Below are 71,894 nucleotides of genomic sequence, written 5' to 3'. Positions count from 1 at the left end.
TTAAGATCTTCTCTGTGCACTTATTTACGAATAGTACGATGGTATCCAACTTGGGTATCAGCCTAAGCTGTAACAGTGAGTGGGATTGGTTCAATAAATGATGATCCAGCCCAGAGGTTGGTAAACTATGGCCCTTAGGCCAATCTTGCTCTCTCTCCATCAGGTTTTTTTTTTAATCTTTTCTTAAATTTTTTTAATGTTTATTTTTGAGTGAGAGAGAGAGAGAGAGAGAGGGAATGCACGAGCGGGGGAGGAGCAGAGAGAGAGAGAGGCACGGAATCCGAAACAGGCTCCAGGCTCTGAGCCATCAGCACAGAGCCCGATGCAGGGCTCGAACTCACAAACTGTGAGATTGTGATCCGAGCCGAAGCTGGACGCTCAACCGACTGAGCCACCCGGGCACCCCACTCTCCATCAGGTTTTGTAACTAAAGTTTTATTGGCACACAGTCATGACCATTCCATTATGTATTGTCTGGGGCTGCTTTGGCACCCCAATGGCAGAGTTGAGTAGTTGCCACAGGGACCACATAACCTGCAAAGCCTAAAATATTACTCTTTGGCCCTTTAATAAAACATCTTCTGACTCCTGGTTGAGCCATATGAGAAAATGCCAGGCAAGCATCAACAATGAATAAAGACTTTTTTATTGTCACGCGTATGTCATAATGTTAAGTAAAAAGAAAGTACGTGATTTTTTGATATTAACCATAGTAACTAACATTTGTTAAGTGCACATGAAGTTCTCAGTACTGTTAAAACGGTGTTTACAAGGACTTCTTAATAACAAGAGAAAACGCTTATGGTATAATACCAGGCCCCCCAAAAAAGCAGGATGTAAAATGTTGATATCAGTAATAATTATATTTATTAAGCACATGTTAAACTCCAGGCACTGGGCTCATCACTTTACATATCATTTCACGGAGCCTTCAAAAATGCCACTTGGAAGTTACTGTTATTTACAAATCAAGTACGGAGATACACAGAGCTTAAGTGGTTTACTTTAGGGACCTACCTGGTTGGTGAAGGAGCCCGAATTCAAAGACAGGGAGTGTGCCTCTACACAGAGAAAGGCCTAGAAGGAAATGGGGCAAATGTTAGCATGTGTATGTGTGCGGTGGGAGGAGAGCTGTAGAGCTGAGGTTGTCTTTGGCTGGACGTCGCCGAGAACTTGGAAAATATCAGCTCGGGCAAGTGCGGTGTTGCTTTCTCCCATAAGCAGGAAATCCGGGGGAGGCAGCCAGTGCTGCATCGGAGGCTCTCTGACCCCATGAGCCACCTGCATTCCACCAGCCTGAGCATGTGAGTTTTGTCCTCAGGCTTGTCACTGGTTTGTCCGGGTGACTGCTCCACTAGGTGGGTCATTTTCTGCATTCAAGGCAGAAAGAGGGCTCGGGGCAAAGGGCCAAAAGTGTAAGTTGACTGAGAGGTCCCTTTATTGAAGGGCTTTCCTCTAACTTCCCCAAAGCAGCTTTCGCTTCTGCCTCATTGACCGGAGTGCGGTCACATGATTATCCACAGTGGCAAAGAAGGCTGGGAAGTGACGTTTTCCAGCCAGGCACGTTGCGACCCTGAACAAAATTGGGATTTTGTGAGTAAGGAAAAAGGGGACCGTGGATAATTGGGAGTCAACTTCCAGGGTCAGCCACATGGATGGATGGTCGCCAATTTTCCTTTATTCTTTCTGGAATTTTCCTGGATAAATCTTGCTGAGTCTGAAGGCAGGGGGACGGAGGAGAGGTGGGGAGAGAAAGTGACGGGAGAGACATGGTGTCTTAGTCCATTTGGGCTGCTACAACCCCATACGATAGACCGGGTGGATTATAAACTAAAGAAATCTATTTCTCACGGTTCTGGAGGCTGGGAAGTTCACGATCAAGTGCTGGCAGATTTGATGTGTGGTGAGACCTTCCTGATTCACGGACAGCTGACTTCCCCCGGTGTCTGCTCATGGCAGAAGGCATGAAAGAGGTCTCTGGAGTCGCTTCCTATAAGGACAGTAATCCCATGATAAATAAGGACTGTGCCCTCGTGACCTCATCAACTTTCAAAGGCCCTATTTCCAAATACCGTCTCATTGGGGGTTAGGTTTCACCGCAAGAATTTGGGGGGGGGGGTGGGTGCATACACATTCAATCTATAGCAAGTAAGGAAATCAGGGGAAGCTTCTCAAGGAGACATATTTTATGGGGTGACTGGTGAAGTTGGGAACCTCCAGCTTCCTTTGTTATGCAGGAGAGCCTTGAGTTTTGGGGGATTATAAGAGAAGTCCCAAGATAGTCTGTTTGATCGGCTTCTCCCACTTTGGGTAGAAATGTGGACCCCTGGGGGGGATCAGCCCGGCCCTTCCCCCTACCCCTCCCACCCCCACCCTGCACAGGCCTGTGGGCGGGGCCACAGCACATGGACTCAGAAGCCATTGAGACCCACTGATAAGGCCAGGAGCCCAGGAGTCCGGTCTGGCCAAGGTGACTTTGGAAACTATAGTGGGTAGAATTTCACATGCATTAAACGATGTAGACTGCACAAGTTCAGTGAGGGGTCCTTCAGTGGAAGCTTCTGGATTTGAGCCAACCCTAGATCCTTGTTTCGCATGTGCACCATTCAAGACTATATCCCAGCCCCTTCCTTCCAGATGTCGGCCCCCTGTGCCCTACAGACCTTTCTGCCCTGAGGTGTAAGTGGCTGTTATCAGATACTTTCCTGAAAGCAGGTGCTGAGAGTTTAAAGGTGGGGACTGAGGAGGGAGATCCCAGAGGTTGCTGGCGCTGTGAGGGGGTGAGAAACCTGGCTCTGACACTTTCCAGCTCTGACTCAGTATTCCCACCTGTCAAATGGGAATATAGTTAAAGAAAGACCGGAGGTGGAGAGCCTGGCAGGCAGCCTGATAACAGTAGGGGCTAAATGTGTCTGCTCCTTTGTTCCCTTCCATCCTTTGCCTGAAGGGAGCGAGAGTGAGGGCCTGCATGTGGAGATGGGGGGGCACGGGTCCCAAACTCAACAGACTTCCCAAGGGCCAACCTCACGGCTGGGCCCGGAATTCCTTTCCTTTACAAAGCACCAGGTCATCAGGGCTCACCATTGACTGACTCGGGCCGTGCAACCTAGTCTCGGGACCCATCCTCAGGAGGGTAAGGGGCTGGCGCGGTTCCTGTTAAATTGCTAAGTAGCCGCTTGGAAGGCCCCACTGGTGGTTGCCGGGCGAGCCCCGCGGCCTCCGGGCTGCCGACGCCGGTGAGCGAGAGGTTTCGTGCGCTGTAAACAAAAACTCAAGGTTTCTTCACGTTGGCTGAGTCTCTCGTTCATGCAGAAAATGAGACATGATATCAAAAGCACATCGGGCTCAGTGGTATTAGGCAGCTTTTATGGGCCTGTCAAGTCCTGGCTCAGAAGAGGGGGCACTTCCTTTACCTGATATCTTTAGTAACTTTCGGATGATTAGGGTTCCTGGGGCCCAGGCCCCAGCAGCTTTCCAGGGACATAGTAACAACTCCCTTTCTAGACAGGGCCAGGAAGCTAGTCTCTTCTCTGGGGCGGCCGCATCCGGGGGTGGGGGCGGGCGTCTAATAATGTCTAACGGTGGTGCCCGCGTCCCCGACTAGGTCATCATCCGGGCGTGTAAGAGTCTCCCCGAGCTTGGATACACAGAGAGTGCCCACTGTGCCGCCGGGTGGGGTTACAGCGCTCTAGTCCTCCTGCTCCCCGCACGGACCTCAAACATGTCCCCTGTAGACAAACGCATTGATCGGGACGAGTTTGAGGCTCTATCTCATGCTGGTTCTCCAAGTGAAAGCCGGGGAGCCCGGCCCCCCAGGACCTGAGGTTGAGACAGAATAGCTATTCGGAACAGTTTCCATCAGAGTCCCACGAACCGTATCAAGGTAGCTGCTGAACTTGGCAATGTGAGTCGGTGAATGGCCATGTTCACTGGTGGGATTTGCCTGTGTGCTGGGGTGGGATCTGACCTGTTTTCTCCAGGTAGAGCTTGGTTCAAAAGGGAGGGCTTTAAAGACCCTTAAATGCCTAACAAGGAGACTTTTGTACGGACGACCCCCCGGGGGGCTCTGAAGGGTGGTGCACTGCGTTCGCCCAGAGAAGGGCTGCATTTTTTTAACACACACAAAGCTGTGGTCCTGGCTGGCACCCTGAGATGCTGGCACAAAGGGTGTTAATAGAGGAAACCCTAGTAGCTAAGTTGGAGTGTGCACTCCTCCTTGCAAAGCTTTTCTTTTTTCTTTCATTTAAAAAAAATTTTTTTTAATGTTTTTGAGAGAGCGAGAGCGCGCGAGAGAATGTGAGCAGGGGAGGGGCAGAGACACACACACACACACACACACACACACACACACAGAGTCCGAAGCAGGCTCCAGGCTCTGTGCTGCCAGCATGGAGTCCGACACGGGGCTCGAACCTATGCCCTGTAGAACTGTGAGATCATGACCTGAGCCGAAGTCGGATGCTTAACCGACGGAGCCACCCAGGCGCCCCGATCATTGTAAAGCTTCTCCGTTGGTGCAAGCAGAACTCCAAGTCACTCTTAACCTTCACCTCCGCTTGTAAGATACTGTCTGCGGACCTCCTACCAGTATTCTAGAAATATGTGCGCTCTTTGATACGACTTTTTAGTTCTCAGGTATTTTCGTTGCCATTTGACAGATCAAGAAATCGAGGCTCAGAGAAGCTGTGGAACTCATCTAAACACATGACGCGCCACAGGTGGGCGTGAGGATTGGAACCCACAAGAGACAGACGCCAAGGCCAACTTATTGGAAGCCTTGGGCTGGCAGCTTTCCAGGGTCCCTTGAACAAAAATGGCTCACAGATGCTGGGGCCACCTTTTTAAAACACTAAAGATATATATGTAGATGTAGATGTGTACATATATATATATATATATATAATTGCGAAACACAATTTACGTATAGGAAAGTCCATAATACATACATTTTACATGCTAACGAATTACTGTAAGTTAACACTCACGTAGCTTCCACTTACGTTCCCTTATGAATACCCCAGAGGCCCCCGCCCCCCCCCATGTCTCCTCCCAGCCACTCTCACAGCCCTCTGGTACAGCCATGAACCCGATTCTCTTACAGAAGTCACTTCTCTGCTCTTCTTTTTTGTTTTATCACCTAAGCAGATGTGCGTAAGCAGCACAGCTTTGTTTTGCCTGGTTTTTGAACTTCATAGCCCTGGAATCACACGGTGTAGACTCAGCTGTGTCTGGTTGCCATTATCCAGCAAGGTATTTGTGAGAGTCATCTAGATTACCAACGGTTTGTGTATTTTCATTGTGCTGCCGTATTTTACGATAGGACTTATTCCGCAGCGTGTTTGTCTCTTCCTCTAGCGACGGACCTTTGGGTTGTTTCCAGTTCGGGCATTCTGAGGCTGCTGTTGTGAACGCGCTTACGCGTGTTCCTACGTCTCCGTTGAGGGAAATCTCAACATCACGGGACACACATGTCCTAACGTTAGCGGATACTGACGAAACGTTTCCTGAAGTCAGGTGCCCATTTACACACCCAGCCGCCGTGGGTGAGACGTCCACTTGGCCGACGAACCCACCAACTGCTTTGTGCGTCGGTCTTTTGGACTCTAGCCATTTTGGTGGGCGTGTAGTGATAGCCCAGTGTGGTTTCGGATGTATTTTTTACGATTCTATTTGTTCTGGTGAAGCCCAGGTTCGTTTTCTTCAAGTAGACGCAGGAGGAGACGGCCGCTGAGGATTTCCGGGCTGAGCTCCGTGCACCTGGCAAAGAAAGTGGTCTTGAGAAGTTGCCCTGCGGAACATCCATGTGGGTGTTGGGGCTTCAGGATCAACGGGCACGTGGGCACCCGGGCGTGGAGGACAGGCTTCCTTCTTGGTGGCCCTCTGCTGGCTCTCTCCCCTCGCCCCAGCCATTCCTGTCATTTCCTTGTCCCGATGCCTCTGAGTCACCCGAGATTTCTGGGGGCCGCCAATAGTCATAGCGGCTGCTTCCTGGGCTGCCCTCTGGGCTTCAGTTTCCTCAGTGGAAAGAGGGGAGCTGGGGAGATCGAATGCGATGATGCATGCTAGCCTGGCACCGGGCCTGGCACAGAATAGGTGCTCGGTTACCAGGCTGAGACTATGCTGTGGCAAGTGAGGTATGTGGGGTGCAAAATGTAAGGCCCCCGCCTCGGATGCCGCCCCTACACTTGCCCCACCCCCAGAGTGAGTGCCTCCGCACGTTTCCACCTTGGGCATCTCACTTCCCTCCTCCTCGTCCGGGCCCTGCTCACCTGTGAGGCCCCACTGATCCTCGGACCTCGGCCGCCCGGAGAACTTTCTCTAGAGCGCGCTTTTCAGGCCACTCATTATGAATTTCCAGCGGATTCCAAAACCAATTTGAGGATGTTTTACACAGCACTCATAAAATTTGGTGTGGAATAGGACAGAAAATATTAAAGTTCATCCTCTGTTACAGGGGTAAGTGCTGATTCAGGGATCTAGGTCTCGGTAAGTATGTACAGGTGCACCAGGTCACGGTGTATGACCCATGGGTCACCGTGAGTCACAGTAAAAAGGGGTTTTGAAAAATGCCATGTTGTCACCTCTGCACCGTTGATGGTGCCCGGGACACCGCCCACTTCTCCTTCTGCCCCCCTCCTTCACCTGGCAGGTTATTGCTGCCCCTCAGACATCCCTGCCCGAGCCTCCTCTCCACTGAAGCCTGCCTTAACTTCCCCATCCTGGGTACCTCTGTGCGCCTCAGCGATGGTCACCGCTTGATGCTCTTGGGCAATGAGGTTGTCAAGCGGAGGGGGCCTGGAACCTCTGGGGTGTGAGGGCGAGGCAGAAGACACAAAGGCTTGTACGGCCCTGTTTCTCTGTCCCTGAAACGTTGTCACTTAATGCTGCACAGCTAGGCCAGACTTTACTGGAGAGATGGGAGTAAATAACAGAAATTGCAAAACTGGGAGGGGATGATGTGCAATTCATGGGATTCCCACAAAGGTTCTCCAGAAGAAAAGCACCAAGATGACCATGCATAGTGGGTGTGAGCTCCTAGCCAGGGTGGCTCTGTCTTGGGATCCTCCCTGGCCTGAGAGCCTGCCTCTACCTGTAAACCTTCTAGATGAATTTCTGCATGTCACAAGGGAAGCTCCGTGCTCTGCTGGCAGGATCGGCCCGGCCCTGGGATTCACCCCCTCCTTTCGGCAGCCGGTCCTTGAGCTTCCATAATCCCTGAAGCTCATTCCCAGGACCCGGGTGATTTGGTCAAGTTTGAAAAAGACAAGTGGGTACGCATGTGTGTGCATGTGTGTGTAGGTGTGTATGTGTTTGGTAGAAGACCAGAGGGACTTGAACGGGACAGTTTGGGACGGGGTTGGCCACACCAACTCAGGTCTTGCCCACTGGGGGAGGCGTGAAGGGATAGTTCTTCCCAGTCATCCTGTGGACACCTGGGACAATATCCCCCCAACCCCCAAACATAAATACATTCGCGAATGAACACACACACACACACACACACACACAGCAAACACTACCACAACAACACACGTATAATAGATGTGTGTATCACACGTACATCTATACATATGCACAAACCCACACACATGTAACCACACGTACACACAAATATGAGAACATAAGCAGACCACACACACAGACAGACACACACACACCTGTATCTCTTTCAATGACAAATATTAATTCTCAGAGGTCAAACAGTCTAGAATATTCTAAGGGGTGCAGACATTTCCCCCAAGGCAACCTCATCTGCACGGACTCCTGTTCTCCAAGGGAAAAGCCTTCTGGATGTTAATCAAGGTGGTCTCAGTTTCCTTTAATCCTTCTTTGGCCAGTCCCAGCCTGCCTGCTGGGATTCGTCTGTGTAAGGAACTGGCACCCGTCTCAGGGCCATGTGCACCTAGAGCTTCACAAGGACCAGGTAGAAGTTCAAAATAACTCTAATTTGCATCCCAAAGCAACTCGTCTCCTGAGCAGGGCATTCTCCCGAGAGTGGAAGGGAAGGAGGCAACACGAGGATTTCTGATCCTCCTGTACCAGCAAAACCCTGGGATTTCTGCTTCTATTACACAGATAGTCATGAAAGCTTAGACGAATAAATGAGCGAATGAATCACGTAACAGAAGTTTTGGAATCCAACAGACGTGGGCTTGACTCCTTGCTCTATATTTGTGTGGACTTGGGCAAAGCACTTAATCTTTATGAGCCTAAGATCCCCTACCTGTAAACAGACGTAATAATACTGCATTAGTTAAAGACGAAGCTATCGTCGTAAAACAAAGAGCTGTCAAAATAACAGCGGCCCCCAAAAAGTTATGTCTACTTCCCTCTCATGCATCGCTCCTGGGTGAATGGCCACGGTTGATAAGCAGTTTTGCTCATGTGGTCATTCCAGGACCTAAACGCCTTCCATCTTGTTGCTCTGCCTCCTCTGGGCCATTGTTCCCATCCACGTGGTCAAAACCAACATGCAGGGAGGAGAAAGAGAGAGAGAGATAAGTAAGGGGCTTGCCGTTGGAGTGAAAAAAACATGACACAAAAATCGCACAAATAACTTGCAGTAACATCCCACTCATCTAAATGTAGTCACGCGACCAGACTAGCTGCAAAGGAGCCTGGGGAATGTAGTTCTTCGGCTGGACACCCGTGCGTTCGGCTACAATTCTCTTTCTATGGAAGAAGGAGAGATTGCTCTTTGGTGGATATCTAGCTGTCTTACCACAAGGAGCCATGTCGGAGGGCTGGGGTGAGGACTGAATCAGGTAATGTGAATAACGTGCAAAGCACGGGGCCTGACGTACAGTCTGCCCTTGAGAAATGGGAGCTATTATGTAATAATCTCAAAGGAATTCTTTTAAAATGAATGTTATAATAATGTAATCGGGACGCCCGTTTACTTGGTCCTTTGGTGGGGCAGGGTGGTACGGAAAAAACAAAGGGTCCAGTCACAAACGTTTGGACGAGACTCAGGGAGTTTATGGAGTTTATGGCCTAGAAGGCAACGTCAGGTACATCTCAAGGTGGAGTCTTAGAAGAGGTATAGACAGCCTAGAGACGTCCCTCAGATAGGAGGGTCGAAGGATTTGGCAACGGCGGGAAGCCACGGCGACGAACGTCGGGCAATGGGAATTTGTTCTCATGCCCTTGCTAAGTGCTGCTCGTCCCAGCCAGGAAGTAAGTTTCGAGGACCGTGAGGGAGAAAGCCGGCGGGACATGCGTGGTCAAGGGGAAGGCTGCATGATGGAGGGGGATACCTCCGTTCTATGGTTTCATCCCTGCGCAAATCTCCTCGCCTCGCGAAGCTTCGTTTTTGCCCACGCACAAAATAAGGACCCCGACAATTCTTCCTCTCAGGGGTGGTTATGAGTCCAAAGCAGGATAATGGGTGTGCTGTAAATTCTGAAAGCCTCTACAGATGTGAGGAATTAGGGTAATTAAATAAAAGTGGGGGAAATCCATCACCCGCAGTCAGGTGTGTCCCCAGCCCCGCTCGGGCTCATGTGGTGGGTGGGTGGAGCCCGCTTACCTGTCCAAGAGAAATGCCTTCCCGTCCCCCCCGGGAGTGGCAGCAAAGCTGTCACTCTCAATCAGAACTTCCTTTCTGGGAGCGGCTTCCTCTGTGTCACAAACTTGGCACAGTTCAGACCTCTGCTTCAAGAGTTATTCTCCTTGGGTTTCGCAAATCCTCTTTTACCCGGAGGAGACAGAAAGCTCCACGTTTCTTTCCACCTGGAGATCACCACGGTTCTAAGCCTGTCCTTGTTTCCCTGCTAAAGACATATTTGTGTGTCTACACCCCGCAATTTTCCCATGTAACTTTCATTAAAGTTAATTGGCGTCACAAGATTAAGGCAGGCAGCGAGAGACAAAGGAGTCAGTGCCAAATTGCGCCTGGCCGGGGTGCCGGGAGAGTGACAGGCTTCTGGGGGGGTGGGGGGGACAACAGCAAGTGGGAGTCCCAGGCTTTGCTTTGGGGGGTTTCCGGAGAAGGGGCTGCCGACGTGCATTGTGGGAAGAGCCACTGGCCAGGGTTCCTATGTAAGGTTAGGACTGGAGACTCCTTCTGTAACGCAAAGTGGCTTGGAAGGTGTTTTGACCCCTTTCTCTTCTTTACGGTGCTTGGCAATGGGAAAACGTTTTCACAGTCGTGATAGCAACCGTTCACTGGGGTGTCTAATGTGCTCCTCTCTGAGTCGGGGGGCCCCTCTTGCACTTGGATTCTCATGGCCACTCTATGAAGGGTATGTTGATTTGCATGTTACAGATCAGAAAGTGGAGGCTCAGAGAGGTTTCGCGATCGGCCTGAGCTTTGACACACAGACTCAGGAGTGGAGATAACGTTCCAGTTGTTGTCATCTGACTTTATAGCAGGACAGCGGATGGAAAGCGTGGTGGGAAAGAAAGCCTTCCCTCCTTCGATCACTCCTATTTGCTGCCACGTCACGTGGAGAGACCCTTCCGGGCAATCTTTGGGCTGGCGGGGCGTCTGGGACCCGTTCTCTGCGGGGCTGACGTTTGCAGGGTCTGTAAAAGCCTGGAAGGGGGAGGCCTGGAACCTCCAGGTAGCCGGGGTTCAGCACCTCCCACCTTCTGCAGCAGGCAATGAGCTCTCTGGAGCCCAGGATGCACCAAATCTACTCGTTCTAAGCCCTTTGGCAGACAGGGGCCCATTTAACGTTAAAAGAAATGCAAGATATTTTTAGTATCTGCTCACTGAAAAACAAAATGATAAAAAATGATGATACTCTCATTTTAATACTATTTGGACATATGTCTGTGTTTTATTTATCACACCTCTGTAAATTAATAATGATACAGTTAAAATAGACAATTCACAGGGCAAATGCAAGTGACCAATACCTATGTGAAAAGATGATCAATCTCACTAGTCAGCAGGGAAATGCAAATTAAAACAACAACGAGGATCATTGTACTCACCAGATAGGCAAAGTTAAAAGTTTGATGCTATCTAGGATTGTCTAGGGTGTGGAGAAATGGTTACTTTTATGTATTTTGCGTTCATGGGAGTAGAAATTGACGCAGGGGAATCGACTTGGAGGGAAACGTTAAAATGTCACGTGTGTGTGTGTTTGTGTGTGTGCACACGCACACACATACACTCCCCCGCACACACTGGGGTCACTTCTTGGTGACTCCCTCTAGCGCACAAGAAGAGATGAACATCGAAGCACTGTATGAAATAGCAAAACATCGGAAATAAGCTAAATGTCTATCAGTGCAGCGATGATTACCCCAAAAATGGGATATTTATACCATGGAATACCACGCAGCTATTAACTTGAGTTAGCAGACAATATATACTGAGGGGGAAGGACTTCCAGACATACTGTTGAGTAGAATGAACAAGCAAGCGACAGAAAGCTAATGTTCCCTGTGATATTATATGGCGGCCATAAGAAGGATCCAGGTGGCATCGTCGATTGAGGATCCTAGTTGTTGCACTTTCAGATCCATCCCTGTGTTTGAGTCAAGGCCGTGCTCTCCGTGGGCTGTTTCCCTGCCGTGACTAGGTATAGGAAGAATACTAAAATAAACCTGCTCCCGGGAGACACGGGACTCCTTCAATGGCCAACTTTGCTCAAGGACTCCTCAGCAGAAGTCTAGGCTCCTTCCACTTACCCTTCTCTCCTTTCCTTCCCTGGGGCCAGTCTTGCAATGTTGTCTGATGGTTTCCCCAGAATTCCTCCTCATTCCACTCTCTTCCCTTCCTACATCATGCCTGCCCGATAGTCTCTCCTCCGGGGACCTCCCTTAATGAAAATTGTACCCGCTTAGCCCTGTTTTGGTATCTACTTCCTGGAATATGCATTGCGTGTTATTAGTGCAGTGGTTCTCAAACTCCAGCGTGCCCTCGAACCACCTGAAGAACTTGATGAAACACACGTTGCTGGCCCCAGCCCTGGAGTTACTGATTCAGTCGGTCTAGGGTCGGGTCTGGGAATTTGCACTTGAACGAGTTTCCAGGTGATGCCGGTCAGAAAGGACCACATTTTAGGAACCATTCTGTTAACATATAACACACACAATTTGGAAGATATTTTTATGGGTTTGCCTATGTTTGTAAACACGAGGAAAATATCTGGGAGGCACCCCAGCGAAGTGACACCAGTATCTTTCTCCGTGGAGGTCAACAGGATTGAAATCAGTATGTTGTGGTGGTTACTCTCTCAACCCAGAGCAAATCAGTATGTTGTGGTGGTTACATGCTCTCAACCCAGAGCATGGCCTGGGTTGAGATCCCAGTTTTCCAACATGGTAGCCGCACGGCCTCAGACAAGTTCTTAACTTCCCTGTGCCTCAGGTTTCTCATATGCAAAATGTTGATAATAATTGTAGCAATCCCTTGGGTTGTCGAAAGGAGAATATAAGTTAATACATGTAAAGTACTCAGAATAGTTATCCGGGACAAGCAGGTACACAGCGTGAGCTTTCTTATTCTCTTTAGATAAAACGAATGGTGAAGGGGTCTTTCATTCCGAACTGTTTGCAACAAGACTTAGGTGTATGACTTGTATAATTAAAAAGTTTTTCAATAAGAAGAAGAAACCTCGTTGCGCATATATGTGCGTTTGAGGCATATCCTGTATCGGGTCCGTATGTGATATTTGGTTAACGATGGAAGGCAGAGATTTCTTGTGAGATTTTTCTCCCCATCCTCCACCCTCTGAGGGCCCCAAACTCATAAGTGATGAACCTTTAAATAAGTCCGCCCCCACTGCCTTGTTGGCCAAGTTTCTAAACATTAGTGTAACCCAAATAGTAATCAGTCCCTATGTGACCCAGTCTATATAGGATCATATTTACAGAAGCACGATCCATCCGCCAGAACTAATTAAAAAGGAATTCCAAATTTGACTTACAGCATCACAAAAACATGAAGGGGGAGCCCCTGAATACCCTCAACAACAGGTCTTAAAATGCCCCTTTCTCCCTCTCCCCAGGGAAAGCCGGGGGTTGCTTGCGTGTTAACAGTTAAAGGTGTTGGCCCCTGTCACACCGGATTCATCAAGAAATCAGTTTAATTAAGTCTGAGTGTTAACAGCCCTCCTGTTTTTAAAGTGAGCGGCTGCCACTATAAAAGGTTCCCTTTCCCTGGGCACATAATCCTATTTGAACATTGAGCTATTGGCCATGAAACCTTCCTGCATTAGGCAGATTATGAAGTAAATCATGTCCCACTCAGCAGAAGAAGGATGGGTGTCAAGGGGTGAAAAGGTGGAACAACCTTCCTTCTTGTTTTTTGTTTTCTTTTGATTTGTTTTTCCAAGTTTCTTTATCCAGGCACTTATTTAACACCTATCTTAGACGTATTATATTCTGGACGTGAAGGTGGGGGATGTACGTCCGTTATCTGAGTTCATTCTCACTCCTCCACCTGTGACATAGGAAAGATGTCCATCTTTCTGATGAGTAACGTGAGGCTTAGGGAGTCAAATGAAAAGTCACTGAAAGTCCCTGAGCTCCCCAGTGGCTGAGCTTCTGGGAGGGTTTCACCGTAGCAGCTCTTTGGCTGAACTAGAACGCGGCAAAGGAAAGCTCCGTTGTGCTGGCCACAATCCGTACGATGTTGAGAAAATCCCTCGACGTCTCTAAGCCCCGGTTTTCTCATCTGAGGATGAGATCATCAGTACCTGGCGGAGGGGATTTCTGTGGGAATTTAATTAGATTCTAGATGTGTCTTCCTATACACGGTGGGTGTATTGTGAGCCTTACTGTGGCCGATTCGGGGGAGGCGTTCGCTTGGTATTCTTCACACCCCCCTTCCAGCTTCTCTTTTCGTATGAGAGACGCTGCGCAGCCAAAAGCAAAACCACACTCTCCGGATTCTCTTGCAGCTAGGAACCTGCGTCCGATCCGGGTTCTGCCAAGTAGACGTGCCACCCAAATCCTGGAAGTGAAGAGAGCCACAGATGTTGGTGGCCGCGCACGGGGGGATGACACGTGCCGTCGGGTGGAGTGCAGGCACCCGTATCTGGACCTGGCTGCGGTGGAGCTCGTGGAGTCCATCGTTCAGTAGCGTAGCCTCTGACGAGTGGGTTGGACAGCAGAGCCGTCGTGCGGTGTGGCCATGGCTTCTCCTAGCAGAGCGGGCCCTTGCCTACCATGTGTCTTGCAGCATCTAAATCTGCCTTTCTAGCTCTCCTAGACGTTCTGTGGACGGCTCAATCCTCCCGAATAAATTCCTTTCTGCTTAAACGAACCGGAGCCGGTTCTGTTCTCCAGAAATAATATTCGAAGGCTGACACGGCATTAACCGGGAATAGGCTGTTGGAAGTGTCAGCCTCGAGGGGTTCAAGTTGCTCGTGGTCATGTGGCCGGCGCTCTGAACTCACATAACTGTAAAGAAATAATATGTTTCCAGGTTGCCCTACCAAGGAAAGAGATAAGGTTAATGGGGAACAGAGATAGTTTCTGGGTCTTCTCTTGATTTTGCCTATAAATTCTGTAGTAATTTCAAACTCATAGTGCAGATGCGCTCAGAGATGCCGACTGTGAATATAACACAGGTATTTTAAAATTTAAAAGCAAAGGCATAAAAAAAAAAAAGAGAGTGGAAACTCAAGTTATAATTCTACAGAACAGTGAAGGAGACTTTCGTGTCCCCAAGCAGCAAACCATATGTATAGTTAATCTTGCATATTGTTCTAATTGCTGCTTTTCAGTGAAAAACCAAAACATGATCTTTGGGCGAGATTAACAGGGATTCTGCATGACAAAGAAATAGTGTGAAACATCTCACAACAAACCAGAGCAGAGACAGAGAACGGGTTCTGCTGTCAACCAGCCCCAGATCCCAATTCTTCCGCGTCCTTGGGTGACCTTGGACAAGGTCAGAATATCTACCTGGCTTACTTTATTGTCTGGTAAGAATTAAGCGAGACAACGTACGGGAATGGGCCCAGCACGTCATAAATACCCAACTCATGGTAGATCCCTCTTCTTGGCTTCCTGGTACCTATTTATTTTATTTTATTTTAATATAAATTATTATACAATATATTATTATTATTATATATTAATATAATATATTGTTATTATATTATATTATTATATATTAATATAATATATTATTATTATATTATATTATGTATTAATATATTCTATATTATACAATATAGAAATATATTCTAAAGATAATACATTTATAATTTATGTAATATTTAATTATATTAATTAATTATATTAATATGATTTATATATTATATTATAAATTATGTATATTATATATTATATGAATCCTATAAATTATAAAAATCTATAAATTTATATATTTATGAATTATATAAATTTATAAATGTATATATACCTTATAAATTATATATTTAGATATAATTCCATATTCTATATTTATATATTTATACCCTTATATAATATATAAATTGACAATTTGGCTAACATACAGTGTGTAAAGTGTGCTTTTGGTTTTGGGGTAGATTCCCGTGGTTCACTGCCTATACACAACACCCAGTGCTCACCCCAACAAGTGCCGTCCTCAATGCCCATCACCCATTTTCCCTCTCCCCCACCCCCCCACCTCTTACCTATCTGTAAATAGATATAACACAACCAGTTGCTGTACATCTGAAATATAATATGTGAATCGAGTCTTGGACTATCAAATCCTCTTGACATATCTATCTATCTATCTATCTATCTATATATATTTGTGTGTGTGTGTACACAAACACTCACAATTGTGGGGGTTTTTGGCTTCAAAGAATTTAGATAAATATATGATAAGCAGGGGACCTTCCATCTCTGCGTGTCTGGAAAAGGTCCTTATCCCCGTATTAGTCCCAAGCCTCAAGCCTTCACATTGACTCCTAATTGGTGCCTTTCTGGTCTACTAAGCCAGGAGGCCACAGAGCGGATGGATTGTACACGCTGCGTGGCCCCTTGAGCAGATCCCCCACTCCGGGTGTGGGGTGCATGGGGGAAGGACTGAGAGATCCCTGGCACGCCCACCACCGTGCTGTATTTCTTCCTTAGATAAACGGAGTTGAATCTCTGTCATTGTCTCTACAAGCCCTTTTTAACAGCAGTGCTACTAAGTGAACGCTGAGGGGAAATAAAGGGAAGAGAAAGAAAGCGAGAAGGTCAAGGGTGAGTGTCGTAGGTGACCGCATTTTGCCACTTAGGGGTTGCCCCGATTTTGCAAAACTCTACCTTCCTCCTTGAGTTGGCTGTTTCTACCCTGGAACAAACAGATCTTTCTAAAAAACAAAAGCTGAGTAAGAAGCTTGGCTGAATTCTTAGACCCAAGTTTTCCGCGGGTTAGGCTAGCTAGAAATTAACCAGTCTGCAAAATATATAAATAAATGAATTGCTTTGTTCCGAGCTACGGTAGGGCTCCGGCTGCTTGCTATGAAGCCGGGTGGACGTTCCATTGCCCAGTGCTTTTATAAATACTAATGAGTGACATATTGAGAAAAATTGTACCTACAAAAGCAAAGACTTCTTCCATGCAAATCAGGCCCCAATTCCCCACAGATAAGGATCTTTTTGATGGAACACATGCAAAATCTCCAGCTCTTAATTCTTTCATTAGTATTCCAGGCAGACGGCTGCCAAATAACAGAGAAAACTGTCTGAATTGCTGTGTCTGAAACCTAATATTGATTTGTTTAATAGTGTCAGGAAGTCAAAATTCACAAATCTCCTGTCGATTGTTTATGAGGCAGTTAGCAGAGAATTGGTTGCCCCTGCTTAATTAATAACTCATTACTGAAATTTGATTATATGCTTGAATGCTTTAAATGGGTTCTAACACAGCGTCTGCAAAGTGGCATAGCCACAAGGTAAGGCGGCTCTGAGAGCTTCCCTTTTGAGGCTTCTGCCGTTAGGATTTCCTGACAGTCATACGACACAGGCCTCTTTTGGCTCTCTTTCCGCGGTCAACCTCCCTGGTGTTCATATGTTCCTGCAGAAGGTGTTCCGGGGTCACGTGAACTGAGTAGAGGCTGGGTGGAGACATTTCTCGAAAAAAGAGCGGACAGGAGCCTAATATATTGGTCACTTGATCAGAAGAGACATATACACGATATTGTCTGCAAACGCACACGTTGTACAGAAAGGAGCGATTAGGGGGCGTTGTCTCTTGCGGGAAGACCGGAAATGCTCTACCCGTCCAGTGTCGTTGTTTCAAAAAATAGAAATTCCGCGTGGCTAGTTGCCACCCGTAGACAGCAGGGCAGGGGCAGGGCCCAGGGGGTCCCGGCATGGTCTGACCTTGTGCTCTGAGGCTGGGGGTTTGCAGGGAGGTGCTGTTGGGTGCGGCCGTGTGCCGGGGACAGAAGGGGGAAGAGTAGAGCCCCAGTTAAGGTAACATCGGCGTGAACGGGCGTCTCTGCTGTATCTCTCGATTAAAATAATGCCTTTGGGAGAGAACCTATCCAAAGGCTGGGCTCGGGCATGCTTGGGAGGCCACGCACGGACTTGTGATGGAGGTACCGCTCCTCAAGATCCCTACCTTAGAGCCCCCACCCCCACTCCTGTTCCCCCGGCTGTCAGGGGCCGGCTCTGGCCAACAAGAGTTCTCTGAGCCCCCTCTCTTTCTGTTTTAGGTGCATCCGGGCTGACCTGATCAGGGGAAGGCGGCACAAGGGGAGGCGATTCCTAGCCTTGCCCCGTTCCGTACCCCTCCAGCCGCTGTGACAGGGCGTGGGTGGGGGAAGCGAGGGGAGGGGAGTGTGTTTCTCACCAAAGCACTTCCCTCTAGTGGATCATGGGGTCAAGTTCCTAGGCTAGCCCGTGGAAGGTTATCGAGCTCACAGTGGATTAACACCGGTAACTGGAGTGTGTCTGTTGAACAGCACCGCAGTTATGTTCCAGACAAAAGAGGACTTTGTGGGCTAGCCCCCCGGCCTGGCCCCCTCCAGAATGTCACTGCATCGTTTTAGAACATCGTTATTCTGGAAAAACTGAAAGAGTACATTCTAAATTCCCAACAAGTGATTCACAAATAAATGTTTGGAAACCAATCCTGTGTCATCCAGGGCTGCCCGTTCGCAAGCCCACACGGGGGTGAGAAAGGGCTCCGGACGTGCTCACAGAGGCCCTGTTCTACTGGGAGGCTCCTCAGGGAGCTTACAGTCTGACTGCTCCTAAGAGGCTTAAGAGCTGCTTAGGGCAGAGCTTAGAAGATGCCTGAGTGAGGGGACACACAATATGGCTGCAAGATTTCGGGGGAAGGAGAGGTCACGGCCGGCTGGTTCCACCAGGGAAGGCTTCAGGGAGGAGGTGGGCGTAGAACAGGGCCTTGAAGCGTGGTCAGATTTCATGGCGGGGAGGTGATGGCACATTCCGGGCGGGCACAGGAGTAGGCTGGTCAGAGGTAGGTTTTGGGGACCGCGACCGGCCAGACCAGCTGGCAAGGAGGGTAATATGACCGGCCCGTCTCCTGCCTGTGATCTTAATTGAACCAGTCAAGCTTTCAAAATGAACAGTTGATCATTTGATTAAGAAGGGCCTTTGACTCTTTCAAGACCCACGGAGACTGATTTTTATCAAAGTGTAGCAGAAAGGTTTGCACGGAGGAGTGCTCACCAGATTCAGGACGGGGGTCTTTGGGGCTCCCAGGGGCGGGCCCGAGCCACTCCCGCTCACTGAGCGCCCCCTCGGTCTGGTGGGGGTTCAGGTCGGGGCCGGAAATTACCGCCCAGGGTGGCTGGGTCCCACGGCCACCGCGCCTCCTGCCCGGGACAGGAGTTTTTAGCAAGTCCCTGCTTCAAAGGTAAAAAAACCTGGGTTTCTCCCAACAGGACTGTCTCCAGACGGCTGGGGCTTGGTGTTAACCAGCCCCAGTGCAAGGCGAGTCCACCAGTGGCTGCCACGAAGCTGATTTGTCAAAGTGCTCTGAAGGATTTTCGGTTATCCAGAAAAAAAAAAAAATGGAGTCCACTTTTTTTAAGTTCTAATTTATTATGCTTGATTACGCAGCTGGAATGGGAAGGTAGCCGCTGTTTGTAGTTAAATAACTCCTCACAATTTCTTAAAGAAATGATCTTCAAAGCTTTAACGGGTCAGTGGCTCAAGTACAAAGGAAAGATTGATTTTCATCCTCCCACCTTTGTTCCCAGAGTTTAAAACAGACACGTTTGGGTAAATTAGTTTGTCTATGTTATTAATGGAAGAAGTTATTAAACTCCCATAAATATACGGTGGTATCTCGCTTACGATGCCAGATTTGCTTTAAGGAAGAAAAAAAACAAAAACAACTCAAGAAGAAAATATGGAAAAGCACAGGAGGGCCTCCTGGTTATTTTAAAATTGCATTTCTAGATATGGATTTGGATCAGGAAGCGAAGGAAGAGGGCTGGCTCCAGATATCCCCTACGCTGGGGGATAAATGCCCGAGGAAGGAGACCCTGCACTTTTAAAAAAAAAAATAAAAGAGTCACTGAATTTAATGGAAAACATTCGGAGGCTGGATTGCAGTCAGAGTGGGGGTGCGTGTCGGTGGGAGGGTGCAGGAAAGATATTCTTTCCACCAGGAAGGGGACGATAAAGGACCAGCCAGCTGTTAAACACGAGGGGCTGGTGAACATTTGATGGCTGAACGGGGAAATGTCTTTGCTGCTCAAGGGACCTTTTGGAGAGGGGGCTCAGAGGTGACTCCCCTGAGTGAGGGACGCAGTCCCCAACCGAGATCCCGGGCCAGAGTGTGAGAGAGACACAGCCACAGGACTCACTCATGGGGAACTCTGTCCAAAGAGGTTCAAGCCTCCAGTCTGCTTATACAAGTAACGCACCCCCACCCCCACCGCCTGGGACAGCTTTTCACAGTTTAGAAACCCCTGACTTCCCCTGACTTTAGTGTCTCCTTTGAAGCTCGAAGTGACCCTGGGATGTTGCGATCCTGATTTTGCAGGTGATGAAAGTCAAACATAAAATATTCCCGCACCCCTGAGGAGAAAAGTAAAATAAAGAAAGATCATTTGAAAAGTAAAGAAAAGAGTAAAGAAGAAAAACAAAATCGCTGTCAGATGATATTTACCGTTTTGGAGTTTTTCTTTTTGGATCTTCTCCATAGCCACACACACACACACACACACACACTCACATGCAGGCACATACACGTACTCACACATGCAAGCGAACTGTGTGCCAGGCACTATTGTAAGTGCTCGTTACATATTAATTTCTTTACTCTTCAAAACAACTATTACTTTCATTTGCAGATGAGAAAACAGAGGCACCGAGGTTTTGACTTGCCTGAGGCCACACAGCGGCAGTGAGAGGTAGGACTTGAACTTAGACTGACTGCTTCTGCCGCCTGTCCTATGTCCTAACCACTCTGCCTGTGGCCTCTTTATACGTCTGTAATATAAGTGAAATCATGCCGTACTTACGATATTGCACCCTGCCTTTTTCCCATTCAGTGTTGTCTTGTGAGCATTTCTGGTGCACGTCCATCGCAATTCTCCTAACCTGATTTTCGGCGCTGCACCCGAGACGGGGAAGTTTTGGCGAGCTGGAATTAGCTATCTTGTGTGGGGTCCTATACGCTGGGACCGGAGCTGGGGTTCTCAGGCTCCCAGCTCAGCGAGCGCTCTTCCCATTATGTTCCGTGTAGAGAGAGTGACAACCTGAAAGAGAATCTGAAAGCCGTCAGGATGCATTGTCAGATTCAGAAGTGGCGCTGGGATCTACAGGGGCTGCTGAGGCAGGGTGGACAGCCCTGGGATAGGACTATTTTTTCTGTCACCTAGGTGTCCCTGTATTCAACCACGTGTGAAAAACTCACTCTTTAAATTCAAGGCTGGAAAGAGCTCTGTATTCCCCAAGAGGCTACAATGCTTCCTTACTTCCCTCCTTCGTAATCAGTGTTCCCTTTTCCCATTTCCCTGTTGCCACCAGGAGGCTCAGCGTTAAATCTGAAGACAGATCAGAGGAACCACGTGATCCCTTATGACCTGCAGGCTCCTCTTTGCTTTAGTCCTTGTCTTGATGGTCTCTGCTTTATTTGCATTTGGTCTGTTTCCCTTTTATGTTTACACGTTGCCATGACAAATGTTACAAAGTTTCCTCCGACAGCAACCTCCCTTGTGCAACCTTCATCTGCTGGGGACTGGCATCTCAACACGATGGGGAGAGCTGAGAACAATGATCTCGAACATTTCTAAGTGAAATAGGTCAGTCAGAGAATGACAAATACCATATGATCTCACTCATATGTGGGACTTAAGAAACAAAACAAACAAGCAATGGGGGAAAAAGAGAGAGAGAGAGAAACCAAGAAAAGACTCTTCGCTGCAGAGAACACATTGCTGGTTACTGGAGGGGAAGTGAGTGGGGGGCATGGGAAAAACAGGGAGTGAAGGTTAAGGAGTACGCTTATCATGATGAAATGAAATGGTAAAAAATCTCAAACATTCAACTTTGTGCTGGGTCACTATTTATAAAGCTCATGAGCAGCCACGATCCCAATTACTCATCCCCCCAGGCATCCTGGGGTGGGGGCGGGGGGGGAGCATGATCACGCTTAGCCTCATTTTAGAGCTGAAGAAATTGAGGCTTGCGGTGGACGTGGCTTAACCAAGGCCACGTCCAACCCTCCCTCCACTCCCTGGGACTTCTCGGAAAGGCGCCACGCATCCTCAGCGCCGAAATGGGAATTTCTTTCCCTTCCCCTCTCCCAGCCTCACGCTTCCCTGTGCGTGGGCTTTTCCCATATGCGCTGTGTGTCATGCTTGGTGCCGGGCGAACCGACTGGAGGTATCACACTGAGGAACATTTTTACGTTTCGAAGGTTGTGTATTTGTTTTAATGGGTTACGGTGAGTGGAATTGGTTTTCTATTAGCAATACTCATGTGATGCATTCTTTTAAAATGGATGTATTAAAGTGATCAAGAACAAAGCAAATCAACGTAAAGTAAAATTTTGAGTAAATGATAAAGGACAGTCGTGCAGATATGGCCAAAACGGCGAGACAGCCTTATTCTTGGCTCACTGCCGACCTCGGACAAGATAGGACCCTAGTGTTGTAGGTAAGACTCTAAAAGACCAAATGGTTCTCCAGATCCATTGAAACGAGTCCCCAGCATAAGAATTCCAGGCCAAGGGTGCCTGGGCGGCTCAGTTGGTTAAATGACTGACTCTTTTTTTTTTAATGTTTTTTATTTATTTTTGAGACAGAGGGAGACAGAGCATGAACAGGGGAGGGGCAGAGAGAGAGGGAGACACAGAATGTGAAGCAGGCTCCAGCCTCTGAGCTGTCAGCACAGAGCCCGACGCGGGGCTCGAACTCACGAACCGTGAGATCATGACTTGAGCTGAAGTGGGACGCTCAACCGACTGAGCCCCCCAGGCGCCCCTAGTGACCGACTCTTAATTTCGGCTCAGGTCACCATCTCATGGTTTGTGAGTTCGAGCCCGGCGTCAGGCTCTGTGTTAACAGCACAGAGTCTGCTTGGGATTCTTTCTCTCCCTCTCTCTCTCTCTTTAAATAAGTAAATAGATAAATAAATGGAAAAAAATTCAGGGCAGCAGGAAGTGAGATTCCTTAGGTCTAAGGCAATCCATACTTCAAATCCAATATCCAAGGACCACGTAGTGGCAGGAAATTCAGGTAAGGTTCCCCTTAGCCACCACGGCAAGCCAGGTAATCTCACTGCACCTCCATTTGTTCATCTGAAAAATGGGTGATCTCTGCCTGGTCAGGTTAAAGTTGGGGCTAGCTCCCCCCGGACAGCTCACGCTCGCTTCACCCAAAGTTGCGATGTTTCGCTCCCTTTTCCTTCGCGGCAGGCCCGGCGGTCTGAGGTGATTCAGTCTCGGGTGCGTGTAGTTGCAAAGGGCCAGGAAGAATTGGGTCTGGGAGACACCGGGAGCTCTGTACACACTTTTGCACGCCACGGGAGAGTGGTCTGAGCCTGGGTTTGCTCATCTCTAGGGCGCAAGGGGAGGGATTAAGTCAGGTCTGGCAAATGCGCAGGAGCAGCAAGGAGCGTTGTGTGTAGGAGAATTTCGAGGCCCCACCCAGGATCCGCGGAAGCAAGGCCCAGTGAGTCAACTAGCATATAGGTGGCGGCTTGATTGTCCACATAGAAACAGCCCCAGCAGGCAGGATTCTCTGGACCACTCAGGTCTTGGGGCCTATGACCATGGTCTCTAAATCCAGTTGTCTCTAGTTGTCTTAAAGGCGGTTCCTAGAGAAAGCCTGCCCACCTGTCTTCCTTTCCTCCCTTTTCCTAGCCCTGTCTCCATGGTGATTATGTGATCTCCATCTCTCAGGAAGGCTGCTGGACTCATGTGAACCCTTCGTCGGGATCATACAGTTTACCATCCACTTTGAGAAACCCGTGCCATCAAAAGGCCATTCTCCACGATTCTCCTGGGACCACGGCTGTGACCCGGGACCCTCCTGCAGAACTGGCGTTACTTACGGCCATCGCGCTCAAACTTTACCACGCTCAGGATGGCCGGAGGGCATCCTCGGGCCCTGCCTTCAGCAATTCCGATTCAGCAGGGTTGGGGCCTGAGACCTTGCATTCTAATCACTTCCCTAGTGACGCCAATGCTGTAGGTCCACGGACCACACTCTGAGAAGCGTGACTCCAAGCATAAGTGCTCAGCGGTTCGCACAACTGGTCGACAACATATTGACCCACCATTCGAATTGATCCTTACAAAAAGCCCAGGAAGCCTGGAAAGTTGTTATCCACGCTAAGCTGCGGAAATGAGACTCAGAGAGGTTCCGTGATTAGCCCGAGGACACCCAGCTCCGGGGGAGAAGCCATGTGCCAGCTCCCAGGCCCTGCTTGGCTCGGCAGATGCGGAGCCTCTCAGCTCACAAGCTGGTCCCTCTGGCTCTGCGGCGATGTTTGCTTCTCAACAAATGCTCCTGGCCCAGATTAAAACGGGCTCCTTCTGCTTTATAAACACACGTCAGGTCAGCCAAGAGGTCAAGGATTTGGTGTAAGGAATTACATTAGCAATGCCTTTGTCTACGTTTTAATTAATATTTCGGAGTTTCAAACATTTGGATGCTTGGGATTAGAAGAGTGCTCGGCAAGTCCTGAGTGTCCATAAATAGCAGCTATTCATTTTTTTTGTCCTCTGCGGGACACCCATTCGATTCCCCCTTTCAACTTTGTTCGTCATTTTTATACCTGCCCACGCGTGCGCTCTTTCCAAGTAGAGGTATCTTTTCCTTCCCCGCTTTATCCCCCCAACTCTTGCTTGCACACAGTAGGCGACCAAGACCTACATATTGAAGGAGTGCAGGGTGTAACGTGCATAGAAATTTCAGGGACTCATTTCTAAGGAGGAAACCCATAAAACCTGAAGCCCTGAGCACTGAAGTTTTCTGGAGGTGGCTGAAACAGCCCAGCTTGGCCATGACCCAGCTTCCCACATCTCGGTTCCAGCTGCATGGAACGCGTTGTGGGCTCCACAGCACCGTTCCAGACGCGAGGCCCCACAGGATTTCCAATGTGAGTTCCACTCCAGGTTTCGGAAGGCCCGGAACCCGGGGATCCAATGGGAAAATGGAAAATAGGTTGGATAAAGTCTCAGTCAGCTCTGTTGGCTGCTGATGCGTCGGGGAGGGACTGGCATGCTCCTGTGGATTCCTGGCTATGAACAGAAAGAAAACCAGAAAGAAAATCAAGGCAAGCATCCTGGTGGATGTGGGATGTTTTGTGGCTTGGTCCAAGATCAGAACCAAAAGTGGGAATGAATCTCATGTCCAATGGTCACAGAGTTAGATCTTTTTTTTAAGTTTATTTTTTATTTATTTTGAGAGAGAGAGAGAGAGCAACTGGAGGAAGGACAGAGAGAGAGGGAGACAGAATCCCAAACGGGCTCCGCGCTGTCAGCACAGAGCCCGATGTGGGGCTCGAAGTCACAAACCATGAGATCATGACCTGAGCCAAAACCAAGAGTCAAACGCCTAACTGAGCAAGCCACCCAGGCACCCCTCGCAGAGTGAGATGTTTTAAATAAAAATTCTTTGTGGGTTGCTCAGGGAGCAAAGGGGTTTCATGATGCTCAGGGAGGGGGGACAGAAGGAGCACTATTGAATCTTGCCTGGTTGATGGGTTTCGGGGCGCCTAGCAGAAGCTCTCACATAGCCCTGAGAGATAACCAGTGAATCAAAGAGGTGGAGGGCACAACAGGAGTAGATTTAGATCACAGGAAAACCCGTCTGACTCAGAGAGCGTGTCGTAGTTCGTACCGGCTGAGAAATCATTTGCAGATAGAGTGACTGAACCACCATTAATTGGTGAGTCTATGGGTCAACAAATTCGGTTGGGCTCAGCTGGGCCGTCTTCCCTCCTGAGTATGCATCTGTGCTGAGCTGCAGGTCAACGAGGTGGCGTTGCTTCTGGAGGTTGGCCTGCTATTAGCGGGGCAGTGGGGACAACTGGGCCACTTAGCTCTCATTGTCCAGCAGGCTAGCCGTTTAGATGGTGGCGGCGGGATTCGAAAGGATTCCACGTCTATCGAGACCCGCTCTTAGAAGCGGTATGTTGTTTGTTGCACTAGTCCACCAACAGCGAGCGGTTAGGGGAGCGAATCGGATAAAGAATCACATGCTGACGATGAGCGATGCTGAGGGTTTGGAAGGCCAGACATCCCGCTTAGCCTCCCGGCCGCCTGTGAGGAGCAGAGACAGGGCTGAAGAACAGGCCTGTGGGGGGGATGGTGAAGGGGGCGAGCTCGGGACCCTGATCCATCGTTGTTGAGCCGTGTGGCTTCAGCGGAGGCAGTAAGTACAAGTTAGCCTCAGTTTTTCCCATCTGTAAGATGGGATCACAGTTTCTACCTCATAGGGTTGCAGTGAGGAGGAAAGATGCCTTTGGCCTGGCCTGGGGTAGCCCTGGAAAAACAGCCACAATGATGAGTCGCATATGATATCAATCAAGCATCCAAGAGCAGCATGTGCCGTGCAAGATAATGAATAATTAGAATTTCTCCCCGGCTAATGAGTTAGGAATCTCTTACCTTAGGAGGCAGAGAGGCATCCCAGGTTTACACTGGCAAAAGCCGGCATCTCCATGAGGCAAATGCCAATCTGGCTAACAGAACTCGCCCCTAGCCACTTAAGGCCTCTATGGTCTCAGACACCTTCCAGGGCTCTGCGGGATCTGGGGATTTTGTTCCTCATAACAAGTGCCCACCAGGCTCTGGGTAACACAGTAGCCCCGGGTTTGACCTTGACCCCGCACCAAAAGGCCAGGTACTGTGAGGAAAGGTCTTACTGGGGAGGCGAGCCAGCCTCTACATGGGCCCAGGGAAACCTCTCTGGTCTTGTCCTTTGATCCTGCTGAATGCCACCGTCTCTGGGCAGGGAAACATCAGGGCAGAGAACAGAGAATTACGTAGAGTTTTAGACCAACGCTCTTGAACATAGTCTGTACCTGCGCCATCCAATATGGCGGCCCCGGGACACATTTTGAGCACTTGAAATGTGGCAGTGCAACAAGAGACAGAAGCTTTAATTTTAATTAATTATCTACAGAGCCACTTGTGGCTAGTGAGGGGGCTGGGGATGTCATCCGGGGCTGTGCGGGAGCCAGGCGAGGGTCCAGGGCAGGGTGGGCGGGGCTGCAGGCCCTGGTGGGGCCTCTGGCTACGCTGCCTCGGTCCCCCTCCACACTCCTGAGTAGGGCTGAGATAAGAGGGAAGCCCGCGACTGTAGAAATTCAGAGTCCAGCAGAGATTTGGCCACTTTGTCCCCCTTGCTCTGCTCTGAGTGGGTCCTTGTAGCTCCCAGAAGGGCCTTGGTTCTGTATACAGCCTCATCTGTCCTTGTGCCAAGGAAAACCAGACCTCGGCTGTCCAGTCGAGGAGAAAGGGGGGCACCTCCCAAGGAGGAGAGAACGGGCCTTCCCACAGGGGTGATCGCTTTCTAAGAAGAGGGACCACGCGGTCCAAAGTGGCTTTTGAAGACATTACATTAGCTCTCGCACCCACGCACACAGACACGCAAATACATATGTATGCACACATATGTACACACACACACACACACAGTTTGTTTATGAAGGAAGTTACTTTTGAAGAGTGGGGACAGGAAGCCCCGTCTGGAAAAATTGGAGGTTTTGCCTCTGCTTTAATTGGGTTCAAAAAGATGACAGCCCAAGTCTGCCTCAGGGTTTGCTCTCGAAACTCACATTGGAATTTATTTCAGGACCTTCCCCAAGTCACAGCAGAACGCTGCTTGCACAACCGATGGCGGCATTGGCCTAGACATTTTTTTTTTTTCTTACTGCCTTTCAACCCCATCAGGAATAAATGCCCCAAACCAATCATCGTCTTTGTACAAAAGCTGGATGAAAAGACTGCTCTCTGCCCACCTCACCCGTCTCTCAATCCCCTGATATTTCTTTAGGTTGGGACTCTATTGCGGGCAAGCATTCTAGTGTCCTTTAAAGCACAGAGGCTTTCTGGATCCTTCGATTAATCGAGCGTGGTGGAGACCAGCGGCTCCTGTATGGGCTTTCTGCAGTGGCACGGGAAAGATTAGTTTTCTGCTATCACCGTGATTTACAAGGCTCACATAGCCATGTAACGACTTGGTGATTACATGGAAAATATCGTATAAATACATAGTAATTACAAGTTCATGCAGATTCCTTGGTATATACATTTGAAGTTGCCGAGTAGTTCAAAGATTAATTAGCCTGTAACTGGCAGTATTTAAATCATTTTTTCCCTCATAAACGAATACATGGAGGCAGACTTCAAGGCCGGCGAGGATGGGGACGTGATGAGGACGATCTGAAAAGAAAAAATGAAATTTGACAGGCATGGATTATTTAAAGCATGCATATGTGAGCCGAGCAACCACCACACTTTGATGCAAATCGTAGGGGAAAGAGCAGGGGGATGCTGTGTAGAGAAAGGTGCTGAACAAAGTAAGGATTTCCTGCTGGCGACTTGAAATTTAAACAAATAATCATTTAAATGGCGGCCCGGCATTACGTTCAGAGTTGTGTGCATTAATGTCAACATCTGGTACCAACATTTTGACAATTCTATTAAAATGCCCCAGCATTCCCTATCTAACACCTGTTAGCTCTAATTTTCTTTCCTGAGAAGCACACCAGTAGACAGGGTAGATTCCAAATCATTTATCACTTTTAAAGTGCTTCCATATGTGTGTTGGACCCAGCCTGGCCCTAGGCAAACGTTTTCTGAATGCATTAAAATTCAGGACTTTTTTTTTTTTTTTTTTTTTTTTTTAAGTGTAGACACCAATGTTTCATTGAATTCATGTCTGGTAATTATTAGCTTAAATTATGGCTCACACATGACTTGACAAAGTGGACCATGAATTAAAACGCACGCACACACACACACACACACACACCCCAGAACTCTTCAATAGATGTACCCAACTCCTACGTTGCTCGTTATTGAGATGTCAGTCAGTAATCATTAGGCAAACACTCTTCATGGAGGGAACTGCTAAGAGGCCCAGGAGTCCCAAGAGACGATCTAAAAATGTCAAAAATGTTACAGTATAAATGAATGACACCAACAGGAGAACATGTGTTAGAGATGCGAGCAATTAGTTAATATATTACAAGTTTCAACCTCGGAGCAAAACAGGCAACAAAAACTTCCGCTTGACAAAAGGCTACAGATAAGATCAGCTTCATTCCCAGACAATATGATCTGCCTGAATTGGGGCAACCCTCCAGCAGGCTGGGGGGGGGGGGGGTGGGGATGATCCCGGGATTCGGGGCTTTGTAGGGTTTGAGCCCCCAGACGAGGTCGGTCCCTGCTTTGCCTGGAAAAGGCTGGCTTGACTGCTGAACTCTCCCAGTGGAGACAAGTAGGGTCTAAAATGAAGGAAGATATCCTGTGCTGCATGGATCCGGCTCACCAAGCTAAGCTGCCTGCTCCTTGCTGGAGCTTCAGAATGAAATTTAGAAGGTCGAAAGAAATCATATTGCTGTTTTCAAAGGAAAAGAGATGCCTGCAAAAGGTGATGAGGGGCGGGGGCTGCTTTATGGGCGAATGCTTTTCCTTTGCTTGTCAGAGATTTAAAAAACTCAATATTGTACGTTGTATAGTTTCCCTCTCTCTCTCCCCCTCTCTGATTCTTTCCCCTCTCTCTCCCCCCACATATATGTATATACACTATCCATATACAATACACACACACATACACACATACAGAAAAGATGTTTTAAGCAAAAAATTCCTCCCACATATATACACATCCAGAAATACATTTTAAGCCAAAGTACACATGATGTGTACTTGGGCTAAGGATTTGAATAGGTCCTGTGGAAATCCCAAGGCAACACCGAGAATACAAGAAAAAAGAAATGAAAACCTGAGTTCACCAACTCCATAAATGTAAAAAAAAAAAATTTGTAGACAGTTAAAAATGTCCGCCCATGTACACACGCACACCTACACTTTCACACTTCCTCTGTTTACTAAATAACATTTCAGCACAGTTTTCATCTTATAAGGAAAGTGTTTGAAACTTGGAATAAGTGCACTTAATTAAAGGAAGGCTGTGAAAATGTGCACTAATCTGATATGACTAATAGCAAAGTGCATGAAATTGCTAATTAGAATTTCATTAAAGGTGCTGCTTTATCAGACTGCGAATATCACAACCTTTAAAATTCTTTCAGGAGAGCTTAATTCCTTTTCAAACAGAAATATTCTTTAAAGACATTTGATTTGTTCTGAAGGAATTCGTGGCTTAGGCTGGAACTTAAAATGTTGTGGATATTCCAGGAGGTGATATCAGAATAGGAATATAGATCAGGGACTTTGTTTCATTTGCCTGATGAATCCCTTCCTCCCCCATCTCTATGGATTATTCTTCAAAAACCCAGTCATGAAAATAGAGTTGAGTCCTTGGTTTGATCCACTTGTCATTTGTTTTCTGCTGAGGCCAAACGGTTATTTTCTGTCTCACACACAAAAGGGAAAAATGACTTTAAAAAATTTTAAGCCACTGGAAATAAAAGTAAACCTTTTAACTCACACGTTCATTAAAAAAATGAAAGAGCACAGACAACAAAATATTTTTTTAAAGGAAAAGGCCATTCACTAAAAAAATGTCAGCTAGCAGCTTTCACTCTTTAAAGAAAAAAAAAAACCTCTTAAATACTAATAACATTTCAACCACAAAATTGCATTTTTTAAAATTAGGAAAATCCAGTGCTAACTACAGCAAATGCATTTTCACTCCTTTTTTGACTTGCTTTTCTAGGTCGTAAGTTTTCTTATTTCACATTCTAATTATTCTCGGCACTAAATCTGCATTTCAGCTTTTCTTTATTTTTTATTTTATTTTACTTTATTTTATTTTATATTTTATTTTATTTTATTATTTTATTTTATTTTATTTTATTTTTTTACTACTCAGATTTAAAAATTCTACCTTTCTGGTCATCTTTTCTGTTATCAACCTTATTTTCTGTGACTCCTTTATTTTCAGATGCATCAAGTTGCTATAGTATGTTGTCCTCCCTGCGCACAACTCTGGATGTTACCAATTGTATTTCTGTTATTTGCTATTTTTCCTGATGGTTCCAGAGTTCTTACGATTAGTAACTGGGCTCTTTTCAACATTCAGGCTTGATTGAACAGTTACATTTTGTTACTGAAAAACTATTAATGCTAATGGAAACTACAGCTCACTCGAAGCCGCAGTTTACTTTTACAGAAGTTGTTAAAAACTCAGCCTGGCTTCAAATTTGCTGAACACACAGGTTCACGGTGATGTAATTTTGCAGAATTGAATATTTTAAATACACTTGAAAAGCGTTGGTTTAAAGGCTAATCAGTCATGTTTACCTGCTGACCAGATCTGAAAGGGGAGGAAGGAGAACAGAAGTAACTTTATTTGAGAAGCAGCGTGATTTCTTTAGACATTTAAACAAATCTCAAGTGAGTTAATTACGGTTTGCTCTGATTTTAGGTCCAGCCAGAGGAGTTTTCATGGCATTTAGATAATTTATCAATTGGGCTACGTAACAGATAAAAGGTTACGTTTTCCTTTCCAACATTTTGGGAGGTGCATTTGTACCGTAAATGCGACGATTTTAAAAGATCGGTCTAGACTTAGATGAATGAAAATGAGGCTCGTTAACTGTGACGTCTGGAGTCCGAGGTGGGGCGCAAAGCAAGCCTTGCTATCCGTGGGCCGCCGTAGTCAAACGAAGCTGCTAATTCGAATGTTCCAAGTTTCGAATTGAGAAATATTGTTCCAACAGGGCAACAATGGGGCTGTTGTCCCGGCCCCTTACAGCTTGTCTTATGCAAAACGAATGGCAGGTAAATGTGATTTAATTCTTTTCAAGTAAATTACAGTGAGTGCGTGACACAAAGCCGCGGCGGACCCTCCTTTCTCTGTCAGTAGTTGAATTAATGGTGGCAGGAGTAAAAACAGCGATTGTGCACAACAGCCCTCCCCGGTCCCCACCCCTGCCAAGGGGGGACCTGCCAATCAGGCCGCGCCACCTCGAGGCCGGCAATCGTCGGGATGCGGAGGTTCGCGGATGGACCCTCCTGGTGTCTCGGCCCCCGGGGGTCACGGAGCCCGGGGCCGCCCCCTCCCCCTCCCCCCCGGGGCCGCCCCGCGGGGCCGAGGTGCCCGCGGGGGTCCGCGTCTGCGCGCTACGGGCCGGGGCGCCCCCCGCTGGGGCGCCCTGGGCTCCGTGGCCCCCGGGCTGGCCTGCAGAGCTGGATTTGCGCGGCAGAGTTGACGGCAGAAAGGGCTCCCCGGTAACCTGGCGGTGCTGGCCGCCCCGAGAGGCGCCCCGAGGGCTCCCGGAGGAGGCGGCGTGGCCGAGCGAGGAGTGCGGGGAGGCCGATCTTTGAGCCCCGTCTGGGCGCGGCGCTGGATGGCTGGGGTCTGCGCGCGTCCCTGCGGTCGGAGGGGCCCGAGACCGGAGCCGCCGCGCGCGCACAGCGCCGGGTCTCGTCCCCAAACCCATGGTGCCGGGTCGGAAGGGAGGCGCGGGGTAGGGGTGGGGCGAGGGGATGGGCCCAGGAGGTGTGGGGGGGGCGGGTAGCCGGGGCTGGCGGGGTGGTAGTGTCTGTCCGAAGAGGGGCGCCTGCCCAGTGTCCTGTCCGCAGGCTCACCGCCGGCAGCCTGGTGCACAAGAAGGCTGCCAACAATCATTGACCTGACCACTGACATACTGTGTGAACTGGTCGCTTCCCGTTGGCCTTGAGCAAAATCCCAGCTCCTTTCCGAGGCCCACGGGGGCTGTGTCCTCTAGCTCTTGCCTGGGATCTCCTCCAGTGAACTCTGGATGTGGGATGTCCCCGGGTGGAATCCTGCCTGCCCTGTCCTCCGTGGGTAACTCTGGGCGGGTTGCTGAACCTCTCTGGCCTCAGCCTCCACGACTTAATTGGAGTTGTTAATGGAACCCTGCCTTCAAGGGTCCTCAAGGGCATTTAATGAACTGCCAGTCAAGTGCCAGCATGGTGCCAGGCACAGGGTGCCTACAAATGTTAGCGGGTCTCACCCCACCCCTGCCACATACATGTTTTCCTTTCCTTGGACCTCCCTAAATGAGTCCCTGCCCCAGTGCCTTTGCACTTGGAGGTGGAGCTCTTCCCTTGTTCTCCTGGCTTCTGTTTCAGACTTCAGCCTAGCGGTCCCCTCTGAGACATCTTGGCGACCACCTGCCTTTCCCATCCCACCCATCACTATTACAAAGCTCTTTGTTTTCTTCCTAATGTTTATCCTGATCGGAATGTTTTTCTCTATTTGCTCTGGGCTTATTGTCTGTCTCCTCCTCAAAGCAGAAGTTGTAGGAGATGGGGATCTTGTTTGTCTCGTCCTCTGCAGGTCCCGGCACCTTGGCCAGTGTCTGCTATGTAGCAGAAGTACTCGGTAAAAACTGTAGATGGGTGAACGGAGTCGCATCTCCTGGCCTGCACATCAAAGTAGTTGAACCACCTCGTGTCTAAGTGCCTACTTCTGTCGTTCAATGAGAGGAGTTGTCAGCATATTAGTTAGATTTTTTTTTTTACATAAAATAAAGACAGTAATTTTCTGAACGAGGTTCAGGTTTTCGAGAAGGGTGTCAATCAGAGACTTTACTCGGTGTCCTGATCTTTCCACTGTGACTAGTTTTGACCATGAGGCTGGAGTCGGTTCTTTTTTGAGCTCTCCCTGTGGCCCCTGAACCTGGGAAGTGACGGAGGGGTCCTTCTGGATCTGCTCCCCAGTCCTGACGTCTTCCCCGAGGGCCCAGGACCGCTGTAGACCTCCACCCCACGGCGCAGCAATGTCCCAGCCTCATCTCAAGCTACCCGCTGCATCATGGGCCATGGGCCTTTTGTCCTCAACCTCCCCCAGTCAGAGCTTTTCTGCTCTTTTCATTGCCCCTCTTTGGCTTTAATCGCAGATTCACACCTGTCTTTCGCCCTCCCCAGAGCCAGCGCCTCTATTAGACGGGCTCCTGCTGGGCTTGCCAGGCCATGTGAAGGAGCCAGTGAGGGCCGAGAGAGGCTGGGTGGGGCTGCCTCGGCATCTCAGCTCATGTTGGGGAGATGAGTCAACTGGCTGGGGTCACCGTGTCTCCGTGCCCGAGCTGGAGCCAGGGACAGAGTATTTCTGGAAAGCCCGGGCCTGGCTCCCCATCTCACGCTATTTATTTACTCGGTGAGGTCACGATAAACAATGAGTATCTCGGACAAGGTCACCATCCTTGGCGGCCAGCTCCCATGCCGGGGTCGCGTCTTTGGGAAAGACTTTGAAGACCGCTGGCTCTCCGGAGAGCAGAGGGGGATGGTCTCAGAGCACACACTGAGCTCACCAAGGTCACACAGCCGGAGACGGATGGGGTCTGAACCCGGAACTAAAGCCTGCACTCCTAATCACCACGCTGCACTGAACCTCTGTCTCAGTCTCTGCCCTCCGGGGTCATGGAGCATCAGAAGCAAAGACAGGAGGGGGGTGAGGGGCTGTGGTTCCCCGCACAGGGTATCAGTAGTGCTACGTAATGGCTCTTCCTAGATCCACCAGGCCCTGTGCTAATTGGTCTCCACACATCACAGCACCTTAAGACGCAGGAAGTCACATCGCCTCCACTTTACGGATAAGACGCAGAGAGGTCCTGCAGCCTGCCCAAGGTCTCAGGGCCGGTAAATGGCAGAACCCCCAGAGCCTCGCTCCGGGGCCCCTGCCCTGATCCCTGCCGGGTGTAAGGAAAGCCTCAGCCTCAAAGTCCCGGTGCCCAGGAGAATGCTGAGCCCCTTCGGTGTCACCAAAAACACCCGGCATTTGGAGCCAGAGGACTTGGCCTCGAGCCCCGGGGGCGGCTGCTTGCTCACTGAAACCCCTGGGGAGTCTCCATTTCCTGTAAGATGAGGGTCATGAGGCCAGCTCTACTTGTCTTCCAGGGCCACCGTGAGGATTAACGACGATAATGTCCAGGGACGTGAGCCGTGAAGCGCAAACTCCTGGCCTCAGAAAACATTCAGTTCTGTGGGCGCTGGTCCGCGAGGTCACTGTGGGAACCAGTGACCGGCCTACCTCAAAGATCCTGCCACACGGCCCGGGGAAAAATGAAGGGGGGGTTATTTTAATTGCAAAACAAAGGACTATAATGAGGTGTCTCGTTTGGTGATACAGATGATTAGAGAATTAAGTCGGTTACAGTCAGGGACTCTTTGTTTGTTGCTTTCTTTCTTTTTTTTAAAAAAAAAACTTTATTTATTTTTGAGACAGAGAGAGACAGAGCATGAACGGGGGAGGGTCAGACAGAGGGGGAGACACAGAATCTGAAACAGGCTCCAGGCTCCGAACTGTCAGCACAGAGCCCGACGCGGGGCTCAAACTCACGGACCGCGAGATCGTGCCCTGAGCGGGAGTCGGACACTTAAGCGACCGAGCCACCCAGGCGCCCCTGTTTGTTGGTTTCTAAGAGGACTGCATTCAAAGGCCCCTGGGCCCACACTTGGATTTATTTGGCTTCATGCCAGACCCCGTGCTTGGTGCTTCCCGTGCTCACTCCCCCAGGCCTTCTTATAGTCCTGTGATGTGAGACTGACACTGCACCCATTTTATAGGCCAAGCAACTGAGGGGTAGAACAACTGGGGCTAGTGAATGGAGGAGCTGGTCCCGAATCAAGTCGCGCTGACTCCTGTGTCGGCATTTTTGCCACAGTTTCACGGGTGCAGGTGCAGACCTGACGTGGGCAGGGGTGGGGGGTGGGAGGGGGTGGTTCCCTCTGGTCCCCTGCTTCTGAACGTTTGGCCTTAGTTCTACCTTTGTCTGGGTGTCCACGTCCCTTAACCTCGGTGCTTTCCCACCCTCCACCCCGCCTTCCTGAGTCTCGGGGTCCGCTGGAGGTCAACACCTTGGCCTCGTACAAGGCGCAAAGCAAGGGGACGTGCTCTCCCGTCCCCAGGGGCCTCGCCCTGTGTGAAACAATACCTCAGAGGGCCAGGGTGGCTTGAGGAGACGTGGTGTTGCCTTGGTTCCCCTCCACGTCCGCCCCAGATCTGCTCCTGACCCCATTAACCGAATTTGTTTTGGCTTAAGTGATGCAGTGGCTGGAGACCGTGAAACACCTACCTTCGAGAAACCATCAGGAGGCTCGAATGGGGTTGTGGAGGGGACGGCAGCCATGTTCCACGGGCTGCTGGGCTCGGTCGTGGTGCTCCCAGACAAGTGGCTGGTGACTCTGCTGGTGTGTCCACGTGTCCTTGGGTGGATTCCCACGGTCAGGCTCTGACTTCTGAGGGAGAGGGGGGCAGGCCTGGGCTGCATGGCGGGGGCACGAGAATGAAGGAGACGCCTTCTCCGTTTGCCTCGACTTCGTGGGTGGCCTCGAGCAACCGGGTGCTGAATGAGTGCATGCACGGGTCGGGGGAGGGCATGCCCACAGAACTGGCGTCGTCACTAGGGTCGGGGTCCCTGTGCCCCCCGCTTACTAGCTGTGGGGCCTTGGGAAAGTTGGCTAACTTCTCTGCGCCTCCATTTGCTCATCCATCAAGCTGAGATAACAGCTAGATGAATCTTACAAGGTCGGTGGGAGGAGCTCACGATGCCATGCGTGGAAAAGCCTTCTGAATGACGTCTGGCACAGAGTACGTCCATACGTGTTAGCTGACCCCAAAGTACAAGCTCAAAATGATCTTCTCCGTTCACGTTTGCTTTCCCACTCAAAATGCGTCAGACACGAAAGGCACAAAATGGAGTGCCTTCGAGACTGTGTGGTGACAAGAGACAGGCGTGAGGTGTAATACTGGGCTCCACCGTTCACCCCCGTGTGATCCTCTGTAAGTGGCTTAGTCTTGTGACCTTCGCTTTCCTTCCCTATAAAATGGATATTAAATAAAAGATCTACTAAGAGTGAGGACTAAATGAACAATGTACATAAAGTTAATGGTATTTCTTCTTCTTTCGACCTTTCATCCTCCCCCACCCGACCCCGTTCAAGTCCTTTTTGAAAGGCTATGTGTTCTCCAAACCAGTTTTCCTTCCCTCCTGGGTACCTAGGAAGACTACATTTCCCAACCTCCTTTGCAATCAGGGGTGCCATGTGACCGAGTTCTGGCCAGTGGAATGTGGGCGGGAGTAACATATGCTGCTTCCAGGCTTGGCCCCTGAAGTTTCTTGTAAGATCTTTCATGCACCTTTCCTCCCTCCATCTGCCCACTGAATGGCAGTGCTCAGGGTGACCTGGGGAGCCCCATGCTGGAGACGGTGGAGCTCCTGTCAGCAGAGACCTGCTCTATTTTTTTTTTAATGTTTATTTTTATTTTTGAGAGACAGAGACAGAATGTGAACGGGGAAGGGGCAGAGAGAGAGAGAGACAGAATCCAAAGCAGGCTCCAGGCTCTGAGCCATCAGCACAGAGCCCGACGCGGGGCTTGAACGGCCGAACCGCGAGATCATGACCTGAGCCGAAGTCGGACGCTTAGCATCCTGACCCGAAGTCAGACGCTTAGCATCCTGACCCCGGGCACCCAGCAGAGCCCTGCTCTTCGTCACCTACTCTTTATCGGTCTGCTGGGGCTGTGACATGTTGCATCAGGCCATTGAGATGCAGGGGTTGTTACCGCAGCTAGAGGTTAGCCTATCCTGACATATACAGAATCTTACAGAACCTCTACCTAACGTATACCCCTCCATACATTCATACAGGATTTTGCACGTATTTGAGAGTCTTTCTGGGTCCCAGCTCCCCTTCAGCTGGTCCACGTGTCCACGTGGCCCAAGGTTAGGACCTCAGCTGCCTTCAAGAATAACACCTAGCAGAGTGTGGTGGTGAAACAGTCCTGGGAACAACTTCCCGGCTTCAGGGCCTCCCTGCAGCAGAGAGGTTCTGAAGGCGACTCCCTACTTAAGGTGGCTTAGTGGCAGCCTAGGGTCTCAGGGCAGAGGTGTCCCAAGAAGGCATCACTAATCATACAGGCGCTCTCCTTCACGCCACCGATGCCAAAGTGCTACCTCTCATCCCCGTGGCACGACCAGCAGCTCTGATGGATCACAGGTGACAGATGGGTCAGCAGCTCCTCCCGGCTGAGTCTCTGGGACTTTGCTCAGGGCCCCCGTGCCTGTGGCCCTGCCCTCCCGCACTGGAGCAGACCCGCTCTTTCTGTCCTGCCCCCCCTGTTAAGTTGAGCGCCCCCTGGAGGTCGGGGCTGTGTGGCAGCCCTCGCCTTTCTCCTCACAGCGGCTGCAGGGTTGGGGGGCGACAGGTGTCACTTGTTTTGCACAAGGTTGTTGATTCCAGGGGTCAAGGACCATCGTCATGGCGTGCTAGAAAAGTAAATATTCTCAGCTTGGGCGAAGGTTATATTAATTAAAAATAACATATTGTTATTACTATATTGAATGTCTGTTCTGTTCCGGGCCCATCTGTTATTTCATTAAATCCTTCCCCATAATCCTATCAGGTGAGTTTTTCATAGCCCGTGTTCCAGGTGGGGAGGTGGAGGCGTAGAAAGGCCAGAGCCGGGGTCCACAGCTGCACGAGGTGGTTTATGGGCTCAATCAAGGTCAGTCCAAAGGTATTGGGAGCAGACTTTTTCTAGGCCCCCAATGTGTGCTAGGGACCACGTCTCTCAAGTGCTTTTGATGAATTATTTCATTTAATTCTGATAATTTCCTTACAGAGTGGGGACTATCGTTATTCCCATTTACAGGTGAGAACACCACGGCTCAGCGAGGCTAATTTACTCGTTACCCCAAGGTTTCATGGTTAAGAGAGGAGGTGCCCGGATTCAAATTGCAGTCACTCTTTACAGCCTGTGCCGTCCCTCACTGGGCACCCGGCAATGCCTCCTTCTACCGTGTGGCAAGCGCAGTGAGGACCAGGTAAATACTCTTCCAGGGGCTGTGACTTTGGGGTGGGGAACCACCTTCTGGGCAAGTCGACAGCCTGCTTGGGTCAACACCTCCTATGTGTTGCGCAAACTCGGGCCCTAAGCCCCGCGAGGAAAACGAGAGAGGCCCAGTCTCAAGGCGTTGCCATCCCGGTAGAGAAGAGAGCTGTGTGCCTGCACCTGCTGCCTGAATAAGTCAGTGCGGTGGCAAATGTGGACGGTGCAAACCTCAGAGGACAAAGGGCGCCCGGGTAAAGGCAGGGACGGCTTTACCACGGAAGTGGAATTGAGATGAGCGTTGTCCACTTGGATTTAAATCCCAGCTAGCCCAGTGACCTTGGGGTGGTTAGCTAGCTTCATCTGACCCTCAGTTTTGCCATCTGTAAAATGGAAATAGTAAAGGTACCTACCTTACAGGTTAGGTTAAATGGCGCTAAATAATACCATTTAAGGTGCTTGGAATAAAGAAAGCTCTGTATTATGTACTTATTTACTCTTTTCATTGTCAAGGACTAGTAGAGTTTCAGTGGGTGAAGAGAGGCGTCACACATCAAGTGAACGCCCTGAGCAAAGCGAGAGGTGTTTTTAAAGAATACTAAGTTGGGGCGCCTGGGTGGCTCAGTCGGTTAAGCGTCCGACTTCAGCTCAGGTCACGATCTCACGGTCTGTGAGTCCGTGAGTTCGAGCCCCGCGTCGGGCTCTGGGCTGATGGCTCAGAGCCTGGAGCCTGCTTCCGATTCTGTGTCTCCCTCTCTCTCTGCCCCTCCCCCGTTCATGCTCTGTCTCTCTCTGTCTCAAAAATAAATAAACGTTAAAAAAAATTAAAAAAAAAAGAATACTAAGGAGCTCAATCTGGCTGGTTGATATGGTAGCAATAGAAGATGAGGCTAGAAAGAGAGTCTGGGCTCAGGTTGATGAGTATATACTTAACGAGCAATGGGGAGCCATTGAATGCTGTTGAGCAGGGGAGATTCACAGCTGGAACTAGGTTCGGCTGCAGAACGTAGGGTGGACTGGAAGGGGGGCGATGGGAGAAGCCCAGCGGAAAATTATTGCCATAGGCCAGGGGAGAGGGTGGTGACAGCTAGCAGGGCAAGGAAAGCATGAATTGGCACTCGTGGGGTAGAGGGAGGTATTCCTAGACACACCCTTGGCCAAGAGCAGGCGTGGAAATGGTGCCCATCCAGGCCCAACTGAGTGGCTGGGAACCCACAGCAGGGCTTTCCCTTTGCAGGCCCAGGCTTGGGATGCAGTCCCTCTGGGCGTCACATCATCAGTGGCATCTTTGTGCCAAGAAAGACCTAAATGAAAGGTAGAGAAATGGGGGACCAGCCTCCTTTGGTCCTGAGAACCCAGGGCATCTGGTATCCTCGGGGTGGAAAAGCTCTTCGATGGTCCAAAAACAGGTTCCAGAAGACTCCCTTTGGAAGGGAAAAGGGAGGCAGGCTCCTTTTGGGTTCTCATCTAGGTTTTGGAAGAGCAAAGCAGACTGGTGAGAGCTTCCTGTCCGAGGCGAGTTCTATCTTAACCTTTCCGTGTAATCCTGAAAGCCCACCTAATCAATTGAAGATCATAAAATATTAGACTTAATGCTGCAAAGTGCTGCTTTTTAATTCACATAACAAGCTCCTAAATAATTCAAATAGCAAACAGACCCTGCAAGTCAATGGTGGGAGGCTGCTTGGATCAGCGGGAGAGTGTCAACACATGCCACATTTCCCGGATCGACTCCATTTCAAGAACCCTATTAAGTTAATTGCCGGTTTCTGACAGCAGAGAGCATGCTGGGAGCACAGCAAGCTTTATTAGCCTCTGTGGCATCTGGAGACATCAGCCATTTTGCCCCTACTTGCAGGCGCTGGGAGCAGCGTGGAAAAAAGTAAATCAAATTACGAGACAATAAATGCTTTTGGCAACTCACGGGCATCAGACCCATCGGTGGATCCAAAGGGGTTCGGGTGTCGGTTGCTGGCCTGTTAAATTCTTTTTTTTTTTTTAATTTTTTTTTAACGTTTATTTATTTTTGAGACAGAGAGAGACAGAGCATGAATGGGGGAGGGTCAGAGAGAGAGGGAGACACAGAATCCGAAACAGGCTCCAGGCTCTGAGCTGTCAGCACAGAGCCCGACGCGGGGCTCGAACTCACGGACCGCGAGATCGTGACCTGAGCCGAAGTCGGCCGCTTAACCAACTGAGCCACCCGGGCGCCCCAGGCCTGTTAAATTCTTTACAGCAGCACCATCTACCCGTTGCAAAAGTCTCGCAGGATGCCACGAGACTTTGGCACCGCACGGCCGACAGGTGAAGGGTGATGCAGGCGAGGGTTGCCCACCCCCTAACACCGCTGGGTAAACAGAGTCTCTAGGACGGGAGTTGTTATCCCAAGTGGGCAGTGTTACACGCTTAGGTTTGTAAGCAGACGTGCCTGGGTTGGGGGACCCAGGAGGCACCCGTGGCGTTCTGGAGCTGGGCAGGGGTGGGCAGGGAAGGGAAGGTGTGTCAAGGTCGCCCGCCATCTGTCCATCCGGAGGTCCCCGAGCAGGGCACTGTTCCACGGCTGCGGGAGCTCCCCGTGGCAGCCGGGGTGTATGGAGTACAGAGCGGGGCGGAGCATCCTGGAAGCTTGGAGATCGAGCAGCAGGTGCCATTCTGCAGAGCGGGGCTCTGAGCTCTCCAATGCCTGCCTTTGACACATGAGAAAACGCAGGCAAAGAGAGACTCCGAGACTGCCCCAAGGTCACACAGCCAGCCGCTGACAGCTGATTCGAGGACGAAGTTCTGTTCTGTTGCCCGACCTCATCCCATTCGTGGGTTTCTCTTTCAGGTATGATGGGGTGATGGCGACGGCCTAGATTAGACCAAGATCAGAATCCTGGTGCTAGCACTGTCAGCGTGACCTCAGTTTAAGCAAGATCTGTAACTTTGCCGTCTCTCTACCCTGCTGGCAGAGTGAGGACAGGAGCACTTGCCTGATGGGGTTCTCCTGGCAAGGGCTGAATTAGTGATGCGTGTTAAGTACGTGGTTAAGGCCTCGTGCTCGGTAGCTAACGCTCAACGTAATTTGCTTCCCATCATCCATAGGAGCAAGGCTCGGATGAGCAAGATTATTTGTATTTCTAGACGATTCTTTTACAAGCCGACCGTCTTCCAATTTATAGGGTTTGCACATCTGAACTGTTTCATCACGTTTGCATAAAGGGAGTCAAACTACTCTCTCAGATCTCTTCTCGCCCCCTATCCTCAGATCTAGCCTTACTGCCTGCAGAAATGATGTTTCTCCCTGAAGCAGGCCGTCAAAATGATAGGGTACGATTGGAAAGAATATCCGAGAATGGCTGGCAGGGGTGAGGAGGGTGGGGGCAAGATCGGCAGCAGGCGTAAGTGGGGCAGGCGGATTGGCTGTTCCGATCCTGGTTTTCCAGACGCTCTGCGTCGCGGGAGGGCTGTGCTTTGATGCTGGAAGGGGTCTGAGGCACGGGGTTTGGCAGCCGCATTTCATGGGTGGGGAGACTGAGGCCCAGAAAGGGGCAGTGACTCGCCTGAGGTCACACAGCCAGTTAGTGAGGAAGCCAGTGACAGGCGCCGGCCGGCTCCTCCTTCCTGCTTCTGAGTTCTTTCTAGTTCAGCTGGGAGTGACCTTCGGGACCCTAGAGAGGATTTCACCCTACCTGGGAAGAGGTGGACCACTGCCATTTGGCCGGAGCCTTGCTTATGCTAGAAGTCTCCAGAAGGTGACACGGGGAGAGACGGATCACTCACCTGGGGTCCAGCACTAGCCAAGTTTGGTAGGCGCCCGCCAGGAGGTGTGCCGGACCCTCACCCTGCGCCATGATGTTCTGTCCCCTTCCTGTCCCCCCTCCCACCTGTGTCTCCTGCCGAGGACAGATCGGTGGCTAGGGACCCGGGCTCCTCTTTCACACACTCATAGCCTCTAGTAACTAAGTATATATATTAGGATTAACAGAAAATGTACCTAACAGAAAATGCAAATCACAGTGGCTTAAGTGTATAAAGGTGTCCCTCTGATGTGCAAGAGGTCCTGGTATGGTAGCTTCACGATCATCTCGGGCTCAGGCTGTGTCCCTCCGCCTGCTCCGCCATTCCCCACATTTGGCTTCTGTCCTCAGTGTTGCAGAATGCCTGCTGCAGCTCCAGCCATCGTGTCCACATTCCAGGTAGCAGGAAGCAGGAAGAGGGCAAATCGAAAGCGTCTTTCTCTAGTTGTCTCTTCTCCCTTCCAGAGAACCTTTCCAGAATTCCCTTCCTAGGAGCTTCTCTTGCTTCACTGGCCGGAACACAGTCGTGTGGCCACACCAGGCTGTGGGACAGGACGGGAAGCAGGTTCTGTAACTGGGCGCATCACTGCCTCAAGACCGTGGACGCTTGTGAGTGAGGCAGAATGGGTGCCGGGGAACCAGACTCTGCCACAGCACAACTGGGCCACCTTGGCCACTTGCCAAAGGGCGGATGGCGGAGGGAGGTGGCGTTTTGAGTGAGAGAAAACTCAAGCCACCTTTGTCGAGAATCTTAGATGCGCTCTGAGATAACTGGAAATGCCACAGACCTAGGGTTGCAACCCCTGTGCTTTCTGGGGCTGTTTGTTCTGGGGACGGCCACCATGATGGAATCAATGGTACTTCACACCTGTCAGCGGCTTGTCCCACACGGTCCCTTTTCGGAGCGTGGATAAGTTGTATTTCTCTGGATGTCTGCTCCTCGTGACACATTTGCTGTGGGTCTCCCGAGGTGGATTGGAGGAATGGGTTTCTTGGTCTGCAGGGTGCTGACGATCACCGGGCTCTGGAAACGAACACAGACGTCACTGTGCCAGCTCTGTCTACGCACCAGGCACTATACACGTGGCAGGTCCCACCATCCTGACAACAGACCGACAGCCAGGGGGACTCTGATCCCATTTTACAGATGAAACGTGAAGGCCCAGAGAGGCTAAGCGGCTTGCCCGAGATCACACAGCTGGTGCTATGGACTGAGTGTTTATGTCCCCCCGACCGCCCAACGCCGGCCCAGATGTATATGCTGCAGCCCTAATCCCCAGTGTGGTGGTGTTTGCGGGGTGGGCATTTCAGGGGGTAATTAGGTTTGGATGCGGCCGTGAGGGTAGAGCTCCCATGATGGGACTGGCGCCCTCATGAAGGGGCGAAAGGCGCCGAGCTTTCTCTCCCGCTCTGCCGTCAGAGGACGCGGTGAGAAGGCAGCCGTCGACAATCCAGGAAGAGAGGCTTCACCAGAAACCGGCTGTGTTGGCGCCCTGACCTCAGACTTCAGCCTCTAGAACCGCGAGGAACTGATGTCTGCTGTTTAAGCCACGAGGCTGTGGTGTTTCTGTTATGGTGGCCGAGCTAAGACAGCTGGTAACTACCGAGAGCCCAAGGTTGTTCTTTCTCCCGCCCTCTGCCCCGACACTGGGCGCATTCCCCAAACTCACCCTCACTCCCCTTGTGGGTCCTGACTCCTATGACCGCGGGGACATCACAGAGACCTCCGGGCACGGGCTGTGGTCTAGAGGTCCTTCTTGTCTCCCCTCCTCCTCTTTTCTCCTCCGCTCCTGTCGTCTTAGAAAGACCCCTGTGGGAGTCCAGCCCCATCACCTGGCCCCCATGTGGGCCCGGGTCAGCCATGTCTCCTTTCTGGGCCCCACGTGGCCCCGGCCCGGGGCCCAGCCCCCTTCCCCAATCTGCACTCACACGCAGCCCTGTGGAAATGGTGGTGCTCCCCACATTAGGACCCACGTGTCTGCTGGCTGGGACCAAGTGTCATAAATAGGAATAAAACTTAGGCTGTCCTTGTCCCCATCTCGGTGAGTGAAGCCCCCGAATCTGAGGACAAAACCAGAAGCCCTCTTCTTTGAGCCCCAAGGGACAGGGAGGGCTGCGTGTGCGGCTGAGGCCCTGCTCTCCCCCCGCCACCTCCCCGACCCCCCGGGTGTCACAGGCTTCCATATACATAATCTAAATATATGCTTTGGAAATTGAAAACGTTCACATATAGAATGCGGCTGTGGGGAAGGAATGCTCTCTTGGAACATGTCTCTTTAAAGACAGAATGTGCCCAAGTGTTTTCCTGCCCTTAAGGAGACACTTGAACATGGCAGCAGATGTAAAATGGAAATTGAAGTGTCTCTCCCAGGCCACCGTACATGGAGAAAACAGCACAATCTATTCTAAGCGCTCATTAATAGCTGGTCTCTGAGGGCCCCGGCAGCAGCCAGAGGATTTTACTCATTAAAAAGGTGACGAGGTAGAGTTTTGTGCCTTCCCTGCTTGTCACTGCATGATCCTGGTGTTCAGATGTCGCTGGCGGACCCCAGATGAGTGCCCCCGGCTTGCGGGCATGGGTGACGATGTTCTGAAAGGCTTGAAAGCATCCCCCACTCGCTGATGGGGCCACAAGCCCTTGTTGTTTATCAAGTGGATTCGTCTCTCTTCCGAGGCGGGCCCATGATGGCATTGTCTCGAGAAGCAAGCAGAGAGAAGAGCTTTAGCTCATCACCTAATAAAAGATCATTGGTGATTCCCAACACGGTCCTCCAGATGGCACCGCGAAGGACCCGGAGCCTCCAGGCGTGGTCTGGGGCAGGGGCCTGGGGTCCTCAGTGAAGTCTGGAAGGGGCCGGACCCTTGGCAGTCGAAGGCACTGGCTGACGGACATCTCAGCCGTGCCCACTTGGACAGGGGCTGCTGATTTTAGAGAAAGGGGGTTCTTGGCTCATTTTCTACCCCTACTTTTTATTTGTTCTTTTTTAAAAGTTTATTTATTTTGAGAGAGAGAGAGAGAGAGAGAGCATGTGCCTGCACAAGCAGGGGAGGGCCAGAGAGAGAGGGAGGGAGAGAATCCCAAACAGGCACCACACGGTCACCGCAGAGCCCCACGCGGGGCTCAAACCCATGAACCGTGAGATCATGACCTGAGCCAAAACCGAGAGCCGTTCGCTTGACTGAGCCCCCAGGCGCCCCAATTTGTTCTGTTTTGGGTCTCCCACTGTTCGGATCAGTGTTTTGTCCTCTCCTCCCTCCCGTGTGAGGGGAGGGACATCCGGTTGTCCCCACAGGCACATAGGGAGGGCCAGTTTCCCAGGCATCCTGAGAACTGCCTTTCTGCCCCAAAACCTCTCAGGTGGAGGCAGGAATCCTCCCTGGCCTCCGGCATCTTCCACGTGCACCCTCTTTCCTGTTCTGGACTTTCGCTGTTGTTTTCCTTGACTGTCGCTTCCCCTGCCCTTTCCGCAACCAGCTCTGAGGTCACCTCCTCTGAGAGGCCTTTCTTGATGTGTCCTTCCCCCCTCCCCCTCTGCTCATTGTTATACCGGCACGGTTTGCAATGAGCTTGTTCACTTGGTAGCTCCCTTGCTTATCGTGGCCTCCCCACTCTACTCAACTCGGGGGTTGGGTACGGCGGGGCCGGGGGGAGGCGACACGAACCTTCCTGGTCTTGTTTACCGGACCCCCGGTGCTCAGCTCGGCGTCTGACCTGAAAGGTACTTGATTTATTGAATGGGCGAACAAACGAAGGAACGCATGAGGGGTTCTCTGATCCCAAAGACTGACTCTGGGTCACCCTCGGCCAACAGCAGCCCTTCGGGGATTTTTTTCACTTGTGACCATTAGTATCTTCTGGGCTGTGGCCTCCAGCTTTCACCGTTTTCCCTGCAGAAATGCTGGAGGGCCTGTCCCGCCTCACATAGTGAGTCAGGGTCACCGCAAGGGCACAGAGCCGAGGAGATTACAAGATCATGGCCTCGAGTTCCTATACGGACCCTTTTTTCTTTTTTCTTCCTTTTTTTTTTTTTTGATGATGCAGTATCGATACTGTGTCGAGAAGTACGTAAATTGTTACCCGCTGTTAGCAGCTAGAAAATGGACTAGTTATGAAATACCAACAATCACTTGGGCTGTTTAAATTCGACTTCAAAACAAGCTCAGTGTTAATAAAATGGGCTCAGGGTGGGAGCAGGTGGGGAGACAGGAGGAATATTCTGCATTTTTTTTTTTTTTTTTTAAACACGGAAGCCACCTGGCTCACCTCTGAGAGGACTTGGGCTGCCCTGCAGAGGTGTGTCTGTTACAACTTGAAGAGCTGACGAGAAATCCCAGGGAAAGGGAAAGGAGGCAGCCACATCCGTTCCACAGAACGTGGAACGTTCCATGCACCATCCATGTGGCTCTGAGTTTCTGAGAAGCCAAGGCAGAGAGAGAAGAAGGACAAGCAGTTAGGAGGTCTGCAGGGAGTGCAGGGCCGGGGGCTTTGGAGGGAAGAAAACCAAGAGGGAAGAGTGGGAATAACCTTGACTCTTGTTTCAGAGAAGGAGTTCCAGTGACTCCTTCAAAGAGCAAACAGCTGTCACTCGTGGTCTCAAGGGACGTCTCCCTCCCTGGCAGAGCTGTGTGTGCATCTTGGTGTTTTCTGCACCTGCTGGGACGGTCATCACAAGTCCCTCCCATGAGGGAATGAATTAATGATTGAACAAGTGAGGGCCACGACTTCCATGGTCCAAATCCCATCCGTCCTTCAGCTGCTGTTCAGGGTCACCTACTCCGGGAAGCCCTCCCTGAATTCTCCTGCCCTTCCTTATCGAGACTCCTTCAGTGCTGGATGGGTGACCGGCATGTAAATGCTTTCCCTACGTGCTAAGAATTGGAAGGCCTTTCTTGTGTTTTCTGGTTGTTCCTCATTCGAGCTGGACCACAAACTCACGTGTTCACCACACACTCTTCTAGCTCCTCCCATTGGCTCCACACTGTGCCAGACTCAAGGAATTCAAGAGGAAACTGGACAGATAAGGAGCTTACAGGCTAGTGTTGGGTTTGAAAAACTGCTGCCTAGGGGCGCCTGGGTGGCGCAGTCGGTTAAGCGTCCGACTTCAGCCAGGTCACGATCTCGCGGTCCGTGAGTTCGAGCCCCGCGTCAGGCTCTGGGCTGACGGCTCGGAGCCTGGAGCCTGTTTCCGATTCTGTGTCTCCCTCTCTCTCTGCCCCTCCCCTGTTCATGCTCTGTCTCTCTCTGTCCCAAAAATAAATAAAAAAAAAAAAAACGTTGAAAAACTGCTGCCCGTGGACCAAACCCGACGGCCACCTGGGTTTTGTACGTAAAGCTTTATCGGTGGGGCGCCTGGGTGGCTCAGTCGGTGAAGCTTCCGGCTTCGGCTCCGGTCACGATCCCGCAGTCCGTGAGTTCGAGCCCCGCGACGGGCTCTGTGCTGACAGCTCAGAGCCCGGAGCCTGTTTCGGACTCTGTGTCTCCCTCTCTCTCTGCCCCTCCCCCGGTCGTGCTCTTTCTCTCTCTCAAAAATAAATAAACATTAAAAAAAAAATTTTTTTAAATAAAGCTTTATCGGTGCACGGGCATGCTCGTTTGTTCACATGTGGTCGGTGGCTGCTTTTGAGCTGTAAGGACAGAGTGGAGTTGCCGTGACAGAGACCATCCGGCCTGCAAAGCCTAAGCTATTTGCTCTCTGGACCCTTACAGAAAAGTTTGCTGACCCCAGTCTGGTGAGAAAGACGATCTTTCTCTGGTGAGAGTGGCAAGCCATCTTACCCTGGACTTAACTCTCCCGTTCATATAAACTGAAGGTCACTTGGGCAGGGTATCAGCCATACACGGCCTTGTCTGGGAATGGAACTATCATATAAATTAAGGGAAGGTTGCCCTGTGTGTTCTGTTTGGAACGCGACCCAGTAATGTTCACCAAGTTGGGAAATCATGTCACCCTCGTGACACCATTGCTTTTGGAATTTGAGTCTCCCAAGGAACACGTCTCTTGTCACGTGCGTTTGTACCTGTGGCATCGGCTATGGCTTCACACACAAAGGCAGGTCCTTATGTTGACTAGTGAAGTCACGGCCAGGGAGTTTACCTGATGAAATTCACATTGTCTTACTACCTGTGACTTCTCTTTTCCCACCTTTATATTACAGTGAAGGCATTATGTTGGTTGAAACCCCGATCAGTGGTTCCGCGTGTGGAAAAATCGTGCGACCTCCGGATTTTGTCTCGGGGTAGCAAAGGAGCATTTGCAAAATGTTGCCCGATGGCGGCACCAGGGCCGGATCCCAAAGTTGCGTGCGCATCTCGAATCCGAGTTTGGATTCTGTGCTGAGAAAAATGAGGAGCCCGGGCAAGACCGGAAGAAGAGTGATGGGTTCTTTCAGGCAAGGCTGCCTCTTTTTCTCTTTGATCCTGCACCCTCCCCGCCTCCACCTCCTGCACCTGGCAGAATGAGAATGCCCAGAAGGCATTCTGTAAATTAAAGTGCTGCCAGCCAACACAACCTCAGCCTGGGGGCGAAGCAGGCCGGCACTCTTCCTGTGGCCAAGAGGGGTTAAGTGGCTTGCCTGGGCCAGAGAAATCCGGTAAATGGCATCTGGGTGAACACGGTGCACGTATATGTTCGGGTTGCTGCCCCTGCTTCCTTTTCCTGCCCCTGACAGCGGTCCTGGTCTTTTCTGGCTTCCCCGCTTGCTGACCCACCCAGCCACCTTGGTCACCTGCCCAGCCCCAGCCCTGCTCCCAGGCCTTCCCCCTCACTCCTGTTATTCTGACGCTGCAGGCATCGCCGGGTCCCAGGAGCCAGCTTCTCAACCTTTAGACCCCAGGCCAGGATCTGAGAATATCTCCAAGAGTATTCCCCAACACCTGCAACAGATGTGCCCACAAATTACCTGCTCCCAGCGGTGGGGAGCTGGGGAGGAAAGGGCATCGTTTTTCTAAAAGCCTTACACATTTAATTTGCAAAGTTACATCATGCCTTCGTGCACAGGTCCACTCTCTGGGAGCTTATTTCAAAACCAGAGGTGGGTCAGGGCTCCCGAGTGCGTTCTTCACAGAGAAGACAGCACGGGGGCAAGGGCAGGGGCGGTGAGTGGAGGGCCGTACGGGTCGGATGCTTTCACATGTACAAGGGCAGATGGGGAGAGGTGGATATTTCCAGGGTCCCTTGTCTGCACCTGCCTCCACAGACGTCATCTCACATCTTTCCAAGAGCAACAGCAGCACCCTCACCTCACAGGTGTGGAACCTGAGCTTAACGAGGTTATGCACCTTGCACCGCTGAGCATGCTGTGAGACATGGGCCGAGCCTGAACTTGGCCTCGGGGCCGGAGACTCCCACCGTGCCTTGAGACGTGTGATTATGATGTCTAGAGCTCATCACACGTGTGCAGCACGCAGATGCACATCCCCACTGGGCTATACTTTTCTTTATTAGATGGAACTGGGTTCTTTATAAATAAGAGTCACAAAATGCTGTGGAACCCATGTGAGAGTAACAGCCAGGAGGGGATAAAGAACCGTCCACAGAACAAGTGGAACAGGAAGTGGTAAAAATGAGGCAGGTTGAGTTCGCTCTTGCACCCCCATAAAGTCCAGCTCAGTCAGCCGGCAAAATAATCGCCCCGGCTTTTTGTGGTGAAGGTGAGGGTTTCGGAATATTAACATGAGGGTCGTTTCATGTGCAGAAGGGACCATTTAGAAGTGTTTGGTTGCTAAAATTAATATCGGATACATCACAGTTATAAAGTAAAAAGCCCAGTGCTTCTTTATGCTTTTGAATTCTGCTTACAAATTATATTATTCTATTTATTCTTCTAGTAATGGGATATATATATATATATATATATATATATATATACACACATATATACATGTATATATATACGTATATATATATACACACATTTGTATATATATACATGTGTATATATATACATATATATGTGTGTGTATATATACGTGTGTATATATATATGTATATATATGTGTGTGTGTATATCTATACGTGTGTATATATATATACATATATACATATATATATATATATATATATATATAACTTACCGTTTTAATCATTTTTTTCAAGTGTAACCTGATAATTTATTTGTGAAAAGAGCTAGTTTTTGATGAGAAAAACTCAATCCTTTCCTTGGAAACATAAAGAAACCCCCAAATATGGAAGCTTCACACATTTTCACGTCAACCTTGCACAAGGGGCCGTGCTAATCTTCTCTGCATCGTTCCCATTTTAGTATACGTGCTGTCGTAGCGAGCACTGTTTTAGTCATTTTTAACGGTACAATCCAATGACATGAAGGACACTCACCCTGTTGTGCTTATCTATCTTTTAAAAATTACGTAAGAAACCTTTCCTAAAACTTTTAGCAACGGACAAGTGGATCGAAGGCTTCTGGGAGAAAAAGCAGCCCCCCACGCCACCGTGCCCGCTTCCCGGGGTCCAGAGAGCGCTTGGAAGCCTATGCGTTTATCTCGTGTGACGTATATATTTCGGCCAGGTTTTATCAGCTGCGAGACTTCGTCACTCGCTGCCACTGAGAGATCGTCTCAATTCCAGGTGGCCTCTTCCTCCTTCGATTTTTGCAAAGCGATGTCTCCCCAACCAGATTTACATCTTCAAAAACCCTTCAGATAGTCACAAACCCAAGAAACTTCCCCTCCTCTGAGGTTTAATTAGGAGAAACTGTCTTTCTAGTACTTCCAAGAGCCTTGCTCTAAATTTCTCAGCGGAAAGAGAAGGTTCACGGTGGATGAGTGGGAGCACGCAGAACCTGTGAACAGCCGTCCCCTCTGTCCCCCCTCTCTGCCTTGCAGCAGAGATAAAGCCACGTTGCAGATCACTGAAATCACATTGTGAGTGTGCCCTGTATCATTAGGACCCAGAGAATGGGGATGATCGCAACGCAGGATAACACATTAGCGATAGATAATAGAGTCTAAATAAACATAATCAGCTTTCCTCTATGTCTTCAGACCAAAGCTTATCTATAAATACCCTAATGACGCCCAACCAGCCAATTACTCGTTTCTTGGAAGGGCCCCTTATTAATGGCGTTGCAGTGAGGGAAAAACATTAATTATTGGACACAGTGGGATCTTTTACGTTCTGTCTGGTCCGGACAGCACCAATTAATGCAACAATTATTATCAACGACTGTGGCAGAATACTGAGTGCAGCCACCCCGGGCTGGCTCGATGGGGTGGAAAGAACATGCGCGCTGGGGGGACATCACCCGAGCTCTTTCTGTGGAGCCTGCTTTTCATCGCTGTGGAAGCTGCTGGAACAAAGCAGAGGGTGGCCAGAGGGTGCCGGTTTTTCTTTGAAAGCCACGGGACAGTGTTCCTGGGGTGCTAAATGGGGGAGAGCGGGAGGAGTTAGGCGCCGGTCTGTTGTGTTGAGATGCCGAGTGAAACCCGGCAGAAGGTTGGAGAAGAGAGGCTACCTTTAGAGCACGGAGCACCTGGCTTGGCTTCTGCCTATTCCCTCAGGCTCTTCTCTCTCACTCGTTATAGTGCAGCCCCACTGCTACTCTCTCAGCCTCTCCAATTCAGCTGTGCCCCATCCTGCCCCAGGACATTGGCACAAGCGATTCCTCAGACCGGAAAGATCTCCCCCCCCTCCCCCCGCCACCCTTGGCGAGACTGGCTCCTTTCTGAATGCAGTATGAAGCTTCCCTGTGCAAAAAGGTCTTTCTTGAGCCTGAACCCAACCTATACCTTTTCCTTCCTCATACTAGTCACTTTTTGTTTCTCTGTTTACACAGCATGGATCACAAATTATGGGATAAACAGATACATCTTATTATTTTTCTGTCTGCCTCCCCCGCAAGAACGCAAGCCCCACGAAGGCAGGGCCTGTTGGTCTTTTTTTCTCCAGGCTCTATTTGCATTTAGGAGGTGCTCGTTAAATACCTGGTGAATGAATGAATGAACCCATGCGCTGTGCAGAAACAGATTATGCTTAAGGGGCTCCATGCCAGGTGCCACACAGGCCAAACTAGCTATTCTCTTGCAAAAGTGTCACAGGGAAAAAAATCAATTCAAATTGTTCTATTTAGAGCAAACTCTACATCAGCTCTACTTCTGCACTTAAAAATTTTTTTTCTGTTGTTTACTTATTTTTGAGGGAGAGACAGAGATGGAGTGTGGGCAGGGGAGGGGCAGACACGGAATGTGAGGCAGGCTCCAGGCTCCGAGCTGTCAGCACAGAGCCCGACGCGGGGCTCGAACCCACGAACCGTGAGATCATGACCTGAGCTGAGGTTGGACGCTTAACCGACTGAGCCACCCAGGCGCCCCCTTTGTCTTTGCACTTTAAAGGTGACGAACATGCAGGGCACCTGGTGGCTCAGTCAGTTAAGCGTCCGACTTCGGCTCAGGTCATGATCTCATGGTTCGTGGGTTCGAGCCCCGCGTCTGGCTCTGTGCCGACAGCTCGGAGCCTGGAACCTGCTTTGGATTCTGTGTCTCCCCCTCTCTCTGCCCCTCCCTCCCTCTCTCATGCTCTGTCCGTCTCTCTCTCTCAAAAATAAATAAACATTAAAGAAAATTTTAAGGTGATGAACATGCTTGAAGGGCCTTCGATGGGCTGTCCTGTAAAATACTGCCTTCCACTACTGCTCCCATCGTGGCCCTTTACTTGAACTGGCTACAAATGAAGCCCCACCGCCCAAGGTACCAAACGGTTGCAGGAATGCTCCATTTTTCTCTTCTCAGTGACAAGGGGAGGATCTCTTCTGGGAGGCTTTAATTACAGAGCCCTTTGGAAAATTGGTCCAGCGAAGGGTGGAAGTGCTCCCTAGAGCCTTGGGCAGGGCCCTGAGAAGTGGGCGTGCCCCTGTGGCCCTTCTGGAAAAAGATCTCCAGGCTATTTGCACTAGAGGTTACCCTTTGGAGTGTTAAAGCGGTTGGTATGTGTTATTCAAAGACAGAGCCAAGTTCAAGAAGCTTACTTGACCTCACTGAACCTCAGCGATCCCCAGCCACTAACCACATCCAGCCCTGCGCACCCTTCACCGAGATGCTATTCCTCTGAGGTTTTCTAACCAGAGTGGAACCCTGGGAGCTTAAAGGCAGTTCGGGGGCGTCCTCGGCCTAGGACTGCTGTACAGATGTGGCCGCGGAAACATTGCCATCCCACTTCTTCTGAATAAGCATCTCCAGGGAAATGCTGAGAAATGACAGGGACACTCGAGTCATCTGTCAGGGCTGTTTTTTGCTTTCATCTCTCTAAGAACGGCAATGACCTCAACTCACAATGATCTCACCCCCTCTGCATGCCTCCAACACATTTCGTCTTGACCCCGCCATCGGGCTCAAATGAGAACTGGCCAGCTCCTCGTCTGTGTGGGGGCAGACAGGTTGGAAGCCGCTGGATGACAGCGCGTACCATGTCCCCACTCCCTGCTCAGTGCCTAGCTTGGGGCTCCCAGCTTGGCCACGTAGGGTAGAAGTTTATTTCAATGCTACATTGTATCGACATTCTCCTCCCTTCATCCACCAGTTCCTGACTCCTGGAGAGCAGGACTTCAGAATGAGTGAATGTTTGGGCCCTTGAGTGGAGCTGCTGGGGGTCGTGGGGAGGGGGTGGGGTTGGTGGCTAGAGATTTCGAGGGTGGCCGTCCTCGGCTGCAGAATGCCCTTCTTTTCCCTTCCCCAAAGGAGCGTCTGGGGTTACTGTTTGCTTTTGGATGCCCAGAATACAAATAAAAATGAAACATTATAGCGAGGTGGTTCCAAATAAGGAGGCTGGCTGATCTGAGTTCAAATCCTGGTCCTGCCACCTACTGGCAGGCGGTATCGAACATGTTACCGAATCTTCTGGTGCCTTGGTTTCCTTGTGTTTCAGATATGAATCATGGTCCTGGTCTCATCACACTGGTGGGGTATCTGATGTTTGGGTAAAGTCAGTAGAGTGTTTATGATGGCGTTTGGGACAAAATAAACCTCCAGTAAACGTTAGCTGCCGTGGTCACCACTGCTGTCAATGAAGAGCTTTAGAACAGAGAAGTGAGGTCTCCAAGGATGGTGGGTTGACAACTTTATACTGAACGCCCCCCCCCCCCCCGCCCGCCCCGGGAGCAAAGCATCATCCTAGGTCTTGAGGATGCAGTGGTGACAAAGGTCGGTTCTACCCCAGAGAAGCTGTTGCACGTTACCCAAATACCAGTTTCCTGCTGGCTGGGATCTCACTTATTCTGGAGACCCCGACCCACGTCCTGCAGGAGGGACCCCGACCGTGGAGGTAAGGTGTTTGGTGAGCACAAGAACAACAGTGACCAGGGAGCGGAGACTGCTTCTGGTGGTGCCAGCGGTGGGGTTTGGGGTGTATTTCACAACTGACTGTAGTCCCCGGATCATCGTGCTGGGCGATCATTAACCATCTGTAAATCAACCGGTGCCCGCAGCCGTGTAGAAATGCCCACGTCAGAAGGCTCTAGATCACAAATCATGGGCTGCAATTCAGATTGTCTGCAGTGAGGACGCTAACTTGGGACTCCTCTCTGAAACTGCTGTTTGTTTTCTCTGTTTGTGACTTCTGGATAGGTTTGACATTTCTTTATCAACTGATCGTGAGAAAGGTCCTCTGGTTACCATCCACTGCTCAGGAGGATGACTACTTCTCTGGGATTCCTCGTAGCACCCCCCCCCCCCACCGACCCACATGAAGTTGCGTTTGCCACAGAGTCGCTATCTTCTTTGACCACCCCAGATATAGTTTCTAAATTTGGAGAAAATCACTGCAGGCATTTCATGTGATGTGGGATTTTATTTCCATAGGTCTGATGTGTAGAGCCTCCTGGTGGTGCCACATCATCCTTCCTCCTTTCCCCCCTCCTCCCGTGTCCTTGCCCCGCCCTTTCCTCAAACACGCAGATTCTTGACGCTCTGGAAAGTCAGAGAAGGTAGTCGTCATTAAAAAAGCATCAAATTGTTTAAAGAAAAAAGTCAGATTCTTGATCCTTCCTCCGATGGTTTCCTTTATTATTCAAGATGAATGACTTTTCTTTTGCACTGAGAATACAGGTCGTTTCCAAAACAATAGCAGTTGGCATTTCCAGGCCCTTGGTGGAAAGACAGGTGGAAAGCAACGTTCTTCCGGTTTTCTGGGGCTTTTCCTGACACAGAGCGGTTAAGGGGAAAAACTCATAGCTTGCTTACTGCACTTCACTTGGCCCCGTCTGATCACACTGCCTTCCCGCTGGTATCTCGTGACATCTTGTGCAAGTTCAGGATCGTCCTCAGCAGGGTACCCATACGTGAACCTCGCATAATTGGGGTCCCTCACGTAATATGTGTACCTTACATAATTGCTCTAACCATCTACCTTATTTAATTGGAAACCGGGAACCTTTGAGCTATCTAATGACATCATATGACTTTTATTAATTTCTGCCTATTTGCTTAGTTGCCAATTTCTAAACTTGTCCTAAATCTTGATGAGGAAAGGAAATGCTGAGTAGGCAGCTACCAACAGAGTTTGCTCAAGCCATAAATGAAATATTAAACGAAAAGAAATGAAATCAGGAATAGAAGAAACCCACACAAAAAATTAAGCCGTGGTACCAAAGACCATCTCGGTTGAGTCCCGACAACACTTGCCTTTGCTATGGAGACGGGAAAGTGTCCCGGGCTCCGAATCGGCTCTGGGTAACACCTCGGTGCAGCTGGCAGGAAGAAGTTTTGGAGACTCCAGCAAGTACAGAGAATCCGGGGGCTCAAACCCTCTTTGGAAGGAGGCTGGTATAGTGAGTGGCTAAGAAAATGGGCCTTGAGACAGACTGCTGGCCGGCTGCAGGATCTGGGGTGAGTCATTTTGGTTTGTGGGGCCTCCGTTTATCCATCTTTAAAAAAGGAGCCAAAATTAGCCCCCGTATCAGAGGGCGGTCCTGGGCTTAAATGAGATAATTTGTATGACGCATTTAACACGGGGCCCGGCTCATCGAGAACACTCGATAAAAGAGGGATCCGTGATTTTCTAATCATTGGAACCAGTTAACGATGGCACGAGCTTCCTTGGGCGTGGAGAGTGAGCCCCCTGCCCCCGGATGTCCTTTAGAGACGACAACAGGCTTCTCAGAGTTTCTGTGCCACCATCACCCAGGGAGAGTGTTAAAGTTCGATTCTGATTTATTATTATTTTTCATTTACAGAGAGAGGGAGACAGGGAGAGCTGGGGTGGCGGGGTGGCAGAGAGAGGGAGAGAGAGAATCCCAGGCAGGCTCCACACGGCCAGTATGGAGCCCAGTGTGGGGCTTGAACTCATGAACCGTGAGATTATGACCTGAGCCTGAATCCAGAGTCGGATGCTTAACCCACAGAGTCACCCCGGTGCCCCTTGATTCTGATTTAAACAGCCCCTGGGTGAGGCCTGAGATTCTGTATTTCTAAGGGGTCCCAGGGAAAGCTGATATTGCCAATGACCACAGCTGGGTAGCAGGGAGCTAGCTGGTTCCTTGGGGGGCCTGATGCAGAAGGTACGTGATAATCCAGAGAGAGCAATGAGCCAGGCCTCTGTGGTCCAGTGTGGAGGCCACTGGCCACACATACTGAGCATTTGAAGTGTGGCTTAGTCCAAATTCAGATGTACGAGGAGAGTAAAATACACAAAAACCTAGTGTATAAGAGAAGAATGTAGAATATCTCAACAATTTTTAAATTGATTACAGATCAATATAAGGTGATAATATCTTGGATATATTAGGTTAAATAATCTATTAAAATTAATTTCACCTTACTTTGTTTTATATGGCTATTAATTTAAAATGACATATGTGGCCCACATTTTATTTCTTTTCTGTTTTTACAATTTTGTCTTTATTTATTTTGAGAGAGAGAGAACGCGAGCAGGGGAGGGGCAGAAAGAGAGGGAGAGACAGGGAATCCCAAGCAGGCTCCGCGCTGTCAGCACGGAGCCCGTCGCGGGACTCGAACACACAAACCGGGAGATCGTGACCTGAGCCAAAACCGAGAGACGCTTAACCGACTGAGCCACCCGCGTCCCTGCATGTGTTGTGCGCGTCCCCCGGGGAACCTGTGTGGCCAGTTTCCCCCCAGTGCTGGAGGCGGTGAGCAGGGAGAGACAGAGGTCCGGGTGTCTCCGGCCTCCTGTCTGCCTGGGTTGGGGCACAGGATGAGCAGGGACCCTGCGTGTTCTCTCCTCTTCCCTCTCCCTCTCCTTCTCTCAGAACCAGCAGGACACAGAACGCAGTGCCCCGACAGAGATCATCCGTTTCTATGCTGAAAATGCCATTTCTTGAAATAGCCTCACCGGAAGGAAACAAACTTAGTCTTCAGCCCAGAGCTCCTCACTGAGCTGACGCATCGCCCCCCCGCCCCCCCAAGTAAAAATGGCTGCCGGGGGTGGCATTTCCTTCGGGAGCTGGGTGTTTAGGAACCCAGGGGGCGAGACCCTGGCAAAGCCCACGAGGCAGTGCAGGCTCCTGGCTGGTCGTCCAGGGGATCTGGCTCGAATTCACGTGGGGGTCTGGGGAACTGAGACCTGTCACTCTGCAAACGACAGGGCCACCAGAACCTGGGGGTTGACCTGTCACAGGCAGCTGCTAATTCAGGCCCTATCGTTGAAGACTTCTAACATCGTCTCTGATCTTGACTACCCATGTCCAGCCTCCCCTCTTTAAAAAAAAAAAAATTTTTTTTTTTTTGGCCATGCATGATTTTTGCATGTTTGAAAGCGAAACCGGAATCTGAGAACAACCTGCTGACATCATCGCCAACGTTCCTGCCTTTCCTTATTTGTCCATAACTAATAGCTAAATATGAGGTTCTGACTTTTGCATGAGTAACGGGCTGAAAGCCTTGCATGACTTTGAAAAGCTGTTTCATTGCATGAGACCCAGCAGAGAGAGCAGCTGGCGGCTGGGATCCAGTCTCCTCCACCCCCCGACTTCCAGCTGGAGACCTCACACAAGTGATGCAAGGAATATGCCTTGGCGTCCTTATCTGGAAGATAGTGATGATGACACCTGCCTCCCACCCCGGCCGGGCTGCCGGGACTTAATATGGTAAAAGACGGAGAGCAGTTCCCGGCTCCCGGTAAGGCTGAACACGTGTTGGCTGTTATTCTGAGCTAATAAGGGCTCCCTGAATAGCAGCCTCTTTTTTTCAGCTGGCAAATTATTTAGAAAAAAACCCCCAGACTGCACACCTGGTTGAGAGAGAGTCAGGTCCTGTGTGGCAATGATGTAACATGCCTACTTTGGGCAGATGTGGTCATTCAGGGAGGGACACATTTTCCTGTACTTCATCGAAGTCATTGCAATGGGTTTCATCAACCAGCAGGCTTGGGAGTGAGCCACGGGGTTAGAAAGAGCCTTTTCCGCCACTGCAGGCTGCTCTCACCGGGTCAGGGCCGGGAGGGCGCAAAGGGAGGCTTCCTTCCGTGGTGACATCCATCCGTGTCCAAAATGGTGACAACGGAGACAGGGAGAGGAGCAGGACACACGGGCCCCCTTGATTCTCCAGGGGGACGTTCGCTGCATGACCAGAAGAGGTGGGAGGATTTTTGTTTGTTTGTTTGGTGTTTGCCCTGATAAAGGGAGGCTTGAGCATTGAGGTATTTGTAGGACCTTTTGAACGTTGAATGACAGCATCTAAGGGGAACAGCTTGGATGAGGTGAGAAGAAGGTGATAGAGGGTGAGAACGTTCCTTGTCTGTGAGTTTCTCTAAAAGTCTGAGCACCCTGAGAAGACATTCTCATGGGATTTCCGAACCATCGACCCAGCCGGAGCAGGGGGCTCTATTTGCAGGAGACTCCAGCAAGTACAGAGAATCCGGGGGCTCAAACCCTCTTTGGAAGGAGGCTGAGAATGAATAAAAGTGGATAGACAGCTCACTAGTTATCCAACTGACCCGTAGTAAATCGAGTTGTCAGTGGCGGCGGCTGGTAAATCCGTGAGTCAGATCAAATGAAGTCAATGCTAAGAGCACAGATTTGGGCCAGATATTCTTGGGTTAAAATCTTGCTCCGTTGTATTGGCTGTGCGATGTGGATTAAATCACTTAACCTCTCTGAGCCTCCTTCCTATGAGAGGGAAGAACGTGCTGACCTCGTAGGGCTGTCGGAGCAGGTAGACGAGAGGGGTCGCGAGGCCTCCTGACCTGCCTGGTGCAGATCCAGACTCTGCCCGCCCACCAGCCTCTTGTTATCTTCCAGGCTCAGCTTAACTGTCACTTCTCAGGCAGGCCCTGCCCGATCGATCACCAATGGAAAACGCCATGCCGGTTCCTCCCATTTCCATCACTGCCCCTGGTTGATTTCCTTCCCAGCGTGAGACACAGCCTGTGCTCTTCTCGTCTGCTTGCTGTTCTGTGTGCGTTGACCGCTGGCTGTCTCTGGCCGCTGGACCGAGGTCACCAAAGGCAGAGGTGTGATCTGCGTTGTTTTGGGACTTGGGGTGCCTCGATCAGCGCCTGGCTTACGGCAGGTGGATGGGACCGGAGATCCCTGTCACCAGGGCAAACTTGTGAGCCTGGTTAGTCCTTGGCTTTTTTGTATCTGTGATACCAGTAACCATGTTAAAGGGTTGTGTGGTGGTAAAGATAAAAATGAAACCCAGGGTGAATTTCACTGAGTACAGGAGGTAAGTGACACAGAGTAGGAATCAATAGCGTCGGGCGGTCTCGTGAGACGGCTTGGGAATACTCAGTGCCCCCCCAGATCACGAGTATTTTTTATTATTTATTTACTTATTTATTTAAAAAAATTTTTTTTTAATATTTTATTTTTGAGACAGAGACAGAGCATGAAGGGGGGAGGGGCAGAGAGAGAGGGAGACACAGAATCCGAAGCAGGCTCCAGGCTCCGAGCTGTCAGCACAGAGCCCGACGCGGGGCTCGAACTCACGGACCGCGAGATCGTGCCCCGAGCCGAAGTCGGACGCTTCACCGACTGAGCCACCCAGGCGCCCCATATTATTTATTTATTTTTGAGAGGTAGAGAGAGTGGGGGAGCGGCAGAGGGAGAGACAGGATCCCAAGCAGGCTCCACAGGGTCAGCACAGAGCCCGACGCAGGACTCGATCTCACAAATCATGAGCTCATGACCCGAGCCGAAATCAAGAGTCAGACGCTCAACCGACTGAGCCACCCGGGCGCCCCACAAATATTTTTATTCTTTCCCCCACTGTTGTTCTTACCAAAGAATTCCACTTCTTGCTTGCAGATACAAGGAACACAGAATGCAAAGTTTGGGGGAAAATTATAACCCTATGGAACGAGAAAAGGAAAAACAAATTTTTACTATCTCGACGTACAAAACCAATGATTTCACTTATAATGTCCGTGGAAGTCTGCGGCCAATGGGTGAATTCACATGTTAACCCATAAACCGATCATAGAAGTCAGTCTAAATGGGAAAATTAGTAATCTTCGGACTTACTGGTTTATTCCATCCCAAAGGGAACACAAGTCTTTTTCTCTGTACGTTTAAATCAGGACGTTTCTTCATGAAATCATCTCCCATAAAAAGAGAATTGGTATTTCCCCCTCAATAAGAACTGTGGAACATTGTGGGTTTCTCTTTTCACCTCGACTGGTAGGAAGCTCCAAATTAATTTCAACATTCAATAATAATGTTCACTCTCAGGTGGTTCCTCCTACTTCTTTCTGGTTATGAAAAGGGGCAGGACTTAAGTCAAGAAATGCATTTTGGAAATGTGAGCCGCTTACTAAAACCCTGTGGCTAAGTTTTGTCGGACGGGCAAGCTACAGTGTTTGCTAACAGCAATTCGCGGAGACGTCTCTCTGACCCTGACCTCGTCTCTCTCTCCCTTGCTCTGGTCCGCAATGTCCTCAGCTGTTGAAAGAGGCGTTTCGGCCCAGGAGGGTCATTCTGAGCGGTTGCAGATTGAAAGAAGGTGCTTTCATTCTTTCAACGTTCTGATGCGCAGAGAAGCCTGTTCTTTTCTGCTGTGTTTCCGCGCATGAAAGCAGGGATTCTTTTCAAACCTTTTTTTTTTTTAACCACATTGTCTTTCGTCCAAAAATAAAACTGATGGGGAATCCAAATACATGAAACAGATCACAGCAGAGCTACTGCGGTTGAAGTCAAGGGTGGGACTGTCGGCAAAGAATCCTCACCTCGCCCACTGCTCCTTTTCAGGGCGCCCCCCACCAACCCCAGCCCCTGAGGCTTCCCCAGAGTTCCAGGGAGCACCGTCTGCAACCACAGTATTACGGGCTTGCTTCACATCGGCGGAATAAAATCCACGTTCTAAAATTGACCTGTCTTAACCCAAACCTTGGTTGTAAGCCTCTCAAGGGCCAACAGGCCGTGGCACCTCGGAAAATACAGACGTGGAAGACACCAGGGAAACAGTTTGTTTTCCCATCAGGGGTCGGTGCCTGGGTGGCTCAGTCGGTTAAGTGTCCGGCTTAGGTCATGATCTCATGGTCTGTGAGTTCGAGCCCCCCTGTCGGGCTCTGTGCTGACAGCTCAGAGCCTGGAGCCTGCTTCAGATTCTGTGTCTCCCTCGCTCTCTGCCCACTCGCACTCTGTCTCTCTTGCTCTCAAAAATAAATAAAACATAAAAAAAAAATTTTTTTTTGAACAGTAGCTTCAGTGTTAAATTTGCACTTTATGGGGGCTGGGGAAAGGGGGTAGGGAGGGGAAGGGGGATAGGATTTCCCCAAACCGAATGAAAGGATGGAAAGCCCTGTTGAGTTTTTTCTGGGAAAACTGGTTCCCCCCCGCCCTTTCCCCTTCAATTGAAATATTGCTTTAAAGCATTGGCAGGCTTACAGAAGTAAAATGAAAAACAAATCCCACAAAAATCCTGGAGTACCATAAAAATAATGAATAAAGTAGTGCAAAATGCTTTGATTTCAGTAATATTTTTCAATAAGGCTGGTGCATTCCAAACAGATTGTATTTATCTTGAAGGAGGCCCTTGTGCATCGTGGCTTTAGAGTTTATAACAACTTTTTGGTGGTCTTGGTTGTGATATGATAATAGAAAGTACTCATGTAGCGAAAACAGCATGAACTTTGAAAGCCGGTCAACCTGGGTTCAAATCTGTCCTCCCCTTTATATTTCCTGGGCCACTTTGAGTAAGTGACCATCCTGTTGGGGCTGAGTTTCCTCACCTGTAGAAATCTGAAGAGTAAGGTCTCTCTCTGTGGGCTGTGAAGTTTGAGGGTGAAAGCTGCTGGGAGGGCTTGTAGGCACCGGGACTGAGTTTGAGTAGAGACGGTGATCGTGTATTTGTGTCCAGAGCTCTGCAAGGCGTCTACCGTTCTGCACAAAGACCAACCCACCAACCGCACTGGGGGCTCCCGCTCTTGCCCTGTTTCCTCTCCATTTGCATGGCCTTGTTTCAGATTGTAAAATGAATACATAGTTCCTGGAGGAAGCTTGAAAACTGAAGATGGGTGTTAAGAAAGAAAAAAAGAAGTCGCCCACAATCCCTATAAAACTCTGGTGTGTTTTTCTCTGTATATAAATGTATACTTTTTTCTTGCGTCGATTTCTATTTCTTGGCAAGAGAACAGTTTCATTCATCGACATTTTCCAATGTATTAGAATGTACATACTATTTTTCTTTTATAGTTTCTTAAAATACTCTTTTTATCAGTACAAGAGTGATACATGTGACTGGTTAAACATTTAGAAAAAGTGAAGGCATGAGATGAAGAAATGAAAATACCACCTATCATCTCAATACACAGAAAGTCACTGCTGACATTTAATTGTATATCCTTCTTGTCTCCCTTCTCTCACTCTCCCCCCACTCTCTCTCTCTCCCCCTCTCTTTCAGATTTATATATATGTGTGTGTGTGTGTATATATATATATATATATATATATATATATATATTAGACAAATAGATCAATATTATTTATATATAAATATATACAACATATATATTTTTCTTCTAGTTTTGTTTAGATCTAATTGACTTAATGACATGTGTCTATATTGTGAAATGATCATTACAATAAGTTTAGTTAACATCATCAGCTCACACACTTACAACTGTTTTCTTGTGATGAGATATATAAATTTACACTTAAAAACTCAAATTGGAAACTTCTTGAATGACTGCTATTGCAGCTTTCTTTTCCAGATTATTGCATTGAGAATACTTTCCTATATCATGAATTTTTCTTCTATGTCATAGTTTTCAGTGGTTGATATTGTTTCATCGTTATATATCATAGTTTATTTTATTAATTCCCTATTATTAGATAGATTTCTGTATTTGACTCTCATAGACAATTTTGTAGTAAACATTCTAATAGCTAAATTTATGTTATATCCATGATTTAGTCTTTAAAATAAATTTCTGAAAGTGGAATTTCTAGTGGACTTGCGTGTACATTTTTAAATCTTTTGCCCAATTGCCCTCCAGTAAGTTTACACTAATTTCTACTTCCTCTAGTAGTATATAAAAGTATCTGCCTTCTTGTACCCTTATGGTTATTATACGGGTAATGTTATCAAAAAGAGACAAATGTTGTGCTAATTTGTCAAAAATCATCATACTTTATTGTAATTTACATTTTTTATCAGTAGTATAATTTTTTCCTAGTTTGAATTCTCTGCCGTATCTTTTATGTTTTTCTCTTTCATACTGATTTGTTGTGCTTAAACAAACATAGGGAAAATGGATAAAGTATATTAGAAAAGAGTATAGTTAGATTAGTTTTGGCAATTGTACACATCTGTGAGAACACTCAGATTAAGATATAAGACATTTTTAACACTCTAGAATAGAATAGAATCTCCATTGATCTATTTGTCTATCCTTGTAATAATGCCACATTCAAAAAGTATTATATACTCAGACATAAATCTAACAAAAGGTACGCAAGAAAGACTGCAACACACTATTGAAAGAAATGAAAGAATATCTAGCAATGGAAGGATATACTATATTCATGAAGTGGAAAGCTGCATATTGTAAAGAAGTTGATTCTCCCAAAATTCATCCATAAATTAAATACCATCCCAAACAAATTCCAGAAAACTTTTATTTTCTGTGGAGCAAATGAGCTGATTCTAAAACTGTATGGAAATTCAAGAGCCAAGAAAAGCCAAGGCGATTTTCTAGAAGAAATACAAAAGGGAAGGATTTACACTACCAGATATCAAGATTTACTATAAAACGATAGTAGTTAGGCCAAGGGGTATTATGGGTAAAAGGCTTGAACAGACCCTTCCGAAAGAAGACAGTCAAATGACCAATAAACATACAAAAAGGTTGTACACTTCACTGGTCATCAGGGAGATGCAAAAAACCACAACGCGATACCACTACAGACGTGCCAGAATGCCTGAATTTCAACAGACATACCAAGTATTGGAAGGATGTGGAGCCCCTGGAACCCTCCTATACTGCTGAGAGGAATGTAAATCGGTACAGTTTAGAAGAAAGTGGTTTGGCCGTATCCATGAAACGTACACCTACCTATGAGGCAGCAATTCCACTTGTACGTATATACCCAGCAGAAATGCACACGTTTGTTCACCAAAAGACTATTAATGTTCATTAATGAAATGCCCACCGGCAGTGGAATAGACGATTCCATGGAACTGTCTATTCGTACATACATACAGTGGAATCCTATATGGCAACGAGGATGAAAAGATTACAGCTACATGCAAAAAAACATTATGTTCGGGGCACCTGGGTGGCTCAGTCGGTTAAGCTTCTGACTTCGGCTCAGGTCATGATCTCGTGGTCTGTGAGTTCGAGCCCCGCGTCGGGCTCTGAGCTGACCGCTCGGAGCCTGGAGCCCGCTTCGGACTCTGTGTCTCCCTCTCTCTCTGCCCCTCCCCTGCTCGTGCTCTGTCTCTCTCTGTCTCAAAAACAAATAAAAATATTAAAAAAAAAAACCCATTGTGTTCAACAAAATAAGCCAGACCCAAAGCACACATGGAATGAGTCCATCTATATAAAATTCGAAAATAAGCTAAACTCACCTATGGGGTTAAAAGTCAGGGTGGCAGTTACTCTTTGGGGTATGAAGTGGTTATTAGGGCAGAAGGTGGGTTCAGGGCCCACGGTCATGTTCTGGTTCTTAAGTAGGTGCTGATTATATGGGTGTTTTTCTTTTGAAAATTCATTGAGCCGTTTATTTATAATTTGTGTACTTCAAATTTTGTACATTACTTCTTACTTCTTTTCCAAGAAGAAAATAACAACCTCAATGGCTCGGGTTGTATGATTTTTTGCTTTGTATTGCTGAGGAGAATTCTGAGGCCAGCCACGTTCTCCTTTCTTGGGTAGGATTATAGAATTTCCCTTACCTAAGACTAAGACAAGATTTCCAGAGTATTTCTATATATTGGCTATTTTAATTAATATTGTTTGATTTTCAGGGAGTACTTGGGATCTAAAGACTTATCATTCTTTTTTTTTAAGTTTTACATGATTTTCTTCTATTACTTGTTAGATTACCATCTTTTTTTACTACTTCCATTGACATTCCTGATAAATGGTAATTGAATTTATTGAATCGTTAAAAAAAAATCTTCTCTTTTAAAATGCTCATCTCTTTATTCTGGGAAAATTTCTTGACCTTATTTTGTATTTCATTGGCTTATAATTTTTCAAGTTTTCCAGCTGCTAGTTGTTGCTTTCAATTCGGCAACTGTGCTCCTCAGCATCTGATAGAATTTCCTCTTCTCTGATCTTTTAAAATGATCAGCTGCTCTTGGGGCGCGCCTGGGGGGCTCAGTTGGCTAAGCGTCCAACTCTTGATGTCGGCTCAGGGCAGGATCTCCTGGTTTGTGACACTGACAGTGTGGAGCCTGCTTGGGATTCTCTCTCTCCCTCTCTCTCTCTCTGCCCTGCTCATGCTCACTCACTCCCTCTCAAGAATAAATAAAATAAACGGAAAAAAATACATTCTCAGCTGTTCTTGATACGGTGTTGAGAATACAACTAGACGGTTCCTGAAACTTCTGCTGCTTCTTGTAGTACCAGTGTCGAAGGGAAGTATTTTCTCCAATTCCTCAGAGCAGCTCTCTGTGTGCACATCAGGATCTTTCCTTCTCCAGCTTCTTCACTCCATCACCACACCTTATGGAGATGGTCAGAGATAAGAGCTAAGACGGGTTCTGTTGTTATACACATTTTTACTAAGTACATACGATTTGCCAGTCATTCCCCTAGGTCCTGAAGGCAGAACAGGGAACTCTCTAGAAACCATTCCTGTTCCCACAATGTGGTCCAGGGAAGTCAGCACACTTGGGCCCCGGGCACTTCCTGTAAAGAAGGAATGTTTTCACACTGAAAATCTTGTTTTCATGGAGTGCAGGATTCATATGTGTTCAAGAAGGAGGGTGAGGACACATTCCAGGGTTGACAAGAAAGGGGACACCTGCACCAGCTTCTTCTCCGTTAAGGTAGCCCGTTGAGGGCTGAAGGAATTTTGAGAGACAGGCAGTGTGGGTTTTGAGCTTTGCAAATACTGGCCATGAAAAATGCTAACCCCAGTCATGGGCAGGAAACTCATCCAACTTCATGAACGCAAACTACAATAACTAATGGGCCAAGGGCATCCAGAGAATACTCTGTGGCCCACAACTCAGTAAGTGCTAAGAAAAGCCCATCAATGTTGCTGGGATTAGCAGAAAGAGGAACCCTTCCTGCCATCATTCCCTAGGCCAACTTTGCTGAGGAGGTTGGCGAATGGGAAATGAGGGGAAAAAAAATCACTGTATGTGGTGCCTACATCCTGATTCTGCCTATGGAGTTCATTTTGCAACTAGTTTGGCTTGAAGAACTTTCCAGGAAGTTCTGTTGCCCAATCATAGATGGGAGATGGGCACATTACCGAGTTAAAATTCAGGAGACCTATGTGGGACTTGGTTCCCTGTGCTTTTAGACTCCTCAGGCAAAATGAGTAGCCGTGTCAGATGGTGAATTTGTTAGAACCTCTGCTGCCTATCGGTCCGGGTATCAGCCCAGAACCAAAGTCACTTTCTAAGGAGAATCCGGCAGGAGAGGCAGGAACAAGGGGGGATTTGCTCCGTTTGCTGAGGGGCAAGTGACATTTTCACAGTCCAGCCATCAGGTCCAAATCCCCAGCAGTCCAGACACACACCGGGTCAGATTATAGTGCTTGAATCAGAAGCGAAGAAATAATGGAATATTCTTTGGGATTTTGAGTTTGTTTTTGCCCGGCCGTGGGAGGAGGGATCCAACCTCTTCTCTTCCCATCCATCCTTCCAACTACCCCCAACGTTATTTCCATCAGGAGCCTGGCATTTAGGAAGGGCTCGCTCAGCGCTAGCTTCTATGACCGCTGTTGGCTGTGCTTTGTCCGTTTTCGGTGCCTGTCATAGAAGAGGCCGTCCAGGGACTGCAGCCCCGAACCTGATCCCCGGAACAGGGATCTGGCCTCAAGTGAGAAATGCGAGGCTTTTCCACCTCTTCCCATTTTCTCCACTAGTTCCCCCTTCCCAGTCGGAGGAGAGAAGCTGTTTCGAAAAATCAGGCCACGATTACCCCCAGGAGACAATATGTTTTGAGCCTAGTGAAGGCCTTCACTGAGTGACATTAATTATACTCGTTTAGGTTTGACATTATTAATTAACCTTCTCAGCTGTTTATATTGTAGCCTCTTATTAAAACAATATGATTAAAACAAATAATTAAAGACCATTACTACCACTTGGAATGTATACGCCATTTTAAGCTTACAAAAGGCTTTTCTATCCACGATTTGGTTTGAGGACACGTTTTGATTCTACAATGTGAGGATTTTTTGCCCCCATTTTTTTATAGCGGTAACATATGCATAACATCCAACTTACCATTTTTAACCATTTTAAGTGTAAGCTTCAGCGGCACGTAGTACATTTACAACATCGTGCAGCCGTCACCGCCATCCGTCTCCGGAGCTTCTTAATCACCCCAAATGAAAATTCTGTGTCCATTAGACCCTAAGGCCTGATCCTCCCCTCCCCCCCAGACCCTGGTAACCTCTGACCTGCCTTCTGTCTCCACGAACCTGACTACCCTCGGGCCTTCACAGAAGTAGACTCATACTTCTCGTTCTGTGTCTGGCTTCTTGCGCCGAGTATAACGTCTTCGAGTTTTATCTATGCGGCAGAATGTATAGAATTTCATTCTTTTCGAAGGCTGACTGACTATTCCATTGTATGCGGACATCACATTTTGTTTATCCGTTCATCCGTTGATGGACATGTGCACTGTTTTTCCTTTTGGCCATTGTGAAGAAAGCTGCTACGGACATTGGCAAGACTTATGTGACAAATGCAGTTAAGTGACCCACCTTGTCTCACGGAGGCAGAGCCTGGATCCCCACTCTGACTGACTGCATGTCGGAATGACCTGGGGAGTCAAAAAACAGAAATGAAACCAAAACACAGAGTGCCTGGCTGGCTCAGTGTGGGGGGGCTGGGGGGCCCAGTCAGTTAAGCATCCAACTCTTGGTTTTGGCTCAGGTCAGGATCTTATGGTTCGTGAGTTACGGTCCCACGACCGGCCCTGCACTGGCAGCAAGGAGCCTATTTGGGATGCTCTCACTTCCTCTCTCTCTGCCTCTCCTCTGTTCACTCACTCTCTCTCTCTCTCTCTCTCAAATAAATAAATAAACTTTTAAAAAACCCACAAAAACTCAAGAAACCACTCTGCACCATCAGAGCACCAGATTCTCTGGAGGTGGAGTTTAAAGAACCCTCCAGATGATTCTTTCATGAAGCCAGAATTGGGGCTGTGGACCCATAACAGTAGTAGGTCTCCCAGATTGGGCCACTCGAGACCATTCATAGGCTTTCTCCTTTGGGTCTCCATTTTTTTTCTTTTTCTTTTTAACTTTCTTTTTTCTTTTCTAAAATTTACATCCAAGTTAGGTAGCATGGAGTGCAACAATGTTTTCAGGAGTAGATTCCTTAGTGCCCCTTCCCCATTTAGCCCCTCCCCCTCCCACACCCCCTCCAGAAACCCTCAGTTTGTTCTCCATATGTATGAGTCTCTTCTGTTTTGTCCCCCTCCCTGTTTTTATATTCTTTTTGTTTCCCTCCCCTTATGTTCATCTGTTTTGTCTCTGAAAGTCCTCATATGCCTGAAGTCATATGATTTTTGTCTTTCTCTGACTAATTTCACTTAGCATAACATTTTCTAGTTCCATGCACGTAGCTGCAAATGGCAAGATTTCATTCTTTTTGATTGCCGAGTAATACTCCATTGTATATATATACCACATCTTCTTTATCCATTCATCCATCGATGGACATTTGGGCTCTTTCCATCCTTTGGCTATTGTCGATAGTGCTGCTATAAACATGGGGGTGCATGTGCCCTTCGAAACAGCACACCTGTATCCCTTGGATCAATGCCTAGTACTGCCATTGCTGGGTCATAGGATGGTTCTATTTTTAGTTTTTTTGAGGAACCTCCATACTGTTTTCCAGAGCGGCTTCACCAGCTCGCATTCCCATCCATTTCTTTACTAAAGCCCCCCATCACAATCAGTGGACCAAAGTGAATCTTCTTGATATCATTTTAGCTTATAATTTGGGGCAGGAAAAAGAAAACAAAGATTTCAAAATTCAAAATTCAAGCTCAAAAAGAAAGCCTGCTCTCAATACCGTGAAGCCAAATGCTGGTTTGTTGGCTAAATATATGGAACTATTTGTTTCTTGAATTTTAATCATCTTGTTTTAATAACACGCCACAATACAAACAATTGTGTGGGTTAATTCAGCTCCCTTTAAGAAGTCTTGTTCTGTACGCCAAAGCTTGTTGTTCCATCTAGTTAAACGCTCATGCATTAAAATGCTAATAATTAAACTGTTACGATTGACTAATGAACTCTGCCAGCGATAAATGATGGTCTTGTTAGATTCACTGCACAGCAAGCCTCCTTTTGTACTGAGAAAGTTAAAGGTTAAAGCGCTCTTGAAACCAGTGAGCGCATCTAGGAGCAATTACAATTTTTCCTGGAAACTAATAGTTGCTACAACGATGTTTCAATTCCAACCCAGTAGAAGTAAAAAGCAAAAAAAAAAAAAAAAAAAAAAAAAGGGGTGGGGTGGGTAGAGGGAGGACGACTCCGAGCTCTATTCACGGAGAAGGATGTGGGGCTTTCTTTAGCCCACAGGGCAGATGGCGTAGTTGTTCAGACTAAAGCCTACTGAATTACAAACATCCTTCTTAGAACCTGTCTCCCAAAAATGCAGACAGAAATGGTGAGTTTTCAGGACATAGCAGCAGGTGACCCAGCCTCACGGGTACTATTTGGAGCACGATGGTTAAACAATGCAGACTATTTTCCCCAAATCTCCGTGATTTAGGGGAAGTTGCTTAAACTCTCTGGACCTCAATTTTCTCATTTTTGAGACAGGAATAATAATCACAGCTCTCCCTGGTGAACATCTGCCAGCTAGTTCCCATTCTTCCGATCAGAGCCTCCAAAGCTCCGCGCAGAAGCCTCGCTCCTTGGCTCTCTGTTCACCGGAGGGGTAGGGGTGGGGGTGGGTGGAAGTTGGTTCCAACACCGAGCTGCGGTGACCACGTGACCATGACTGGCCAATCAGAGCCTCACATTCCTTTGGCCTCTCTGAGGCCCAATCAGAAGGAGTCAGAGCACATCGTGGCGCTGCGTCCGGGGAGGTTCTAGAAAGCCGCGTTTCTCTCGCAGTGGACTTGAATGTGGGAGGTGCCGCGGGGGCACCACAGGCAGAAGGCCTTGCTGTCTCAGAGCAAACAGAGCTGAGGAGGAGAGGCAGGGTCTGGAGGAGCTGGATCAAGCCTTACTCCGGGATTTTTCAATGACATAAGACACAATTTCCCTTGTATTTCCCCCTCGAGCCAATTTGAGTTGAGTTTCCATTGCTCACCAGGCATTGGATCTCAAGGCTGAGGAAGACCGTAAGGCTTAGACTCAGCCTTGTCCCCAGAGTGAGAGGGGCGCCTCCCTTTGGCTCTCGGGGTCCACCAGCAGGTTCTGAGCGGCGCCTGGGGCTGACTTTGTGTTATAAGAGCTTTTCCTTCCCACCAGGGCTGGGGACTTCTCAAGGGCAGGGCTTCCTCATGCCCTTCTTCTGCGCTCTTCTCCAGATCCTTAAAGCCACTGTCAAGGTGAGCTTGACTTGCCAGCCTTGGCGAAGACGCAAAACTGGCCAAATTCGACGACGAAGAAAAGATAAAACCGTAAGGCAGAGCTGCGGAGCAAACCCTAAGCTCTCAGGACCTTTCCTTCCAGAACCCCCCCTCCCCGCCCATGCCCTTTTCCAATGTTACACTTTGTTCCCCCCTCCCCCCAGAGGAAGACATGGAAGTCTGCTGAAAAAACAAAAAATCAGGGGCACCTGGGTGGCTCAGTCGGTTGAGCGTCCGACTTCGCTCGGGTCACGATCTCACGGTCCGTGAGTTCGAGCCCCGCATCAGGCTCTGTGCTGACAGCTCAGAGCCTGGAGCCTGCTTCCGATTCTGTGTCTCCCTCTCTCTCTGGCCCTCCCCCCATTCATGCTCTGTCTCTCTCTGTCTCAAAAATAAAAATGTTAAAAAAAAATTAAAAAAGAAAACAAAAACAAAAAGCAGAAAATCAACCAAGTTCATGAACTCAATTCATTTGCAATATTCCATAGTCGTTCTGGTTGATCTCTGGATCCAAACTTAGCAGTGGCTGCATTTAACCAACCAGCCCAAGTTGTGAGCATTTGGTGAAAGCCTGTGTTTGGAAGGCCTATGAAGAGGACAAAGCTTAGGATCTCAAATCAATACTACCCAGGTGACCTAAAGCAGGTCACTGTCCCTCTCTGAGACCTCCCATCTCTAAGCTG

At 49.0% G+C, this 71,894-nt stretch overlaps 1 non-coding gene across 1 annotated transcript; it reads right to left on the bottom strand.

Moving 5' to 3' along the window:
• Positions 1-50,263: 50,263 nt before the first annotated feature.
• On the bottom strand, positions 50,264-50,368 carry LOC132685661 (U6 spliceosomal RNA). The gene has a single exon (XR_009613250.1). It is a non-coding gene; the product is annotated as a U6 spliceosomal RNA (small nuclear RNA).
• Between the last annotated feature and the right edge of the window lie 21,526 nt (positions 50,369-71,894).

The sequence above is a fragment of the Panthera onca genome, chromosome D2, assembly GCF_046562875.1.
Source record: "Panthera onca isolate mPanOnc1 chromosome D2, mPanOnc1 haplotype 2, whole genome shotgun sequence".
NCBI lineage: Eukaryota > Metazoa > Chordata > Mammalia > Carnivora > Felidae > Panthera > Panthera onca.
The sequence above is the reverse complement of the archived record's forward strand: the minus strand, read 5'-3'. Positions and strand labels throughout refer to the sequence as shown.